General features: G+C 34.2%; 3 protein-coding genes and 1 long non-coding RNA gene across 9 annotated transcripts; 1 reads left to right on the forward strand and 3 right to left on the reverse strand.

The window, feature by feature from the left end:
- Window positions 1-4,959: 4,959 nt before the first annotated feature.
- LOC105790747 (uncharacterized) lies at window positions 4,960-5,916 on the reverse strand. 2 transcript variants are annotated; one of them, XM_052635107.1, is made up of 3 exons: window positions 5,771-5,916; window positions 5,470-5,666; window positions 4,960-5,344 (listed from the first exon to the last, which is right to left on the reverse strand). In XM_052635107.1, exons 2-3 carry the CDS (start codon window positions 5,587-5,589, stop codon window positions 5,018-5,020), a joined length of 447 nt encoding a protein of 148 aa, XP_052491067.1. In that variant the 5' UTR covers window positions 5,590-5,666; window positions 5,771-5,916; the 3' UTR covers window positions 4,960-5,017. The 2 variants fall into 2 exon arrangements, with proteins under 2 accessions (XP_052491067.1, XP_052491066.1); XM_052635106.1 differs by having other exon boundaries at window positions 5,470-5,916.
- A 138-nt stretch (window positions 5,917-6,054) lies between these two features.
- Window positions 6,055-47,349, reverse strand: LOC105790745 (uncharacterized). Of its 4 annotated transcripts, none has more exons than XM_052635103.1 (6): window positions 47,183-47,303; window positions 7,939-8,136; window positions 7,477-7,788; window positions 6,910-7,071; window positions 6,508-6,591; window positions 6,055-6,424 (listed from the first exon to the last, which is right to left on the reverse strand). In XM_052635103.1, exons 1-6 carry the CDS (start codon window positions 47,210-47,212, stop codon window positions 6,317-6,319), a joined length of 894 nt encoding a protein of 297 aa, XP_052491063.1. In that variant the 5' UTR covers window positions 47,213-47,303; the 3' UTR covers window positions 6,055-6,316. The 4 variants fall into 4 exon arrangements, with proteins under 4 accessions (XP_052491063.1, XP_012473944.1, XP_012473946.1 ...); XM_012618490.2 differs by lacking the exon at window positions 47,183-47,303 and adding an exon at window positions 8,432-8,639; XM_012618492.2 differs by lacking the exons at window positions 6,055-6,424; window positions 6,508-6,591; window positions 6,910-7,071; window positions 7,477-7,788; window positions 7,939-8,136 and adding exons at window positions 45,045-45,341; window positions 45,425-45,501; window positions 45,826-45,987; window positions 46,401-46,712; window positions 46,863-47,060 and having other exon boundaries at window positions 47,183-47,349.
- A 296-nt stretch (window positions 47,350-47,645) lies between these two features.
- On the reverse strand, window positions 47,646-50,797 carry LOC105790746 (hypothetical protein). 2 transcript variants are annotated; one of them, XM_012618493.2, is made up of 7 exons: window positions 50,326-50,796; window positions 50,049-50,119; window positions 49,658-49,766; window positions 49,279-49,361; window positions 48,890-49,048; window positions 48,302-48,403; window positions 47,646-48,100 (listed from the first exon to the last, which is right to left on the reverse strand). In XM_012618493.2, exons 1-7 carry the CDS (start codon window positions 50,396-50,398, stop codon window positions 47,948-47,950), a joined length of 750 nt encoding a protein of 249 aa, XP_012473947.1. In that variant the 5' UTR covers window positions 50,399-50,796; the 3' UTR covers window positions 47,646-47,947. The 2 variants fall into 2 exon arrangements, with proteins under 2 accessions (XP_012473947.1, XP_052491065.1); XM_052635105.1 differs by lacking the exon at window positions 50,049-50,119 and having other exon boundaries at window positions 50,326-50,797.
- A 320-nt stretch (window positions 50,798-51,117) lies between these two features.
- On the forward strand, window positions 51,118-52,431 carry LOC128032068 (uncharacterized). Its single transcript, XR_008188195.1, has 3 exons — window positions 51,118-51,732; window positions 51,865-51,918; window positions 52,001-52,431. It is a non-coding gene; the product is annotated as an uncharacterized LOC128032068 (long non-coding RNA).
- Window positions 52,432-72,089: the final 19,658 nt, after the last annotated feature.

Genomic DNA, 72,089 nt, shown 5'->3' on the forward strand with positions numbered 1-72,089 from the left:
TTGGGCACTTAGCGCGGATATTGCATCCAATTCAATAACTCCCGGAGTAGTCTTTGCTTGTGCAGCTCTAGAGATGGGATATTGATAATCATTTTGAGCAATTCTCTCAAGAATTCTCACAACATTATTGTAAGTGCAATCCAGCAGCGGTCCATTGGCTGATGCATCAATAAGATTCCTTATATTTGAATTCAGACCATTATAAAAAATCTCAATTTGTGTTTCTAGTTAGATGTCGTGCACGATACAACGTCGAAACAAAGATTTATAACGTTCCCATATGGTGCGAAGATTTTCATCATCTAGCTGATGGTAAGTAGTAATATCATTTCGAAGATGAGCATTCATTGTTGGTGGGTTAAATCGCAAAACAAATTACGTGGCGAGAGCATTCCAAGAAGTAATTGATCTAGTAGGTAGCCTAAGAAACCAAGTGCGAGATCTCTCTTTTAAAGAATAGGGAAATAATTGCATCCTTAAGGCATCATCAGGAACGCCTTGTTGACTAAAGGAAGCATATATCAATAAAAAGGATTTAAAATGTTCTCTTGCATCTTCATGTGGCAGTCTAGTATATTGGCCATTGGAGTTCAGCATTTGAAACACCACTAGCTTGAGTTCAAAGTTCCCAGCTTGAATTGCTGGTCTAACAACTCCTAGTTGTAAATAATCCAGAATAGGGACTACACAATCTCGTATGGTTCTATTATGGATGTGAGCATTTTGTGGCAACAATGGGTTATGAACGTTTTACTGTTGTATCAGGGGTATGGCTGTATTGTCCCCTGGTAAATCCATATTTCTTTGTTCTTGAAGTCTTCTTCGAACAGTTCTTTCAATTTCTAGATCAAAGTCAGCAAGAAAATCTGAATTTCTTCGGGTCATAAAACACCTAAAATGAAATTTAAAAATAACAAGAAAGAGAAAACAAGTTAGTGAATACTAAATATTATATAAGGAAAACAAAGTAAAAAGACACACAAGAACAAAAACAAACATCAAACAAATACCATCCCCGGTAACGGTGCCAAAAACTTGATCGGGTGATAACATCACAACAATAATGTGCAAGCGTACACTACCGATGCAAGTATAGTAGACAGATGTGAGTTTGTCGGATATCGATCCCACAGGGATGGTTGTCTTTTGTCTATTAATGTCGGTGCATTAGCTAGATAGAAACGAGATAAATCGTGAGGATAGTTGTCGGAGGAATATCTTGAAAACATTGAAATAAAATATGATGATGTTAAACTGAGATCCCCAACATGAATCTCCAGCAGAAAACTAAGTGTTCACAAGGTATAAAAGGATAGTTGATTGCCAGTGCAATAAATTTCAATGTATATCTTACCAAGCTTCACTCCTATAATTAATCTGAGACATAAATATACACACTAACCCCACCTTCCTATGGTGGCAATATGACACTATTAAGAACAAGTGGACTAAATTCCTTTAATCCTCACTCAACTTCCATTGTAATGCTTGTTAGCTCGAACTATCACTGCACCTTCCAGTGTCAGTGACTGCAATAACACTTTCGTGCTAAAAACATTCAAACCCACAAATTAAACAGTAGAAACAAGATTGAATAAAATAACATTTAACCCAGAAATCATGTGTACTTCCATACAAACACAAAATAGAGAGTAATCACCAGCGTTTAGAAAGAAATTTAAAAGAAACAAGTGGAAAATACTATTCCTAGAAGAACTCGACTTGAATCTCTCTATTCCCTCTTATGCCACACTTAGGACTCCTCATTAGGAGCTGGTCTGCATTATTTTCACGTTGGCTCACCCGGGGGAGACTTAAACCGCCATAGCCACAAGCTTCCCCCCAAGATATGTTAAGGAAGATGATGGTCAAGAAAAAACTCTCCTCTCTTTTTCTTTTCATGTCAATATTTATGCCCTTCCAAACATCACAAGTGTCATTTCCTAAGAATCATGTTGTCCTTGTATGTACAAGTTGGTTATACCAAACTTGACAGCTCATGAATTTTTATTCTTATCTGGACAGCTGTCAGATACGGCGACAATTCTGGACGCAATCTAGAATTACTCATGCAGAGACATTAGTTCCAAAATATGACAAATAGGCTAGGATCCACTGAGTTATAAAATGCAATTTACTAAACTGAAAATGCTAAAATATGTGCTAAGGATAACTAAATGGGAATAAATTAACCAATAAGTAGGGAGAAAACACATTTTCTTTCCAGTACTATCACAATACTTTTTAGAAACACTTTTGACATGAAAAATATTTTTGGAGCAAAAGGAATGCTAAACAAGCAAGTTTTTGTTGAAATTTTTGGCTTTTTAAACACTTTTGGCCAAATGAAGAAGCTAAAATTTTCAAATTTTCTTCTCCCAAAAGTAGTTTTCAAAGCTTGATTACTTTTTCACCCCTCCAACACACGATACTTTCCCTTCTCTTTCATTTTCTTTTCTTCCTCCATTCTCTCTAAGGTTTTTGCTGCTCTCTCCCTCTCTTTCTTCTACTTCCCTAATCTCATCTTCGCATTTCAACTCTCCATTTAACTTTCTCGTGTTTTCCCATTTAAGGTTAAACTCTTTTTGATTACTGCTGAGTTTGGTTGCTCCCCATTTCAGGTTAACTTTCTCGTTTCACCTTTGATTTTCTCAGGTTTTCTATTTGGTTGTTGAGTTTGATTCTTTTGCTGAGTTTGATTTTCTTGAGACTTATAATGAAGCTATTAAAAGAGTCCTAATAATGGCAAGCACACAGAACAATTAATCCCTAATCAAAGAGAAACAGTGAAAAATGGGAATTCCCTTTTACAACATCATTTATGCGTGCAGAAAGAATTTATTAAGAAATAAAAGATAACAAAACTTGACAGGGTTTTTAACAACGAAGCCTTCATCAATTACTATACTACTTTTTTAAAGATTGAAAAAAAAAGGTAGCTACTATCCTTGGGATCAATTCTTTTCTGGCTTCTGATTGGTTTTTGGCTTCGAAATTTGTTTGGCTTCAAGGTTCAAAAACTTTCACGATCTCTCTCTTTCAAGGAAAATCCAGATTGAAAATCCCTGTTTTGGTTCCAAATATGTCCCTTTTTTTTCTCTTGGAAAGGAATGAACTTTTCTTTGTGTTCATTGAAAGGTCAATTCAGTGGTTGTCTTTTTGGTTTGTTGTTGTTGTTGTTGTTTCAGTCATAGCTGTGATTAAAGCTCGATTAAGGTTGTTGGCTTGAAATGGCGTTAATCTATTCCAAGACATGAACTTTTTCTTTTTTTTTTTCATGGTAAAAGGGGATGTTGGGAAATATTTATAGCTTGGGATTTCATGCTAATGGAAACATTGATATATTTTCAGGTGCATTTGGTTAGGAAGAATATCTGATTTTGCTTGGTTCATTTGATTTCAGTTGCCCTATAGTTTCTTTTCTTTTCTTTTCCTACTGTTCTAATTTGTGGGTATGTTTAAAAATTTCAAGCTTGTTTTAGCTAAATTTAGATGCTGGAACTTGGAAGATCAGTCTTGAAAGCTTCGCACTAGTTCATAAAAAAGTTGTTCTTTTTTCAACTTAATAAGCATATCCTAAAATCTCATGTTTCTATGTTGTGGATGAATCATAACTTAATTGGCAGAAACACCTTTCCTTCAAAGGAAATCTAAAGTTGAAATCCTTTTTTCTCCGTTAACTTTGTACTTTATACATCTCCATGTATGTATGTACTAGAAAAACAGTTCTTTTTCTATTGATCTTTATTTTTCAAGTTAACTTTCTGTTTTGTTAGCTTTGATGTTCTCTTTATGGCATGTGATTATTTATATGATTGTTAGTTGGTAAATTATTGCTGTGGATAAACTTTATATCTAATATACTGGACATTGTGATGATAGAATGTTCTTTCAAATTTTAAAACTGTACGACTCAATACCCTCAAGTTTCGCTAGGATCAATAAGAAAATCTCATAAACACCTTTCTTTGGCCTACATGTGACATCCTTTGCTAATAACCAATATGAACTTTTAATAAAATGGATGGTCACATTCATATATTTATATCGTGTTGCACTTTCTTACATTAGATATTCTTTGAAGTTCAAGTAAGAATAAGAAAACTGTAACTTGTTTTGATTTCAGATTATGCTACCCTGACTTTATTCTATTAAATTATTGCATGTTTGATATGTACTTCTTTAGTGAGAATATCTTTATTTTTATTAATTGTGTGATATTATGTAATAATTATTATATTCATCTTCATTGTAACTAGTGCAAATTGGAAGAGGATTTGCCTTTCTTTTTCAAAGATGTGCATGATGGAGAAAGTGATGATAAAGATGATGATGGCGAATCAAACAATTCAAATAGTTTGTGGCTTTAAAATGAAATTAATAAGAGATGTTATAGCTTTTAGTTTAATAAATTTACTTTAAATTGCAAATGCTAATGTAAATTTTTTATATTTATATTTGGTATATAAATATTACCCTTTTTGAAACTTTAATCCAAATATTACATTTTCTATGTTATGTTAATATCTATATTTAAATTACATTTTAAAATAAAATAATTTAAATGTGTTAATATCTACAAATATTTAATGGTTATATTTAAATATTTAAAAATAGTTTATATATTCTAATTAAATTTTATAAATAATTAATATTAATTACTTAAAATATTTAAAATTATATTTCATATATTAAAATATTAACAACAAGTTATAATAAATTATTTTTTATATTTTTGCTAAAATATTATGATATTAACTAATTTGAACATTATCTAAATGCATATTTGTTACTTTGTAATTTCATGTCTAAAATAAATATTTTATTTTTCAAAAACACTTAAATGTTAAACAAAACCTTTTACAAGTATTTTTGAAAAGCATTTTTCAATGTCACTTTCAAAAATAATGCTTAACTAAGAATTATACTAATACCCAGGCAAGCGCAGCAGGGATGCTAATGATCCTGATCAAACAGACAAAAAAAAGAAAATCAAGAAATAAAAAGACTGCTAGTGTTATTGAGGAATAACGAAGATATCACCATCGGTAGTCGTTCTCTTAACATCAATAAGAGGAGCATCATTCAAGGCTTTCGATATAAGTGAAGCCTCAGCAGAATTGAAGTTGGTAACGGGAACAGTATGAAAATTCAGTTCGATCAGAAAGCAGCCGTCCACTCCACCGTTCTGAATCTCGGAGACATTGGTTAGACTAATATCTGGTAATCTTTCAGCAGTTAGGGTTGCAAATAGTGCATCAAATTCAATAATGTTTGAATTTACCAAAGCAGTTGTAAAGAGAGTATGAGCAGATGCTAAGGTTACATGACCACATAGCTTAACCTGCCAAAGAGGAAGACTATTAATATCCAAGTTCAATCTAGAATAATTGAGCTATTGACCCATGGCGTATAGCATATCAAACATTCAAACTATTAGTAAAGGGTGTTGGAAATAAAAGAAGTGACCTCAGTAACAGGGGCAAACCATCTAAGACAAAACTTGGGGTTTGGAGAGGTGAAGTTGGGGATCCGAGTCAAGTAACAAGTCTCGGAGAACTTAAACTCAGCAGCCGTGCTTGCAGCCATTTCTCATCTCTTTATTCCTCCAACAAACAAACCGCTGCTGGGTTTCCCTTGAAGGCTGAGTCGGTGAATGCGTCAACCTGTTCAAGAGTCAGACTTAACCCCACTCATTCTTTCGGGATAAGACTGAGTTGAGCAGTAGCACATAAATAAACAAGCTAAGATTAAGAAACAGAGATATTACCACATAGCATTTGATGGGCGTTTTGGCCATGTTTAGACTAAGATTTGAGGTTGAGAAAACGAGAGTTTTTTCAACTTTGGAGTTGACTGCAGATAGAGATGGTACTGAAAAAGTAAAAACTCAAAACAAATGCCAATTTAAACAAGACCACCTCAATTTCATTTTTTAACCAATGTCCCCTTTCATTTAAACCAGCCCAAACAAAGACACCAAATTGCACAGGTAAGAAATTTAATAAAAAACAATGCCTTATAATTTTAATTTTAATTTAATTAAAAATTAGCTTAAATATAAATACTTGATTATTATTATGCTTATTGCTAAGGCATTATTATGCTTCATGATTACTTATAAAGCATTGGGGCTTCACCAATTCATGAATTAAATAAGATTATCTCAACAACTTTCAAACTCAAACAATCTCTCATTAAACCAGAACTTCATAAGCCCATAATAATTAAAGTTGCAGGGAAATGTTGGAGGCAGTAACTATCATTAGAACTTGCAATCATCCAGGACCAGGGTAGGGAAATTGGAACTCCACATCTACACCAAAATAGAGCCTTCCATCACCATAACAGCTTTTCCTCGCAGAAGCACTCTCTGGTTCTGCTCATCTAAATGGATCTTCACTATTCCTCCTCTAGGTGATGCCTGCGCAAAGCAACCAACACAATCAATGTCATAACAACAACGGTTTCGTTGGATGGTTCAAAGGAAAAGTAAGGGAAGAATACCGCATGCGCAACAAAATCTAACTTCCCCAGCTTTTGGCTCCAATAGGGTGCCAAGGCACAGTGTGCACTTCCGCAAACCGGATCCTGATAGACATGAGAAAGATAGATTAGCATGTCTGCATAACGATCCAGCAATGTCGAGCCAAAGAGAATCATGTTCCAGGCAAAGCTATACATGCATTGAGCACATATATGCATGTATCTCAGGGTTTACTTATTTTTGCAAGTAATCACCTTTACTACTTTTTCCAGCAGCAGACAAACTTGATAGTTAATGTCAAAATGTTCATTCCAGGGACATAAATACGATACATTTCATCCTCGAACAAAGGGCATGGAGCATAAGTTAAGCAAAAACTGTCTGCTTAGATGAAATAAGAAATGTTGGATACTATGGCTCACCTCTTTAATACCATACTTAGGACAGAAGAACCGACTAATAAAATCAAATTCAGAATCTGGAGGGGCAGCTCCTGAAACAATTAAGCCTCGTCCAGGACATTTCAGTATGTCGTCGAACCGTGGCTCCATTTCGATAACAGATTTTCCAGATGGGAGCACAACCTGCAAGTATCAAAGTAAACAGAAAAAAGAAATCCCCTATCACTACACTATCATTAACAAACAGTTCCAAATGTGTCAACAAAAGCACAGTATCCCGTTTTCAGTCACTTGGAGAACCAGTAACACCATATATGCATATAGCTTGCTAATCATAATTGAAAGCAATAGGAGTACTCAGGCTTTGCTTATGCAAATAAAATCCGCATTTTTAATCGTACTTCTATTTCAAAGGTAAGCTTAATCTCTCACAAAAAAGAATATCGATGTACTCAGAAGCACGTAGTGATTTTAACTAATAACCAGGCAAGGCTGATACTTTTACCAGAAATGTTAATGATCCTGATCAAGCATGCGAAAAGAGAAAATCAAGAAAGAAAATGATTACTAGCGTTATTGAGGAATTACAAAGATATCATCTGCGGGAGTCGTTCTCTTAACATCAATAAGTGGAGCATCGTTCAAGGCTTTCGATACAAGTGAAGCCTCAGCAGAATTGAAATCAATAGCTGGAACGGTAGGAAAATTCAATTCGATCAGAAAGCAGTCGGTCACTCCACCGTTCTGAACCTCGGAGACATTGGTTGGACTAACATCTGGAACCTTTGTAGCAGTTAGGATTCCAGATAATGTATCAAATTCGATAATGTTTGAATTTACCAAACCATTTGTAAAGAGAGTATGAGCAGATGCTAAGGTTGCATGACCACATAGCTTAACCTGCCAAAGGGGTAGCCTATTAATATCGAGGTCGCAATTGCTATATTACCACTTCACATTTGAGTCGAGTTTTAAGGTTCAATCAAGAATAATTGAGCATATCAAACATTCAATCTATTAGTGAAGGGAGTTGGAAATAAGAGAAGTGACCTCGGTAACAGGGGTAAACCATCTAAGACGAAACCTGGTGTTTGGAGAGGTGGAATTGGGGATCCGAGTCAAGTAACAAGTCTGGGAGATATTAAACTCAGCAGCCACTGCTTGCATCCATTTCTTATCTCTTTCTTCCTCCAACAAACAAACCGCTGCTGGGTTTCCCTTGAAGGCTGAGTCGGTGAATGCATCAACCTGTTCAAGAATCAAACATTCCAACCTGCTTATGACGTAACCCCACTCATTCTTTCGGGATAAGACTGAAAGAATTATATGAAAATAGAAACAGAAATGAACCTTAAACTGAGATTATTATTGCTTTTACTAGAATGAACACCAAGATGATGTATTTATACAACATATAGAACAACTAACTATGAAACTGATAATAGAAGTAGTTGTAACAGACTAACAGTTCACAACTTCTAACAGACTGAGTTGAGCAGTAGAACAGAAATAAACAAGCAAAGATAAGAGACAGAGATATTGCCAGATAGTATTTGATGGGTGTTTTGGCCATGTTGTTCAGACTAAGATTTGAGTTTGAGAAAGCACAGGTCTTTCAACTTTGGAGTTGAATGCAGATAGATGATGGTACCTCAATTCGCCTTTCATTTTTTAATCAATTTCCCCTATAATTTTTTAATCATTATAGTAGACTTCAGGTCAACTTAAGCTATGTCCATAAAAAAGGTATATACCAAATTAAATATTCTATTCCTGTTTTATGAGTAAAATCTGCTAAAGCTCCCAAGTTCCATTGGAGAGGGTATTTGAAGCAAGGTTTTTAGAATTGAGAAAATGAAAATAGCTTATTGTAAATTAATTATATAAAAATTTCACATCTTTTTCTTCTTAAATCAAGTTTAGTTTATACAACAAGTTCAACATGATTTTATAGACTTGAAACAGTTGGATGTTGTAAATGACAAGGCCACATGGGCCTGGAATAAACAATAAACATAGAAAAATAATTTTTGATCCATCATATCATACAACGGCTTGGAATCATGTTCTTTGACTGAACCATAAACCAGCAATCAACCTGTTCCGTTGACTGGGAAGAAACTATAATTTAAATCCAGGCGCCTTAGCTTCACAAAGCTACAATACAGATGACGACTAAACGCAAATAAACTACTCCATCGAGATGCATGAAGTTAGAAACGCAGCATTGTGCACAAACTTCTTTTATTTATGAACATGAATTGGAGAGTCGAGGTCATGACTAGCAAAAATCCGTCTCGTCTTGTTGCCATCCCTAGAACTATCGAACTTATTTACTTGTAAAGTTTGGTTACTAATGTAAATTTATTTTAGCAATTACAAACCATTATTTCTAATAGTTACAAATCATTTTTTACATTTACAAAAATATTAAATATTCTTCTGACCATTACATGAAAATATTACCATTTTACCCTCGTTAAATTACGTTATAAATAGGAGGCATTTTTCCTTCATTTGATACACAATTGAAAAACAAATCTTCTTCTACTCTATCTCGACTCTCTCTCATTCTTTTTAAAACTTTAGAATTTTTCTTAAGTTGCATTAGAGGATACTTTGTCTAGAAGTCTGGGTTTTAAGTGGATGATCGCCTCTGGACGTACTAATGTCCAGAGTGTGAATACACAATAAAATATAGAAAGGCAAGACGGTATCCGCAAGTATACGGGTTGAGTTGTAATATAGTTTTACAACGAAGTAGGTGAGTACTCTGAGGATCGTACCTAAGGGAAGCGAGTGCTAGATCAATTCTAAGCTAAATACTAAAAGATCTAATTAGTACTTTAAATAAATTATAGTACGAGAGCATAAAAGGAGTTTCTTAAGGTTTTAATAATAATAAAATAAAATAACATAAAAGAAATAAAATTTAGGAGATAGAAGAGTAGAACAAATCAAATCTCAATTATGCATGATTAGCTCGCTTTGGTAATCCCCGTCAACTGTCGTTTTGGGTTCCTCGTTAATCAATTAGTCGCTACCTTAGTAGGATTTTCCGATCTTTCACTAACATAACAAGTCAACAAGAACTACTTATCTTTCAACGTCACAGTCCAGACTGGCTTGGGGTGAAGGTGTTCATGAATGGGCAATACCAATTTTGGGTTAATTCTCACATTGATGACTTCTTGGGATTCTCAGACCTAGGGATTGTTTTACGTTCTTTCTTTCCCAAATAGTTGATCCGCTAAGTAACATTATAAAATAGTTAATAGATCATACCACCACTCACTAATCCCTCATGGAGGGATTAGTTCCTCATAACTTTCATAGACAATATGAAATTGATATAAAGAAAAAACATTCTAATTAAATCGAAAAAATGGATTCAAAATGTTTTCAACTAGGGTTTTCTGGACAGTATCAATAAGCTAGACCCATACTTCGAGTTGTTTCATGCCATAAATAAACTCGAACGCTCAAGAAATCCGTTGGACAAGTGGATTCACATCTTTTACAACCAACACAATCTTCTGTTCTTGGAGCGGAAGCAATTTGCTTAACTTTACATCCATCCCAAGGTATCATTTCTAACACAATGAAAGAGCCTGATTGTATTAAGATTAGTTGTGAATCCACAAAGTTTGAATGCTTCCACAATTCAGATCTCTTGAAATCAACAAGAACAACTAAAAAAAATCTAAAACCTAAGAACGAAAGAAAACTAAACTAAATTTTACAAAGAGAATTTCGGCTAAAGGAATGGTGTCCATAACAAGTGAGAAATGAGCCTATTTATATTCTTCAGGTGGCCGTCGTCCTTAACCCTAGGTTAGCTTTTCGAGCTTTAAGTTCGATTGTGCAAACCAAAACACCCCTACTTCGTGTTTAATTTTCGTCACAGAGTTGATGTCACAACACACCAAGATTTGTGTCGCGACAAAGCATTCAGTATACTCCTCTTGAGCAATCTTAAGGGGTATGTCGTGACACCCTCAGGCTGTGTCGCGACATTGAAGGTAGTCTTGAGGTTTCTCCATTCTGCTCTCTATGTTGTGACATTAGTCATCCCATGTTGCGACGTAGCGACTAGTATTAGTTTAATATCCCTTCTAAAGGTCTCTTACACACTCACAAAGTGCATTAGCTCACCCTTAGGCCTCATTCGGCCCTTAAGGTCAATAAAAGACTCAATTTGCACATTTTGTTGAATATAAATAAAACTAAGAAACCTTAACTAGAACATAACGAAAATGCTTATATTAAAGCTCTTTAAATGCGAAAACTAATTTAATCTACTACACCGAATTACGATAGATCAAACTCCTCCACACTTAAGTCATTGTTTGTCCTCAAGCAACATAAACATAAACAAAAAATAAATACGACGACCCTTGAACAAATATCATACAAGTATTAACTTCGAAGCATATGATTTAGGCATTCCATGCTTACTAACAACCTTAACATGATGAGTAATTGACTTACCACTTTTGATCACAAACATCTAAATTCAGTATGTTATAAAATATACGAGTATTAAGGGTCACACTTGTAGGGATCCAACAATAAATTATATAATTACTTTAATTATCCGAGCAAAATACAAATAGTCCTTTATGCGTATGTTTAGTATAATGTCCATTCATGTATAAGGATATTTAGGTCACATAGGACTTTTCGACTTGTAATGTTCTGAAGCTTAGGACAGGTATAGAATTCAAAGATAGTTAGCATCAAGAGGTTACAAACACAAAAATAATTTGGCACATCATGTTGATCCCTATTCTTCCCCCCTTAGTGACCCTTACCCGCTCACCGCCTTATTTCTCCTTCTCTCACCTTTATTGTCTCTCCAATATAGGAAGTCATAGCATGACATAGTAACTACGGCTAGCCTAACGAGTTTTTGTGCATTAATGAATGAGTTTTTCTTTCTTTTATGACTTTGTCACTCTTCTCTTCTCCAATGCATCTCACTCATGAATGTTTTTTCACCGGTTTAATACTTTTTCTACTTGTACTAATTTTCTTTTGGATTTTTCTTTTTGTTTTGCACATTAGCCTAACTTATAGTTCCTATTTCACACCAATCTTTCCTATTTCACTCTATTTTTACAAACTCTGAAGTGATGTATCTACTTAACCCTCAATATGTATGGCTAGACGTCTATAGTCATGCAGTTTAGGACTAAAGAAAAAGGGCAAATACAAATTAACATTTTCAGGCTCGAGATTTGTAATAATGTTCATCAAGAAGTGCCAACAGGCTCAAAAATTGATACTAAAAGTGAAATAAAAATAGATCAGCTTTTTGGCTCTGGATGTGTTTCAAACAATGCCTGAAGTCATCCATGAATTTCTCAATATGCACAAACTTAATCAACCAAACAAACTCAAATACAACCATTTATCATTCATACTAGTATGCTTGTTTCCTTGTATTTTCTATATCATTTGGTACAATTGATTGCTTAATACCTATTTACAGTGTAACATATAGAACTTAGTAGTTTAATAATCAAAAATTTAAAATCACCTACCATCATGCCAAATTTATTTGTAAACACAAGAAACCTATGTACATGCTCCTAACTAATCACTTGTATTTCTACAAGCTCAAGCACACAAAAGACGAGAAAAATCAAAGAAAAATGTAGAAACAAATAAAAAAGTTTTCTATGTTACCCCCTACACTTTAGTTGACACATTGTTCTTAATGTGTAGCCCATAAATATAAGGAAAGAAATTACTGAATTGATTGTGGCTGCTTCAACTACTAATGGTGTGTGCTTCCTCCTTTGATCATGTTAAGCTCGAATTGTTTGTGTCTCCTTCGTGTTTGGTTCCTACATAGAAAACCTAAACAAAACATAACTAAAAATCTACTATTAATCCTACTCCTACATTGTTTGAATCAAAATTATCCAAAAATTAATACAAGTCTTTTAAAAACAAAAACAAAAATGTTCAATACTCCTCATCATCATCCCACTGTGGTGCCCACCTCATTTCCATTAGAGATTTTCCCTTTCATTTGTCATGTGTTTGGTGAGAGCTCCCAACTGTTGAAGGCGCATGGCGAGTTGGGATTTGTATGACAGGCCCTTTTGGTGTAGAAAATTACGACTGAAATGCCGCCTCATATTCATCCTCCATTCTAAGGTAGTCCTAAGCAGCACCTTCCTCCTTAAGATTAGCCCCTTCATCCTGATGAGTTAGTGTCGACCTAAACATGTTCGGGGGATAATTTGGAGTGCATAACCCATTCATTTTTATACATTCTTAGAGTATCGAGCCTGTTTCCTACATCCATCTTATCATCCCGTCGATTTTTGCTTCTATGTTTCTGTGGGCTCCCTTCCTATCCTTTGATTGATATTTCTCTTTGAGCGATGCCGACACATCCATTTTCACTCATTGGCACTTCTAGTTGACGACATAGTGTTGTTACAAGATAGGGGAAGAATACTCTAGCTTTCTGGCTCTGTACACACTATTTCATTTCTCGAAAGATCCAATGCACTATATAGATCTATTTACATTGCAGAATATTATATAACAAAATAGCTCGAAAGGCGTTAATGTTAGAAACATTCAACGCGAGTGCAATTCTAGTGCCAATGAATTGTATCCATATCTTAGCAATAGCAAACATAATGGCCTGATTGAAATTCGTTGGAAGCTCTATGTCTAGCCTGTAGTTCCAACTACCCTTGCCTTGTGTTAAATATTTTATAACATCTTCCATGTCAATATTTTGAAAATTTTCTAAATTAATACTATCAATAAAATCTTTTTCATAAAATAGGATGTTATAAAATTCACAAATATCATTAAGGGAGATTGGAACGTCTTCTCCTCTTACTTCAATATCACTTATCACTGCATTATAGCCTCGTTTAATCACTTTATCCTTAAGGAACACATAAAATTCTTGAACCACAGGTATGATTACATTATTCATGGGAGTAATGCAGAACTGCTCACATTGATGGTAACGAACCAAAGTCTAAACTTCTTTACAATGGACAATGGAAGGTTCGAACCCTTGTTCTAGGATTAATGGTCTCCCTTGCGACTCAAGAAAATATTTTTCCATATGAACATTATGAAATTGAGATGAGTCCAAAACATCGATGTTTCTTGAACCATAGTTCTCTTGTTCTTTCTAGGAGGTATTTTATAATCAAAATTTCTAACAAAATAGTGAATAATATAACATTAGTATGAAGAAAGGATTACTTAACCTCAACTTCTTGGCCAATACTTCCATTTCTCCTCTAAGGATTTGATGAAGAATCCAAATAAAGCTTTAAAGATTATAATGAAAGGTTGATGTGTTTTAAGGTTTAAAAATGGAAAAGGGGTTTTGAGGTTTATAGAAGAAGTTAACGGTTTAAAAGGGTTTAGAGTATGAGATTGAAGTGTTTTTAGGTTTAAAACAAAGTTTAAAGTGTTAAAAATCAGGTAAATGAAGGGTTAAAATAGTAGGTTGCGCAATTGGATCGAGTTGACCCTGCAGAAAATTGTAGCAATGTCGCGACATAAGGGTTTCGTGTCGTGACATCCCTAGCATATTACTCATGCCGTGGCCACGGGTTGCTTGTTCTCGAATGAGCAATTTATCATAGTCATTTGTTAATAGTGATCATATTAATCATTAAGAAGACACAATGCTGACAATGAGATAAAATAGGATTGTATTGAGTGAACAGATTTAACTTAAAGGAATCAATGATATCATATGAGGGTAACACACACATGATGAGGTCATTGGACAAATAAGTTGAATGAATTGCTTTCGTAAAGAGTAAACAATAAGGAGTTTTCAATCATGGTACTTCTTGTGAACCGACTCCATGATTAAGTAGTTATGAATTATCGGAACGATGCTTGTGGTCATAATTGCAATCTCTAGAGCCTAATTGTATATGTCTGATTGGTCCCTCCGTTAGCTCAACAAAAGCTCGACCGGACTGCATTTGAATTAGAAGAAAATTCTACGACTTTGGGAATAATTTAATTGAGTCAGCTTATTCGATGTGCAATTAAATTAGGTGGTCGTAAGAATTGTTCAACAAAAAAATTTGACTAAAGAATTTTCTTGAAAAATTAATTTGGAAAATCTAAGTAATTTTTGGAAAAATTAATTTTGATCAAGTAAAATTAAATTAATCAAATTAATTAAAATTAATATAATATTTTTGGAAATTAATTTTCAAGTCAAACTATTGGCCCAATGAATAATTGAACTTGAAAATTGGACCTGAGATCGTAAATTGGACCTGGGAGCCTAAAACCAATACCAAGACCTAAAAATTGGTCGAACCGGGCTCGATTTGTGAAAATGGGCGGATGGTCCAATCGGTGGCTACACCAGACCGGTCAGGTCGCCATTGACTCGGACCAAACCGGCAACAGTTGAACCGGCTCGGGGTGTCGTAAGGGTATCGCACGTACATCACCAAACACAATGGTGTCAGTGGCTGGGATGGTAGCATCCCGATGGCCGACGGCATTTGGTCATCGATGGTTGAGCATTGGAAGGTTTACACACCTACTGGGACTCTACTAGAGAATTTAATTTTGGATTAATTATTCCAAAAATAATATTATTTTAATAGTTTAATATTTAATTTAATTTAATATTTATCTTAATAGTATTTTATTAATTTAGTATTAAAGTGATTATCTTAATATTAAATTTAATTTAATATTTACCTTGTAGATAAACATTCTATTATTTTAATAAGATTTAATATTAAATTTAAGATAAATGTTATATTAATTTAATATTAAAGTGTTTAAGTTCAATCATAGTTGAACTCTCTAAACTCTCCCTATATAAAGAGAGTATTGAGTCATTATTTACACACACTTGAATTCAAGAGAAAGTTGTAGAGAGAAAATTTTCTGAAGAGATTATTCTAGAAATTTTTTTAGTGAAAATTACTCACAGGTAATTTTTGTGAATTTTTTTTTAATCGAAGCGAGCCCACACTCGACAGACATGAGCTTGAGGATAACGTAAAAGACTACCCGATCGAAGCATTCATCCTAGACGAATCGGAAAGGTACAATTTTGATTAGGTGTTTATTACTTTAGATATCACAACCAAGATCTTGTTTTGGAAAAACATTTAAAACCTTGGTTTTTCTGTAAATTTATTTTTTGTTGCAGTTTTCAAACCCATTTTTCCAACAGAACCTAGGAGAAGTAAAAGACAAATAGCTTCCACTAGTTTCGAACCTAATTTCCTTACTTCCTTTGTAACTGAGATTAGTGATTTAGACTTAATAAGTGATTCTATTGCTCATGCATTTTTTATAGATGAAGATCGAAAAACCTATGATGAAACCATAAAATCAATAGATGCGAGCTTTTGGAGAGATGTTATTAATAATGAGTTAAAGTCTATTATGCCTAATCATACTTGGGAACAAGTAGGCTTGCCTAAAGGTTTTAGACCTATTAGTAACAAATGGGTCTTTAGAAAGAAACTTAGATCAGATGAGTCAATTCAAAAGTATAAGGCAAGACTAGTTGTTAAAGGATTCACTCAAAAATTTGGAATAGATTGTTTTGATACATATTCTCCTATGACTAATATCTCAACTATTCGTGTTTTGTTTAACTTAGCTTCCATTCACAATTTTCTAATACATCAGATGTATGTGAAGACAGCTTTCTTGAATTGGAATTTGGATAAGGAGACAACTTTCAGATGTATGTGAGCAACCTCCAGGGTTTACGGCACTAGTTTGGAAGATAAAATTTGTAGACTGAAAAAAATTTTATATAGTCTCAAACAAGCTCCAAAACAATGGTATGAGAAATTTCACAAGACTATTCTCAATTTTGGTTTTATTGTTAATGGTGTAGATGCATCTATGTAGTCTAAAATGTTTGGCTCTGATTGTGCCATCATAAATATGTATGTGGATGACATGTTAATTTTCAATTCCAATATAGAAGCCATTAATAAAATAAAAAATTCTTATCTACCAAATTTGAAATGACTGATTTGGAAGAGGTGGATGTAATTTTAGATGTTAAGGTTACTAAATCATAAAAAGGATTTACTTTAAACCAATCTCATTATAAGAGAAAGTGCTAAAAAAGTTCAATAGCTTTGATGTAATCCCTGTGAGAACTCCTTATGATTCTAGCATACAACTGTTAAAAAATAAAGGAAATAGTGTTTCTCAATTAGAGTATGCTAAAATTATTAGAAGTTTTATGTTCTTAATTAACTACACCAAGCATGATATTGCTTATACAACCAATAAACTAAGTAGATATACTCATAATCCTAGCAATAAGCATTAGAATGCTCTAAAGCGATTGCTTAAGTACCTTAAAGGTATAATAACTTGGGATTTGGATTTTATTAGATACCCTGCAATCCTAAAGGCCTATTGTGATGCAAACTAGTTAACTGATAATGATGAAGTGAGTTCTACAAGTGGGTTTGTTTTTACTTTAGGAGGAGCAGTTTTTTCTTGGAAGCATGCTAAACAAACTTGTATTGCTCGCTCCATGATGGAGTCAGAGTTTGTAGCCCTTAACTTAGCAAGGTAAGAGGTAGAATGGCGTAGGAATCTAATTATAGATATTCCTTTATGGAAAAAATCGACACCTCCCATATCTCTATCATGTGACTCACAAGCCGCAATTTGCGTTGCTAAAACTCAAGCTTACAATGGTAAAAAGAGGCATATTCGTATAAGATATGAATCTATGAGACATTTAATAAAAAATGTAATACTTTCTATGGAATACGTGAAGCTGAAAAGGAACCTAGCCGATCCACTAACCAAAACATTAAGTAGGAAAATGATTCTTGATTCATCGAAGGGGATGGGTCTTAAGCCTAGTGGTTGAGGAATTCATGGTGGATACCCAACTTAGTTCTCTAAGTTCAATGATGTCAAACGAAACCATGGAAAGACTTATAATGTACATTTTATCTATCCCTATGGCGAATGATGAACATGCATAAGGTTGAGTTCTTACCCTTAATGAATTCATATCCCAAGTTTTAGATGGTCCTATTGAAATGAACTTGATGAATTCACCAACCTGTGAGGTTGAGTTTATTACTCTTAATGAGTTCATATCCCAAAGTTTGGGTGGTCCTAGTGAAATAGACTTGATGAATTCATCGATTTTAATTTTGAAGGATGAGCTTAATAAATGCTTTTGATGATTTCATAGTCTTGAGTCAGATGGTCTATATTGAGATAGACTTTTTGAAAGCACCTATGTAAGTGTGAAGAACTAGCCACCTTCTATGAAAGACATTGGGCAGACTTTCAAGAGCACTTATCAGCATCCCGAGGTGTATTGGCTAAAACTTGTTGATCTATCGTGAAACATCAATTGGATCTGAGATTAGTCGTATGTCTTGAGTTAACCCCTATCTTAACAAGTTCAAGATCCGTTCACTTGTTAAGAGAAGAACCACTCATTTCACTATGTACTGGTTCAAATCCACAAGATACTAGTGATTAAGCGGCTAATTTCACTGTTGCTCTTTTCATATCTTTTGTTGTATTTACAAAATTTTAAATTACTTTGCATTAGTGGGGGAATGTTAGTAATGCAATTTTATTTAAGCAATTACAAACCATTATTTCCAATAGTTACAAATCGTTTTTTACAGTTACAAAAATATTAAATATTTTTTTGGCTGTTACATGGAAATATTACCATTTTTCCCCTACTAAATTACGTTTTTTACCCTTCTAAAATCCTATAAGTAAGAGACATTTTTCCTTCATTTGATACACAACTGGAAAACAAATCTTCTTCTACTCTCTCTCAACTCTTTATCATTCTTTCTAAAACTTTAGAATTTTTTAAAATTGCATTAGCGGAAATTCTGTCAAGGAGTTTGGGTTTTAAGTGGGACCATGTATGTGTTGGATCGCAGGCACCCCTATGTCGCAACGAAAAAAAATAAAATCTGGCGATCCTAACCAATGATCCATGTGTGAGGAACGAATTGGGGTGATAAAGGTTAATAAATTACAGAATGTTTATTCTGAGTAGACAGCAACGCCTCAACAACGTGCAGTCAGATCTACAGTCGAACCAAGCCGCAATCTATCGAGACCCCGACCTCTATGTAATCCAACCAGTTGACTACGAACGGAAGAAATCAGAAATCCCTAAAACAGTTTTGAGAGTGATTTTTCTTTGACGGCTGCTAGACCCAAAACAAAGAAAAACAGGATTCTTATATATCTTTTTATATTAGGGTTTTTTAGGAATTAAATAAATATAATAATATTTTAAATCAAAAATTATAATTACATTAATTATAATATAATTTCAGTAAACCATATATTTATTTGAATTCATATGCTAACCAAATTCATGTACTTATTATGCGTACAACAACCTTGTACATAATGTGTTGGAAGCGACCCCCAAAAACAATACCAACTATGGTTTATTACGTTCATTTCAACTATAGGGTGTGACCCTGTAGGTTCCTGTAATGTTAGCAGTAATACTAGAACGATTCCAATGTTACAAACAATGAGTGGCGTCTAGCAATGCATCATTGCTACCTAAGTCACAAGAGATCATGATTCGACATAACCTTTTTATGATTAACCTTTTATGCAATAATCTTTAAGTCCTTTATCTCTGGATTGGACACAAGTCATGGAATAGTCACACTTGCATAGTCCATTTCATGTTCCTTGATATCTTAAGCAGACTACGATATACAAATAAGTATGACATCTCATATCAACTTATTTGAGCATGGCCATGCATTTCTAGTCTCACTTAATCAAGTGGCCTAAGATATTACTCCCATTATGTAGGAGAGACTTATTTTATATCAACCAACCATATCCCTTTACATCGATTGTGGTATATCCAACATCAGCCTTTATAGAACAACCAGTTACGGTGTACGTTTGACTGTATCAAAATATACTACTCACGATGTTGGGATTATGATGATCTCAAGTCTGAGGATCATATACATATTAATCACTATGAGTAATGTCGTGACAATTACATAATAATCCAAGAAACATACTCATAATGGGTCAGTCCAATATGTTGTTCTCTAACACACATATTCATGCATCGATTCTGACATTCCATACCAATTACAACTCTTTATCATCAATCAACTACATGTTAGTCTTAATGCATTATCGTTGTCCTATCCAACAATAATACTTGACTAAGGATCTTTTAGGAATAATCATATTATTCTTAGGACATTATTATAAAACAGTTTATTTATACACACAGAAAAGAAATTGAAATAATAATGGTAATGCCTTATATTAATAAACATGATAAATCAAGTATGTTATTACAACCATCTCATGATTGATCTTTGGGCATACTCTAACAGTATGACCTCTCCAAACTTTCTTAGGAACTGGTGTGTCATTGAAAGCACCAAAAATAACCTATCCCTAAGAAATAATGAAAATAATAGTATAAAGGAAGTAGGGTCAAATCCTCAGGGATTGGATCGCTACAGCTTCTTGTTTTTCAAAATCTTGGACACAGTCTTGCCTAAGAAAAACATTTGAACTAGAAAAAATAAAAAATAAAAAATAAAAAATAAAAATAGAATTAGAAATATGGATGAGTTGAAATTAAATAAAATGAAATTGCAATTGTAAAAAGAAATAGAGTTGAGGGAAGGGGTTTTTCGATTTGAGGGATTCCAACCTCTGGTTATCTCAATCCTAATTTGATTCAATCATAGGCTTTTAGGTGATCCTTCTCATAACCGAATAAGCCAGTTATAGTGGAAAGGGATGCCTATGACCACCAGCTTCACTTAGATTATAGCCTTACGATCTAGAGGAACCTGACTCTAGCCAACCGTCACTTTTGTGGGACCGTCTTACACTAGATCGTCGTTTCTCAATGGCGAATGCCATTCCATTTCGTCTTTTGGGCTCGATAATCTTTGACACGGTAAGTTAGCGAACCAAGTATGCAACTTTTCTAAAACATACAAAGTTGTTGTCTTTTGCTCAAGTTGAAAAGATTACTTTTGGGAGGACATGGACAAAAGTGTCAGTCTATAATGTGGAGAAATGATGAATACTCATTGAGAAGGGCTAAGTGTAGGTTCTAAGCCTCATGAACTCTTTTGGAGGAGTCTTGATAACCTTTGACTAGATGATTTTAGTTACTCATGCGTTTCAGAGAAAAAAAAACACAAGTTTAATGGAATGAAATTTTATTGGAAAATAAAAGAAACAAAAGGCTAAGAGCCTTAAGGGGAAGGAGTTTTTTACAGAAGTGATGTGTGAATATTCATGCCACTCTATCCTCTATTTATAGTACGTAAAAACCTATTTTGTACCTATTTAAACTCTAGATGATAATGCTTAAAAGATATAATTTGAAATTAAATCTAAACAATATAATAATCCTAAAAATAATTCTAAAAATAAAATTCAAATTTAAACAAAGTTTTATGTTCAAAAATCTCTTTTTTGAAATTTTCCCCAAGTCTTCCACACTTTGTATTTTTGGCACCACTTATTCCATATTTCGCATGTTGACCCATTTTGTCTTTAAATTCACGCTTTTTGCCCCTAAATTTTCTTTTTCCTTCAATTTAGTCCCTACAAGATAAAAAACCATAAATAGCCCAAATTAGTTGGATCGTACTCAAAATATATATGTGATTGACACATAAAAGTAAGTCATTTTAGAGTATTATTAGGAATTGATCCTAGTGTGATTTTTCTAATTAGTTCTATTTTCAGATTATTTCAGAAGAGCAATACCAGTTGAATTCTACTTTCCTTATTCGAGTGAACAAATATCGAAGAACTGTGTTAACCTTGAGGGATGAAGTCCACTATACGATGACACCGATTAGGGTGAATTCGCTTTTAAGACAGTGGTTCTTTCATGACACAATAATACTTTATTCATTTAATCTTGGTTTATTTTACAGCTGGTACTAATGAATTTGTTTTGTAGTAGTATATTTTCCAACAAGTTTTTTCATATATGGAAGTTTCATTGACAAAGGAAAGCTTTCCTTTTTTTTATTATAACTTTAACCATTGTTCCAAATAAATCACAAAAAAAAAATTCAAATTCAATGAAAGGGAAAATCCAAAAATGAAGATGAAGAAGATTAGAGGAATCATGCAATTTATTAAGTTCTTTATGATTTTAATCATTTGACACGTTTTGCTATTAAAGAAATAAAGAAAAATTATTGAGAATGTGTTTGAAAATTTGTACCATAATTGAATATGACTATAATTATTTGTAATTATTCATATAATTACCTTAATTTTCACCATCCTTTAAAATCCGAAACGGAAAGTGTAATTAAAGTGCTCCTATTGAGTGAAACCCAATCATTACATTAATTATCCAAACATGGCATATTGTTCTAATTACACTCAGAGTAGTGAAACTCACAAATTATAAGAGTTGACAGTATATGAAATTCCTGTAATTAAATTAATTATATCCAAATCTAATTACTATGTGGCTTTTTAAATGTTGCACTATGGCTAGCAATACAACAACTGAAATTGTAGTGCATGCACATTCTATCTAGTTTGCATGCTAGTCTTTTGTTTAGTTCTTTGTAGTTTCATTTAGTTAAGAATAAACTTAGTTTGTTTATGTTTTGATGTGGTTAGGTACTGATTGACATGATCAACTTATGTGCAAGCAAAATTTTTCTAATTACAAGATAATTAGTGGGAATAGTTAAGGGTTTGATTGTATTTGGTAATACTATGACTTCATATAATGTATTTTCTTGCTGAAAAGAAGTGGAGATTAGTTTTCTTTGTATTGCTGCACATTTTGCTTCATTTTCCTCTATTTCCCTTTTTTCAAAACACCAAAAATTGGTATCTAGAGCCTATTATATTTGAGGGTCATTATTGCTTGATAGAATTTGATTTGTTTTCTTGTTGTTGTTTTCAATTATTTCTTCAGTAAGCTTCTCACCACATCTACCTCTTGTCTTCATTAGAGAAAACTACCATATATAGGTAGTCAAGATGAAGACTTACCTTTAAGCTTTTGATTTGTGGGAAGTAATCGATGTTGACAAGGAGCCACCACCCATGAGAGCAAATCCAACCATTGCTCAGATAAGGGAACACAGTGATCAGTGTGCCAAGAGATATAAAGTAATGTCATACTTGCAAAATGGTGTATCATATGTGATATTTACCAAAATCATGGCCTGTGAAACTCCCAAACAAGCTTTGGATAAGCTGAACAAGGAGTTCTAAGGCTTAGAAAAGATAAGGCAGCAACAATCGCTGATCAATTTAAGGAGGGACTTTGGGAACTTGAAGATGAAGGATATTGAAATTTTCAAGTGGTATTCAAACAAAATTATGGCTACTATAAACAACATTAAGCTGCTCGGAGACAAGTTCAATGATAGTTGGATTGTGGAGAACGTTATCACCACTCTCTTTGAGGGATATGAGTGTAACAACCCAATTTTAGTGGTGTCGAAAACTATGGTTTTGGGACCACAATTCTAATGAGTGAGTAAATATTTTAACGTTTATTTAATGTCTATAGGGTGAATTTTAGGTGGTATTAAATTTTCAGTGAGAAATTTTAAAGTTTATATGGTTAATTATGTAAAAGGACTAAATTGAAAAACGGTGCAAAAGTGGAGTTCTATTAGTTAAGTGGATTAAATAGCTTTAACAATATGAATCAGTGGATTTATATGGTAAATATACCACATTTAAAGATAGTGGATGTTTATGGATAAGTTTTATGGTAGTTTAAATGATTTTTTAAGGCCAAATTAGTAATTTTGTAAATAAAAGATAAAAATAAACTAAAACAAAGCATCATATTCCTCTTTCTTTCATTTGGAACCAAAATCACTATTAGAAGGGGGCTTGGAGCATTCGGTTACACTTCTATCTTGTGATTGGTAGGTTTTCAGGTCTCATTTTAGTATTTTTTTTTATATTTTTGAACTCATTTTAGCTTAAACTACTTAGACCAGGGGTTAATTTGTAAATATGTTAAATATTGAGGAATATCCTACGAATGAAATTAATGAATTTGTGATGTAAATTGATAGATTCTTAAACTTGGTTGTTAAATAAACTTGTTTTGTTAAGTGTTTTTTGGTGAATTTAGGGTTAAGGATTTATTTGCTAAAAGTGTAAAATTCTTTGAAATTTATGCTAAAATTTGGGTAAATTTGGGCTGATTAGGTCCCCTAGAAGAATCGGTTAGCACATGTTGTGTAAGAAAAATAATGAATTTGCAAGTTATGATTATAATGACTAAGTTGTGAAAAAGTTAAAATAGGAGGGGTAATTTTGTATTTTCATGATTATATGAATTATAGATTGAATTGAATATTTGAGGTTATTTGAAGTACTTAATTGAATGAAAATATCTATTTAGATCAAGATAAACCACAACCAAACTTAAATCTAGGAAAGACAAAAGCTTTGGATTAGTCTCCAACTCTACTTTTGCGACTATAATTATCGAGGTAAGTTCGTATGAATTATAATCATATTAATGATAGGTTGGTTGATTAACTGTTATACTATGTTAGTTATAAATTGACTTGAAAATATATATATCGATGTTTTGAATAATTAACGGATAAATAATCCCATTTGAACCTTAAGAATTCTTAGGATACGAATGACAGGTCATTAGGGATTTCATGTTTCGGGTGTTGGTCTTGAATGTCCTATCGATGGCTGAGATCCTGCATTTGTTGTGGATTCTCTATAGCTCGTGTGAACAGCATTGTGTAGCTAACATTCCAACCCACAAATCATGCGAGCACTATTCAAAAGGAAAAATTACAGTTATATGGAAAGGCACACTATGTGTGAGCATTCCAGAGTATCCAACGTAATTCTAGATGGTTCAACGGGTAAGTAAAAATAAATGGAAAGGAATGTATTAAAATGGATAATTGTTCATAACCCTATGAAATATAAATTGGATTAATGCAAATGACTTGAAGGGAACTAAATGATTATGTGATGGATGGTATGTACATGGGAATTTACCTGTGATATGGTTGAAATTATATGTATTATGTATGAACTTGCTAACTTGTGAGTTTGATGGTGTACATAGGAGTTTATTTAGCTTATGAGCATGGTAATGATGTTATTCATTTTAAATAAGTTAAGCTTAAGAAGGGTAAGTTATGTTTGAATTTATAGGAGCTTACTAAGTAGTAATTTCTTACGTAGTTTTTTTTCTCTGTTTCGTAGATTGTCGAAAGTTTGATCGGTTGGAAGCTTGTCGGAGTCTTCTATCCAACAATCACTTTGGTAGTTTTTGAGTTACTTTGGCCAATTTTATAAATGACATGTATAGGACTATATATAATGGTAGTTTTGAATGTGTTAATGGTCAATTTGGTATGAATATGCCTTTGGAGTATATTTTATTTGATGGACTTATAGTGCTTTGGCAAGTTTATGTCTTTTGATCACTTTTAAGTACTTTTTAATATAAGGTCCTTTAGGTATGTTTATTATGAAAAGTGAAAGGTTATAATTGATGTCATTAGGTAGTTAAATTGACTATGTTTTGCGCTTGAGATGTGACATTATAGCCTTGTTTTGATTGAAGTTTTTTTTTTTTTGTATAAATGTGGTGCCTTTGAATGGCATATTGGTTAGGTGAAATAGGTTGATTGAATTGGTGTGTTTATATGTGTTTGAAATATGTTTAGGTCTTTTGAATGTATGCACAAATGGAATGATGATTGGGTAAGCTATGGTCTTAAAATGGCTTGTTTTTAGGGTCAAATTATGGAGCACACGGGTTGTCACACAGTCGTGTGTGTAGCTACACGATTGTGTGTCACTTATTATTTCAGGTGTGGGTATCACACGGCCTACGACATGGCCGTGTATGTCAAGTCAGTGAATTACATGGTCTAGCACACAACCTGCAACACGGCTGTGTGACCTAACTCAGTGAGTTACACGGTTTATGACATGGGCTAGGACACGGCTGTGTGTCCCATTGTTCGAATATCACACGGTCTGGGCAAATATCACACGGCCGTGTAACCTTTGCTTTCAAAATTTTCAACTTTTCCCAAATTTTCTGAATTGTTTTAAATTAGTCTCGCATTGATTCCGAAATGTTTGTAGGGCCTCCAAGGCTCAATTTAAGGCTCAAATGTATATGTTCACTAGGTTTGTAATGAGTTTTAGGTAATTATTATTAAATGAAATTATTGATCTGTTTTGATATAAATTATTTTGATTTGTATAGTAATGCTATGTAACCCTAATCTGACAACGGAGACCGGTTAGGGGTGTTACAATGAGTCTAAAATATCCTCTTTGGAAGACTCAAGAGACCTATCAACGATCTCCTTGTCTGAGTTGATTAATGCTCTCTATGCTTAAGAGGAAAGAAGACCGAGCAAACAAGAAGGGTATTCTGAATTGGCATTCCAGGCTAGAAGCAAGGTAGGATCAAGCTTCTCAAGCTATAAGGAAAATAAGAGCTAGAATGAAAAAAAAAAAAGAAGAGACAATGGAAAGAAGAAGCATCCACCTTCTTCTCATTGCAAAAAGAACACTCACTTAGAGAAATATTGTTGGTTCAGGCTAAACATCCAATGTAAATTTTGCAAACAACATGGTCACATAGAGAGGGTGTGAAAAAACAAAGGGCAATAACAGCAGCAGCAGAACAATGTCCAAGCTCAAGCTGCTGATGGAAGTGAAGCTCAGTAAGAGCATGTGTTTACTGCCTCTTGTTTTGCAACTAGCAGCAGAGTCAAGTAAGATTGGTTGATTAATTGCAGCTACAAGAACCATATGACCTTTGATGAATTTATTTTCAAAAATATTGACATAAGCTTTGTCTCCAAAGTCAAAATTGGGAATGGAAAATTCATTAAAACCAAAGGAAATGGAGAAGTTTAGACTAACACTCCCTCGGGTACAAAAACTATTTCAAATGTTCTTTTAGTACCTGAAATAGACCAAAACTTGCTTGGTGTTTTAGTGTTTGAAATAGACCAAAACTTTCTTAGTGTTGGCTAACTACTAGAAAAGAATTATTATCTTGTTTTCAAGAATAAAACAAACACGATCATAAACTCATTTGATCAGGTATTAGTGTCAACAGCCATGATTGATAGAAATTTTGTTTTGGATTTGAATTTGATGAACTTGAATGCTTAAATTAGCTCTATAGATGAGTCATGTTTTTGGTACAAAAGATTGGGACATGTCAACTATAGGTCCCTTAGTCAGTTGTGCAAATCTAATTTCGTTGAAAATGTGTCCAAAGTTGAAAGCCAAAGTGCTAACTGTAAGGTGTGTCAACTTGGAAAGCAAGCTAGGCTTCCATTTCCAGCCAACAAAGCCTAGAGAGCCATTGACAAGCTACACTTGGTCCATACTAATGTATGTGGACCTATGAAGACTTCTTCAATAAGTGGAAGCAGGTACTTCATCATGTTTATTGATGGTTGCACAAGACATTGTTGGGTTTATTTCTTAAAGCTGAAGTCTGAAGTAGCATATGTGTTTTGGAAGTGCAAAGCAACTGTTGAAAATCAAGCTAGCTACAAATTGAAGATTCTTAGGTTAGATAATGGAACTAAGCATACATCAGAGAGGTTTAAAAGGTACTGTGAAGTAGAAGGTATTCATCATCAGCTTACAAACACTTACACTCCACAGCAGAACTGTATTTGTGAAAGGAAGATTAGGATAATGATGAACATGGCAAGGTGTTTACTGTTTGAAAGTAAGTTGTCAAACAGTTTTTCGGTAAAGGCTGTAAATACCTCTGTGTATTTACTAAAAAGAATACCAACCAAGGCTATAAAGGGAATGATTCCATTTGAAGCTTGGTTTGGATTCAAACCATCTGTCCAACACCTAAGATTATTTTGTTGCATCTGATATGGTCTCGTACCAGTTGTGAAAAGAAGCAAACTAGAAAAAAGGATCACTGGCTATAACAGCAACAAAAAGTGGTATAGGATCTTTAATCCTTTCACTAATAAGGTCATTGTGAGCAAGGATGTAAAATTCAATGAAAAGAGTTGATGGGAATTTGGATGCAACAGAAGTTGAATTACTTGAACAAGGTAAACTTGAATTAGACTTGCAACCTGTAGAAAATCAACCTGTAAAATGGGAGTACAAGACTAAGTTCAATGCAGATGGATCCTTGAACAAGCTCAAAGCCAAGCTAGTTGTAAGGGGATTCAATCAACCTCTAAAACCTTTGCACCAGTGGAAGGTTGGACACCATATGGCTGTTACTTGCCTTGGCAGCTCAAAGTCAGTGGGTAATACAACAGCTTGATGTAAAATATTCCTTCCTAAATGGATTTCTCAATGAAGAAATTTTTGTTGAACAACCAGAAGGTTTCAAAGCAGCTCGAGAGACAACCAAAGTGTACAATCTGAAGAAGGCCTTGTATGGCTTGAAACAGGCTCCAAGAGCCTAGTATGATAGGATTGGCACTTATTTGTCAAGTTTGGGATTTGAAAGAAACATTAGTGAGCCAAACTTGTGACTTTGAGAGGGTAAATGAAAAAGGCTATAGAAGCCTTGTTGGATGTTTGCCTCATTTGACAACATCAAGGCCTAACATTATGTTTTTTGTTAGTCTTTTATCAAATTTCATGCATTGCTACAATGTGATCCTTTTTAGGCAATAAAAAAGTCCTAAGATATGTCAAAGGAACTCTAAGCCATGGAGTTAAATTCATGAAGATTGAAAACTTGAAGCTAGTTGGATACACAAATAATGATTGGGATAGATCAATAGATGACATGAAGAGCACATTTTGTTACTTCTTCACAGTTGGTTCGATAGTGTTTTGTTGGAGTTCAAAGAAACAATATACAATAGCATAGTTAATAGTTGAAGCAAAGCATGTTGTACTTGCAATAGCTGTGTAACACCCTACACCTAGCCTAGTCGCTAAGCCCAAATATCAGGATGTCACACCACCGTTTCATGTCATACATATAGTAAATTGTTACATTATTAAGAAATCATCCTCTTTATCAGTGATATTATAAATTTTTAGTCAAACATATATCAATCATCATTAGAACATGCCAAACATACTTTAAATAAACTTATAGTAATAATTGAATATGCATTAGGATCACTTAGCAAAATTTCCAAAACAATCACGTAGGTATTGATACTAAAACATGGGTATCGATATTTTTCTTGCACGGTATCGATACTGTATGGAAAATCGGTACCAAATCAGCATTTTGTTTCTCGTCTAAAATCACAACACAAGAAAATATTGGTACAATTGAAAAAGTATCGATAAAATTACCTCGAGTATCAATAAACGTGATAGGGTATCGATACTAATTTACAATTCTGGCTTCCTGCACATTTCAAAATCATAGAGGTGTCACTTTTACAACACGACTATTAATACCTCTACTTCAGACCAGAAAGATACAATAGTTTTAAGCATATAAGTCATTCCAACTTGTGCCAATTCATTATGCTATCATATCATCATCAAATAAACATAAAAATGGTCGTAGTAATAGTCTCAAACGTCGAAAGTAAGTCCGAGCAATAATCAACGTAATACGAAATGAATCTCATAAACCTATAAATAAATAGTTTATGGAAGCATCCAAAACATCATGGAAAATGTCAGTAAAAGTCTACCAGGCCTTATTCCTAAAATGAAAACTAATAACAATAACACCTACGGAATAACAAAAAAAGACTTGCTTGGATCACCCCTTGGAACCACACCACTCATACCGACACTTAACTACTCTGTAAGGGTTTTAAGAAAAGAGTGGGTGAGCTTAACAAGCTTAGTGAATGCTCAGAATAACCACAATGTACACACAATATCAAAAGTTAAACAAGACCATACTACAACATGTTCACAACCATATTCTATCAAGTCAAAATATCATATTCACGTTTCATTGAATCATAAAACTAACATATACTCCTACATGCAATTACACTCAACTTGTTTATATATAATTCATTTAACAATAACTCATCAAGACTAAACAACGATACATGCTTTAATAACCCACAAGTCTAAATGATATATTCACATGCATTCACAAGTTAAATAAACGATCCAAACCACAATTACATACATAATTTACTATAAGAACATACTAACATTTTCAAGAAACTTAAATCGACTCATTTAGCATATTATTCGCATGTTTTTGCATCCATGTCACATCATATTATTACAACATATAAGATCACATTTTAAATGATAATTTGCATAGCAACCACATACTCATTTAGGCATACATCACATTACACATATATACATTTTAAGATAATTTGGCACTTAAGGCTGTATAATATAAAAGTAGGCTCTATCACCTCAAATCGGATACACGGATCTCTAACACACCAAATGACTCATAGATTCAAACATATCCCAAAACTGAAGTATAAATCTAATACTCTCCAACACACCAAACATGTCCCGTTGAATGGAGCTTAGATCATATTCCCTTATCTCTCCAGCATGTCCCAGGGTCTCAATGCCCAAATCACGAAACACATATAGGTGAGTACTCACAATCTTATGGCATGCCAACTATATCGAATTGTCTCATAAGCTCACAGGGCCAAAATATCCACAATTACACAATTTTAATTATTGATTCAATACACACTATCATTGTTCATATTCATCAATTCACATTACAAACTTGTACACAATGCTTGCTTATCAAATTCACATTTAATTGCACTTAAAGTGTCACAATAATGCTCATTGAGCCATAACGTATCGAACCACATATGAGTGCATTAAAATCATTTTATCACATACACAACTTGTTACATTAGCATTACATTCCATAATTCAACACATACGTATGATCGGTTGTTTAATGTCACATTAATAATGTGCAAGCGTACACTGTCAATGCAAGTATAGTAGACAGATATGAGTCTATCAGATATCGATCCCACGAGGATGGTTATCTTTTGTCTATCAATGTTAGTGCAATAAATAGATAGAAACGACATAAATTGTGAGAGTAGTTGTTGAAGCAATAACTTGAAAACAATAAGATAAAATATGATAATGATAAATTGGGTTCCCCAACGTGAATATTCAACAGAATAATAAGTGTTCACAAGGTATAAAAGGATAGGTGATTGTTGATGCAATAATTTGCAATGAATATCTCACTAAGCTTAACTTCTATATTTAATCTAAGACTTAAACATGCACATTAATCACACCTTCCGATGATTGCAATGGAACACTATTAAGAACAAGTGGATTAAATTCCTCTAATCCTCAAGCAACTTTCGTTGTCATGTTTGCTAGCTAGAACAGTCGCTGCACCTTCCAGTGTCAGTGGCTGCAATAACACTTCCATGCTAAAAACATTCAAACCCAAAGATTAAATAGTAAAAGCAAGATTCAATAAAATAACATTTAACCCATAAATCATGTGTACTTCCATACTAACATGAAATAGAAAGTAATCACCACTGTTTAGAAAAGAAAACTAAAGGAAACAAGTGGAGAATACTATTCCTAGACAACTCGACTTGAATTTCTCTATTCCCTCTTGTGTCGCACTCAGGGCTGCTCGTCAAGATATAAGTTGCATCCCTTTCACGTCGATTCACCCGTAAGAGGGTTAAACCACCATAGCTGAAAAGCTTCAAAAGATAGGTTGAAGAAGATACTCTCCGAAAAAAGCTCTTTTCTTTTCTTCACGTGAATATTTATATTTTTCCCAAATAGCCTAGGTGTCCTTTCATCAGAATCATGCTGCCTCTGTACGTACAAGTTGGTTATACCAAACTGGACAACACACACATTTTTGTTCTTATCTGGATAGCTGCCAGGTGCGGCGACAATTCTGGGCGCAATCTGAAAATTCTCATGCAGCGTCACTGGTACCAAAACATGACAAAATTAAATATAAATAGACTAAAATCCACTGAGTTATAAAATGCAATTTACTGAATTGAAAATGCTAAAATATGTGTTAAAGATAACTAAATGGGGACAAATTAACCAATAAGTAAGGAGAAAACATATGTTCTTTCTAGTACTATCACACCCCCAAACTTGAATTTTTACTTGTCCTCAAGTAAAACAGAACTGGCAAGGCTACACAAGAGTTTACTAAGGCAAATGAACATTCTAGCAACTTGAATCACCTAAAATCCCAATGAATGAGTCACATTCAAATCATAGAATATTGCACCGACAATACATAAGCATGAATGAATAAGATTGCAACTTCATCAAAATCAGCATCATGCTTTAAATCCTAAATTCTATCTACCAATACAACATTTATTGTACAATATATGTCTTCTTCTTTTTTGTGAATAAGGGATATCATTGCATTACTGTACCCTTGCTCCTGAGAAGTAATGATAGAGTGCAACAAACCCCTAGGGAGTACGTAATTGCGCCAACAGACACTCCTATAGCGACAGCTCTTGGCCAGATTCATTTTTCTAATGCTTGCATTAGAGTGTTCCCTCTTTAAAAATTCACAATACACCCACTTTGGAGTGTCTCTTATTCATAACTATATATATAAGCAGCTGTAAAAGGCAGATTCATTCAAGATTCAAGGAGTGCTACTAGTCATTTATTAATAATGCAACCGAATTCATTCATCAAAGAATTAAAGATACAACATTTAGTCAAATTTATCCAACTCATTCATCGATAATTCGCATGATTCAAGAATTAAGCATCGATTGTAACCAAAATTTTCAAACACATTTGCGTTAACCATAAATAAGCATTGTATAATTCGTTAAACTAAAAAAAATTGAAATGTTGGTGTATTTCCAAACCCCATATGCATTCCCCCAAACTTAAAGTTTGCATTGTCCCCAATGCACTAACATTAAAATGCAATGACAATAAAAAAGCAACCACAATGTGCACTAACAAAATGAAAATTACAGCTCCATGCAATGCATGAATACTATAGGTAAAACTTAAGATAAACTAACTCAGTTTTTCTTAGCCATTAATGTGATTGCACGATGTTTCTTCTTCCTCCTCTTTTTCTTCTCCTTGCGCATTTTGTCTTTGGAGCGCTTTCTCTTCTTTTCTTTGGGGGTTTGCACGGTCCTTGGATCACTTCTCAATTTTTGGCACTGCCCCAACATCAACGGTTGCTTCTTATGTAGGAAGGGTCACCTTGAGTGGTCCGGTATAGACCACTATCGCCAATGAGTTGTGGTTCTTCTCACTGGTTACCTCTGCAACTTCCGCCAGTTTAGCTTCATTTTGCTCCAGATTATTAGTATTTGCATCCACAAACTCGGATGCACTGGCAATGTTCTCAGTAGAACAATAGTACAAATTACGTTGACAATAAAGCCCAAGTGCATCGACAATAGTACCTAATTATTCTGTAAAAATAAAATAAAAAATAAAATAAGCTTGAACAAAAAAAATAGCATAATGATAAATTCAATAAAAATTAAAATTTTTCGCCCAATTTAATGGTCTCTGCCTGCTTTTGATTAATAGTCCCAAAATAGGGTTATAACCACTATCCATTCATTTTGAACTAGTGTCCATCATGTAAATACCTAATTGTGACTACACCATGAGGAAATACTTCGACAACTTCGAAAGGTCCAGACTAACGAGAGCGCAATTTACCTGGGTGCAAATTCAGTCTAGAATTGAATAATAAAACTTGTTAACTCGCGATAAATTATCGCTTCAAAATAATTCTATCATGCCATCGTTTAGTCTTTTCCTTGTAAATTGTAGCATTTTCATAGGCATTTCGCCTAATCTCCTCTAGTTCAGTGATATCCAACAACCTTTTTATTTCCAGCAGCTGGAAGACCAATCTTTCCTCGAAGGGTTCAAAACCGTCTCAAGAATGTTTTTAATTTGTCGATTCGATACTTCGACTTGTCTATTAGTTTACGAATGATACGTAGTAGTCATTCTATGATTAACTCCATATCTTTTCAGTGCAACTGCCACTTGGTTGCAATGAAACTGTGTACCCTGATCACTAATCAATGCATTTGGTGTGCCAAAGCGGGTTAGTATATGCTTGTGAAAAAATTTAAACACTGTCTTTGCATCATCCTTTGGGACTGCAACAGCTTCAACCCACTTCCAGACGTAGTCAACAACTACTAATATATAAAGATTTCTAAATGAATTTGAAAATGGTCCCATAAAATTCATACCCCAAACATCGAACAATTCAACCTCTATAATTGGCTGCTGCAACATTTCACTGCGTCGAGATATAGAACCAGTGCGCTGACACCTATCCCATTGACTCACAAAATTGTGGGTGCCTTTGAATAATAAAGGCCAGAAGAATCCTAATTGGAGAATCTTAGTAGCAGTTCGCATGCCACCAAAATGACCTCCATAAGGAGTATTATGATAGTGCTTTAGGATTGAAAGCATCTCCTCTTCCAGAACACAACGCCGAATAATGTTTTCATTGCATACCTTAAATAAATATGACTTGTTCCAATGATACTTCACTACTTCACGAAGAAATCTTTCTTTTTTATGGCCTGTGACACTCAATGGGAGTTTTTCACACACTAGATAATTAACCAAATCCGCATACCAAGGGGTTGCATCTACAGCAAATAACTTCTCATCTGAGAATGCGTCGACAATTTGAAATATGCTTCCATCTTCACTATCAACTTCCAATCGAGAAAGATGGTCTGTAACTTGATTCTCTGAACCTTTGCAGTCTTTTACCTCGATGTTAAATTCTTGCAACAGTAAGATCTAGTGTATCAATCTTAGTTTTACATCATTCTTCGTAAAAATATATATCAACACCGAGTGATCAATAAATACGGTAACCTTTGTACCGACAAGGTAAAAACAAAACTTGTCGAAGGCAAAGACTACAGCCAACAATTCTTTCTCTGTAGTGGTATAATTGATTTGAGCCTCTGTAAGAGTTTTTCTAGAATAATAACTGGCGTGCAATATTTTTTCCTTGTGTTGTCCTAGAATAGCACCCACAGTAAAGTTGCTTGCATCGCACATAACTTCAAAAGGTTGAGACCAATCTGGTGCAACGATAATGGGTGCATTTACTAGTTGTATCTTTAATTGATTGAATGCCTCCAGACATACATCATCAAAGAGATTTTTTATTTTGTTCTAGCAATGAGCATAAGGGCTTTACAATTTTTGAGAAATCTCTAATAAATCTTCGATAAAACCCTGCATGCCTAAGAAAACTACGAATACCTTTCACATTTGTCGATGGAGGTAATTTCTCAATAATTTCTACTTTAGCTTTGTCTACTTCAATGCCTTGACTAGAGATGTGATGGACCAAAAAAATGCCTTCAATTGCCATGAAATGACATTTTTTCTAGTTTAAAACAAGATGTGTGTCTTCACATCGCTGCAATACTTTATCCAATTTGTCAGTGCAATGGTCAAAATCATTCCCATGGACTGAGAAATCATCCATAAAACCCTCTAAAGAATCTTCAATCATATCCGAGAATATTGCCATCATGCACCTTTGAAATATGGCTAGTGCATTGTAAAACTCGAAAGGCATACGGCGAAAAGCAAAAGTACCAAAGGGACAGGTGAAAACTATTTTCCCTTGATCCTCCGGTGCAATAGCAATTTGATTGTACCCAGAATAGTCGTCTAAGAAGTAGTAATAGGCTCTTCCAACAAGCCTGTCTAACATTTGCTCAATGAAAGGAAGTGTGAAGTGGTCCTTCCTTATGGCAGCATTAAGTTTGTGATATTCCATACAGACTTAACATCCCGTAGGTATGCGTGTAGGAATTAATTCATCTTTGTCTTTGCTAAACACAGTGATGCCACTCTTTTTAGGAACGCATTGCAGTGGACTTACCCAATTGCTATAAAAAATAGGGTCAATAATTCCAGCATCAAGCCACTTTATAATTTCTTTATTAACAACTTCTTTCATCTTCTCGTTTAATCTTCTTTGTTTCTCAATCGATTGCTTACCTTCATCTTGCAGCTTGATATTGTGCATGCAAAAAGATGGACTAATGCCTCGACTATCGGTAATACTCCAAGCAATAGCTCGTTTAAGTTGGTTAAAAATATGGACCAATTTCTCTTCTTGAGTTACATCCAGTATTGCGAAGACAATAACTGGGAGAGTATTATTATCACCAAAAAAGATGTATTTAAGATAAGTAGGTAGTGGTTTCAATTCCAGAATAGGAGCTTCATCGATAGATGGCTTGAAAATTAGAGTTGTTCTGTGGCTAAGTCTAAGGATTTAATCTGTCATCCATGCCTGAGTTTAATATTATTAGCTTCAACTATGCTGTCATAATTATCTAAGAATTCATCATCAGATGTCACTACAAACTCCTCAGAAAGTATTATGCTTTGGTTATTGAATTCTTCCTCAATTAGATTATCTAGCACATTGGCAGTTTGGTATTCTTCTTTATCCTTGCATTGAATATATTTGAAAACACTGAAGGTGACGTGATCATCATTAAGCCACATGGTCAGTTCACCTTTGTAAACATCAATAAGAGTTCGTCTGGTGGCTAAAAATGGTCGTCCCAAGATTATGGGAATCTCCTTGTCTACCTCGCAATCAAGTATGATAAAATCAACCGAAAAAATGAATTTATCCACTCGAACTAAGATATCTTTAATTTGCCCTTCAGGTTGAGCCAAGGATCGATCAACTAGTTGTAATATCACTGTAGTAGATTTCATGTGACCAATTCCCAACTTTCTGAAAGTAGATAGTGGCATTAGGTTGATGCTAGCTCTCAAGTTGCATAAAGCCTTACCCAAATAATGATTTCCAATTGAACATGGAAGAGTAAAGCTCCCAGGATCTTTCATTTTGGGGGCCAACTTATTTGTCAAAACAGCACTACAGCCTTCTATAAGTGTAATAGATTCCATATCACTAAGCTTCTTCTTCTTGGACCTGAGCTCCTTCATAAATTTCCCATAATTCAGAATTTTCACAAGAGCGTCTACTAAAAGAATATTAACCTGAAGTTGCTTTAATGTCTTCAAGAACTATTGGTACTGCTTATCCTGCTCATTCTTCCTGAATCTTTGTGAAAAAAAGGTAAAGGTGGAGATACATCTGATTACGCCGAAACATTTGATTACGTTGACAGTTTCGAAGGTTGGACATTAAGCATATGAGTGACAATTTGTGGAACTTCTATGTTCAAATTCAACATTCTCACCAAGGATCACTTCACAGTATCTTAAGGTGTTACAGTAGAGTCTATAGTTAGCTCACCAGTTTGGTTACCACTCCTAAGCGTGATAGCTTTGTAGTGTTCTTTCCCCCTCGGACTGGGATTTTCTATGTCACTAGGTAGTGTGTCCGGTGGTCGAGTATTCAGATTCAAAGCAAGTTTCCATAATTGTGCCTCCAATGCCCGAATACAAGATGAATTCCCTTACACAATAACTTCTGTGCGAGTCATATGCTCATGCATTAAAGCCTCAAAAGCTGCTAATGGGTTAGAAGTAGAAGCATGTGTGTACTGTTGTCGTCGATGCTCTTGAACATGTTGATGTGGCAGTGAAGAGTGTTGTGGCTGCATCTGATTCTGGTGTGGATGCATTTGGCTTTGTTGTGGATGCATCTAAGTATGCTGATTATAGTTCTGTTGTTGTTGATTGTAATTCCCTTATCTCGGGTTATAATTGCCTTGATAGATATATTCTCATGTCAAAATGTCATAGCATTTTGTCCAGCATTCTAAGTTCCCCAAGACTGTTGATTGCGTGTAAAATTATTATAAGAGTTTTCATAAGAATTGTTGCGGATGTTACTGACATAAAAGGCATTCTCTGCATGTTGTGGACAATCTTCATAGCTCTGTTTGTCACTGCAAATCTCACAACAAAAGATAGAAACATCAACTTGTTGAGCGACTTGTATAGGTGCAATGTCACTAGTCTCTTGCATATTTCACCATATTTGCAAAAAAAAAAAAAAGAAACTTTAGCACTCAGTGCAGATATTGCGTCCAGTTCAATAACTCCCGAAGTAGCTTTTTTCTTATGCAGCTCTAAAGATAGGGTATTGATAATCATTTTGAGCAATTCTCTCAAGAATTCCAAAAGCATCATTATAAGCACAATCTAGCAAAGGACCATTGGCTGATGCATCAACAAGATTCCTTGTGTGTGAATTCAGCCCATTATAGAAAATTCCAATTTGTGTTTCCTGTTGAATGTTGTGCATGGGACAACATCGAAGCAAACATTTATAACGTTTCCATTTGGTGTGAAGATTCTCATCATCCAGCTGATGATAAGCTATAATATCATTTCAGATATGAGCATTCATTGTCGATAGGTTAAATTACAAAACAAACTGTGTTGCTAGTGTATTCCAAGAAGTAATTGATCCGGCAAGTAGCCCAAGAACCAAGTACGAGCTCTTCCCTGCAAGGAATAAGGAAATAATTGCATCTTCAAAGCATCATCAAGAATGCCTTGTTAACTAAAGAAAGCACAAATCAATAAAAACGATTTAAGATGTTCTCGTGCATCTTCATGAGGTAGTCCAGCATATTGCCCATTAGAATTCAGCATTTGAAAAATTATTTGCTTGAGTTTAAAATTTCCATCTTGGATTGCCAGCCTAACAACTCCCGGTTGTAAATCATCTAAGACAGGTACTACAAAATCTCATATAGGCTTGTTTTGTATTTGAACGTATTGCGGCAACAGTGGGTCATTAGCATTTTGTTGCTGCCCCAGGGGTATGACTTCATAGTTTCTAAGTAAAGCCATATTCCTTTGTTCTCGAAGTCTCCTCCGAACGGTTCTTTCAATTTTTGGACCAAAATCGGCAATAAACTCTAAATTGCTTCAGGTCATACAACACCTAAAATAAAATGTAAAAATAGCGACAAAAATAAAACAAGTTAGTAACAACTAAATATTATGAAATAAAAACAAGCAAAAATAAACATCAAACAAACGCCATCCTCGGCAACGGCGCCAAAACTTGATTGAGTGTTTAATGTCACAGCAATAATGTGCAAGCGTACACTATCGATGCAAGTATAGTAGACAAATATGAGTCTGTCAGATATCAATCCCACGAGGATGGTTGTCTTTTGTCTATCAATGTCAGTGCAATAAATAGATACAAATGAGATAAATTGTGAGAGTAGATGTCTAAGAAATAACTTGAAAACAATAAGATAAAATATGATAATGATAAACTGGGATCCCTAACGTTAATATTCAACAGAATACTAAGTGCTCACAAGATATAAAATGATAGGTGATTTTCAATGCAATAATTTGCAATGAATATCTTACCAAGCTTAACTTCTATATTTAATCTAAGACTTAAACATGCACATTAACCACACCTTCCGATGATGGCAATGGAACACTATTAAGAACAAATGGATTAAATTCCTCTAATCCACAAGCAACTTCCATTGTCATGCTTGTTAGCTAGAACTATCGCTACACTTTCCAGTGTCAGTGACCGCAATAACACTTCCATGCTAAAAACATTCAAACCCAAAGATTAAACAGTAGAAGCAAAATTGAATAAAATAATTTTTAACCCATAAATCATGTGTAGTTCCATACTAACATGAAATAGAAAGTAATCACCAACGTTTAGGAAAGAAAAATAAAAGAAACAAGTGGAGAATAATATTCCTAGACAACTCGACTTGAATCTCTCTATTCCCTCTTGTGTTACAGTCAGAGCTCCTTGTTAAGAGCTAAGTTGCATTCCTTTCACGTGGGTTCACCCGTAAGAGGCTTAAGCCACCATAACCGAAAAGCTTCAAAAGATAGGTGGAAGAAGATACTCTCCCAAAAATGCTCCCTTTTTTTTTTCTTTTCACATGAATATTTATATTTTTCCCAAATATCCTAGGTGTCCTTTCATCAGAATCATGTAGCCTCTGTACGTACAAGTTGGTTATACCAGACTGGACAGCGCACATATTTTTGTTCTTATCCGGATAGCTGTCAGGTGTGGTGACAATTCTGGGTGCAATCTGAAAATACTTATGTAGTAAAGATAAATAGGCTAAGATCCACTGAGTTATAAAATGCAATTTACTGAACTGAAAATGCTAAAATATGTGCTAAATTTAACTAAATGGGGACAAATTAACCAATAAGTAAGGAGAAAACATATGTTCTTTCTAGTACTATCAACGTAACTACCGGTTTTTGCACACTTTCTCTGCACAGTTATGTTGCTAACACAACATCATCACTATTGCTCAACATATTTAATATCTCCACAACACAATACAATTCACAATAGTCATCACACACGTCTCATATCACAATATCGCATCATAATAATCAATCCATAAATATTCTCATAATCACATAATTTCCCAAAAATAAAATAAGGGAAATAGCTTACACTTGGAACTTAGGATAGGGATTTAGGCTATTCCTAAGCTCCAAATTAACACTATGAATCATGTCTACTAGCAGCGATTCCAAACACTCACCGATTACACTTTCACTGAAAATGTGAAAGCTTAAACTAGCTTTTCCTTGCCTTTTGCCTTGCTTGAAGAAAGTTCCAACGGTTCCAATGCTTCACACATAATAACCATAAAATTTACAGATTCAATATTCAGCCAAAGACTCATTTAAACCAACCAAAAACACAAGTCTAAGCTATATTCCTCACGAAACTGAAATTTCGACTAACAAACTTGAAACTCAAATATCTTCCTCTATACTTAGTTTTTTTCTCCTAAAATTGATTCCGTTCATCTAATTATTCACCTACGACTAACTCTCAACATTTAAACTACACAAAACTACACAATTTATAGTATCGAAATTTTCAACATGTTTATGGTTATTTAACGAAAATTCATGAAATCCTTAACGAAAATTTAAAGTAAGTTTAGAAATCTTCTAATTATGTTAAAATAAGTTCAAATACATATTGAAACCATGTTTTTACCCAAAATCTCAAAATCTACTATTAATGACCTAATTTTCAGCTTTTATTTAAAACACGCAATTTAATAGCTAAAAATTCTGTTTAAAAGACCAGATATCATCTCAAACTAATTAGGAATTGAATCGTTACCTTAGTTGACAAAAAATTGAGTGTTTGATTGAAAACCCGAAAAACCCACAAGCTTGACAATGGAGAAATCTATAGTGTTTTTGGGTATTTTTCTTGGATTTTATGAAGGTTTAATGATTTGGAAAATGATAAGAATCAAAGAAACAGAGTTTGGGAATCAAAACTTGAATGAGAAGAGCTTGGGAAAGCAATGGACGACAACCATTAAGAATGGAAGAAATCTAACGTGGGTTTTATAAAGATGAAGGGGAAAAATAGGTTAATTTAAAATTTTGATAAAATGGCAACATAAATGCTCACAATTTTGTCTCTGTTACAAATCAGTCATTTTTCTAAAATTATAGGTTTCCAAAACACTTTTTCAAAATTGATTTGATTTTTCTAAAAACAATAATCGAAACATTACTGATATACCATGTCATAATATTTCGAACACTCTAAAGCTAAAGTTCCTAAAATACCCCTAAAACTCTTAGGCCCTATTTTAGGGTGTTACAAGCTATTAACCAAGTCATTTGGATAAAGAAGCTATTGAATGATTTGAACCTAAACCAATGGGAAGCAACAGAGATTTATTGTGATAATCGATCTGTTGTAGCAATTGCAAAAAACATTGTCTTCCATGGCAAGAGAAAGCATTTCAAGATTAAGTATCACATTGTGAAAGAAGTTGAACAATCAAATGAAGTGAAACTAATCCATTATAGACCCGCTTGAAGACATTTTAACAAAGCCCCTTAGAACTACCAGGTTCGATAGATTTAGAAACAATATTGATGTCTAGTGCATAAAGGCCAAAGAGGAGTATTGCACTATAACCAGCAATGCAAATAGCTAAGATTGTAGTGCATGCACATTCTGTCGAGTTTGCATGCTAGTATTTTGTTTAGCTCTTTGTAGTTTCATTTAATTAAGAATAAACTTACTTTGTTTATGTTTTGATGTGATTAGGTGTTGATTGACATGATCAGCTTGTATGCAAGCAAAGTTTTGAGTAGTTAAGGGTTTGGTTGTATTTGGTAATGCTATAACTTCAAATAATGTGTTTTTTCTTGCAAAAAAGATGTCACACCCCAAAATGGGGCCTAGAAATTTTAGGGGTATTTTAGAAATTTTGGCCTATATGAGCTCAAAATTTCGTAAAGTTGGTACTCGAAATGTTTTCGACAATGGTTTCCATAAAGTTAAGTTAATTTTTGGAAACGAGTTTTGAATGACATTAATTTTAGAAAAGGGACTAATTTGTAAAAGGGTCAAAGCTGTGAGTTGTTATGAAGTAATTAAACCAATTTTTCAAAATCAACCTAATAAAGCCCCCATTCTTCGTTTTATTTCACAAAAACTTTTCTTCTCATTTGCTTCTGTCATTTCTTGCTCTCCCAAATCCCTCCCACCTGCCTTTGATCTTCAATTCCTAATTCTCTTTGAATTTTATCACCCTTGAGCCTTAAACCTTTGTTATAACCAAGAAAATCACCAAGGATTTCACCATCTTCATCATCTTCTCCAAAATGTAAGTTTTTCTAGGTTTGAGTCAAAGCTCGAATTTCTTTCATTCAAGGTAACCAGTCGTTTTCTTATGATATTTAAACGTTATTTAGTTCTTTAAACTGAATTTTTAGTCATTAAAATGCATGTTTTAGGTAAAAGTCAAAAATCGGGTCTTTAATGGTAAATTTTGATTTTGTGGATAAAAACTTAGTTTTAAAGTGTTTTTTAATTAGTTTTAATCTAATTAGAAGCTTTCTAAAGTAGCTTTGAAGTTTCATCAAGGATTTCTTGGGTTTTAATGAATTTTCGTTGTAATTGCCAAAAACTTGTCGAAGAATTTCAATACTTTAAAACGTATAGTTTTATGTAGTTTAGAGGTTGGAAATTAGTCGTAGATGAATATGTAGATGAATGGAATTTGTTTCGTGCGAAAAGATTAAGCGTAGACTAAGTTATTCGAATTTTAAATTTGTCGTGCTAAAAGTTTTGGTTAGAAAAGAGTGTAGCTTAGGCTTGCGTCTGTGGCTATTTGAGGTGATTTATTGACTGATTGTTGACTGAATATATGTGTGGTTTGTCTTGTTGATGTGTCGGAGTCCATATGACCTTCAATGAATAGAGATAAGGGCAAAGAGAAGCTTGTCTAAGCTTCCGATTTTTTTCGGTAAAAGTGAATATTTCAATTAGTATTTTAGAATCGCTGCTCTTAGATGATTCGTTGTGTATTTGGGGGTTTAGAGGTAGCCTAAAACCCTACTCTAAATTTTGAGTATAAATGTTCTTGCACTTATGATTAAATGTGAGGTGCATTTGTTTGTGAATTTGTGAAATTGTGAAATCATAAACATATGAGATGTTATGATTGTGCTATGAGTTATGATTGTGCTATGAGTTTATGTTGATTGTTGTGGAAGTGAATATGAGAGTATATTATTCTTGTCATGTGACGGTAAATACGAGAGAATGTTCTCATGCCTTAGATAGAGATTACATTGTGTTAATAATGTGAATATGCAACAAATATGTGCGAAAAATTGGTAAGTAAATATATGATATTTATATGGATATTTTGGCCTTGTGACTTAATGAGACCGTTGGATATAATTGGCATGCCATAGAATTATGAGTACTCACCTATGTGTGTTGTGATATAAGGGGCGCCGAGGCCCAGGGATAGTGTTGGAGAGATAAGGGAATGTGAGCCGAGCTACATTCATCGGGATATACATGTGTTATGTGTTGGAGAGCGTTAGCTATACACTTCGCTTACGATATATAATTGACTTTACGAGTCTATGTGTGGCATGATTGAGATTCGTGTCTCCAATGAGTGGTGATAAAGTCCACTTTATGTTTCATAATCTCAAAAGCCAAATTATCATACACCGTGACTAAATGTGATTGTATGTGCTTATATGTGATTGATATATGTCGGAATATATATATATGCCTAAACATTCGTATAAATAATGTGTAAAAGAATGCATGGAAAGTGACTAAATATGTGAGTTATAACACTTAGTTAATGATGTTTTAGGGATATGTTGTATGTTGTTTGGTTGATGCATGACAACTTGTTTGCGTAGTGGTTGTTCTAGGCATTCACTGAGCTTGTTAAGCTCACCCACTCCATTTTATCCTTTGCAGAGTAGTTGCGTTCCCGATGTGAGCGGTATGGTTGTCGAGGGATTGATCCAAGCCATTCATTATTCATTATATTAGATGTTTTGCTTGTTCTAGGGAATAAAAAGGCAATATGGTAGACATTTATATTGGATTGTTAAGACGTATTTGAGATTATTTGCATATTATGTATGTTTGGAAGCGTGTGAACTTGGATATGGTATTTGGACTATTGTTTTAGACATTTTGATGCTTATATGACTAGGTGAATGAAGTTTGATGTTTAGGAATTAAGTTTGAATGATTAAAATGCTCTTAAATGTTGAATTTTTGTAACCTGAAATAGAGGTATCAATATTAGGGCTTTTAAAACAATACCTCTGTATTTTCGAAAGCGCAGGGAGTCAAAATACCAATTTGGTATCAATACCTTAGCCCGAGTATTGATACTCGAGATGTAATTATCGATACCTTGCAAAAGGTAACAATATTTTCCGATGTTCTGAAATTTGTTGAGAAACAGAATGCTAGTTTGGTATTGATTTTCCAGGTGGTATCGATACCACTTAAAGAAAATATCAATACCATAGAGGCGGTATCGATACCTATGTAACATTTTTTGGAAAACTTGATAAGTGATCCTAATGCATGATTAATACCTATGTTATGCTATTTTATGAATTCTTGGTATGGTTTATCAACAAAAAGTGAATGTATGGTTTGTAATTCATGATAATGCTATGTTATTATTAATTGAAAAAAAGAAAGATGCATGAGAAATAACATGTTCTAGATGAACAAGTAGTGAGACTGTGGTGTGAAATCTCGATATTCGGCTTGACGTCTAGGCCGAGTATGGGATGTTACAAAAGAAGAAGAGATCAGTTTTTTCTTTTCTTTTTTTTTTTTGTATTGCTGCATGTTTTGCTTCAATGTCCTTTGCTTCCCTTTCTCAAAAACACCAACATCAAATCCACATAAATAGTACCTCATTAAACCAAAACCTCGTAAGTCCATAATAATTAAAGTTGCAGGGAAATGTTGGAGGCAGTAACTATCACTAGAACCTGCAATTCATCCAGGATCAGGGTAGGGAAATTGAACTCCAAATCTACACCAAAACAGAGCCTTCCATCACCATAACAGCTTTTCCTCGCAGAAGCACTCTGTGGTTCTGCTCATCTAAATGGATCTTCACAATTCCTCCTCTAGGTGATGCCTGTGCGAAGCAACCAACACAATCAATATCATAACAACAACAGTTTCGTTGGATGGTTCAAAGGAAAAGTAAGGGAAGAATACCGCATGCGCAACAAAATCTAACTTTCCCAGCTTTTGGCTCCAATAGGGTGCCAAGGCACAATGTGCACTTCCGCAAACTGGATCCTTATAGACATGAGAAAGAGAGATTAGCATGTCTACATAACGATCCAGCAATGTCGAGCCAAAGAGAATCATGTTGCAGGCAAAGCTATACATGCATTGAGCACATATATGTATGTATCTCAGTGTTTACTTATTTTTGCAAGTAATCATCTTCACTACTTTTTCCAGACAACAGACAAACTTGATAGTTAATGTCAAATGTTCATTCCAGGGACATAAATACGACACATTTCATCCTCAACAAAAGGCATGGAGCATAAGTTAAGCAAAAACTGTCTGCTTAGATGAAATAAGAAATGTTGGATACCATGGCTCACCTCATTAATACCATACTTAGGACAGAAGAACCGACTAATAAAATCAAATTCAGAATCTGGAGGGGCAGCCCCTGAAACAATTAAGCCTCGTCCAGGACATTTCAGTATGTCGTCAAACCGTGGCTCCATTTCGATAACAGATTTTCCAGATTGGAGCACAACCTAAGAGTATCCAAGTAAACAGAAAAAAGAAATCCCCTATCACTACACTATCATTAACAAACGTAAAAGTATCAAATGTGTCAACAAAAGCACACTATCCCTATTTCAGTCACTTGGAGAACCAGTAACACCATATACGCATATAGCTTGCTAATCAAAATTGAAAGCAATAGGAGAACTCAGGCTTTGCTTATGCAAATAAAATCCACATTTTTAATCGTACTTCTATTTTAAAAGTAACTTTAATCTCTCTCAAAAAAGAATATTGATGTACTCAGAAGCACGTAGTGATTTTAACTAATAACCAGGCAAGGCTGATACTTAAACCAGAAATGTTAATGATCCTGTTCAAGCATGAGAAAAGAGAAAATCAAGAAACAAAAAAAAAAATACTAGTGTTATTGAGGAATTACAAAGATATCATCTGCGGTAGTCGTTCTCTTAACATCAATAAGTGGAGCATCGTTCAAGGCTTTCGATATAAGTGAAGCCTCAGCAGAATTGAAGTCGGTGACTGGAACTGTAGGAAAATTCAGTTCGATCAGAAAGCGGTCGCTCACTCCGCCATTCTGAACCTCGGAGACATTGGTTGGACAAACATCTGGAACCTTTTTAGCAGTTAGGATTCCAGATAATGTATCAAATTCAATAATGTTTGAATTTACCAAACCAGTTGTAAAGAGAGTATGAGCAGATGCTAAGGTTGCATGACCACATAGATTTACCTGCCAAAGAGGTAGACAATTAATATCCAGGTCGCAATTGCTATATTACCACTTCACATTTGAGTCGAGCTTTAAGGTTCAATCAAGAATAATTGAGCATATCAAACATTCAATCTATTAATGAAGGGTGTTGGAAATAAGAGAAGTGACCTCGGCAACAGGGGTAAACCATCTAAGACGAAACCTGGTGTTTGGAGAGGTGGAATTGGTGATCCGAGTCAAGTAACAAGTCTCGGAGATATTAAACTCAGCAGCCACTGCTTGCATCCATTTCTCATCTCTTTCTTCCTCCAACAAACAAACCGCAGCTGGGTTCCCCTTGAAGGCGGAGTTGGTGAATGCGTCAACCTGTTCAAGAATCAAACATTCCAACCTGCTTATGACTTGACCCAACTCATTCTTTCGGGATAAGACTGAGTTGAGCAGTAGCACAGAAATAAACGAGCAAAGATAAGAGACAGAGATATTACCACATAGTATTTGATGGGTGTTTTGGCCATGTTGCTCAGACTAAGATTTGAGTTTGAGAGAACACAGTTTTCTCAGCTTTGGAGTTGAACGGAGATAAATGATGGTGCTGAAGAAGTAAAAAGGTCAAAAGCCAAAGCCAATTTAAACAAGACCACCTCAAATTGCCATTCATTTTTTTAATCAATTTCCTCTTCAATTTTTTAATCAGTACAGTAGACTTTAGGTCAAGTTAAGCTATGTCCATAAAAAAGTACTTGTATCAAATTAAATATACCATTCCTGTTTTATAAATAAAATCTGCTAAAGCTCCCAAGTTCCATTGGAGAGGTTTTTAGAGTTGAGAAAATGAAAATACAGCCTTATTGTTAATTAATTATATAAAATTTCATATATTTTTCTTCTTAAATCAAGTTTAGTTTATAGAACGAGTTCAACATGATTTTATGGACTTTAAGAGTTGGATGTTATAATTGACATGGCCACATAGGCCTGGAATAAACAGTAAACATATAAATATAGTTTTTGATCCATCATATCATACAACAGCTTGGAATCATCATGTTCTTTAACTAAACCCTAAACCAGCAATCAACCTGTTCTGTTGACTGGGAAGAAATTATAAATTAAATCCAGGCACCTTCGCTTCACAAAGCTACAATACAGATGATGACTAAACGCAAATAAATTACTCCATCGAGCGCAGCATTGTGCACAAACTTATCTTATTTATGAACATGAATTGGGGGGCAATTTCTGCCCTAGAACTACCAAATGCCCTCCTTTGACATTTTCAGGAAATTGGACAAGGTGATATTAGGGAGCTCAACCACCCCTGTCTTCTTCTTCTTTATCCTCGTCACCTTCAGTGACTCCGCACCCTTTGACTGTGTAACTGTTACCGAGACCACGTTGTAGAACTGTTCAACGAATGTTAGGGAAGAAATTATTACACTTTCACCGTGTAAGATATTCATCAATATTCAATATTAAATCCAACACTGGTTGCAGCAAGAATCAGAGAGCTATTTTCTGAACAAAAATTTCCATCAGTAACCAACTCAGCATTGCATTTAACGAAGCAAGCATGTTCAGAAAAAGGGAGAAGATCGAGGGGTTACCTCACAGACACCATGCAGCAACAATCTATGGAAAGGATCTTGGACCTGTAAAGCAAGGACATCCCCATGTCCACGTTCCTGGATGAAGGTCCGTATACAGTCCTGAAAAAAGAGAAAGGGTTTAGGTATTACCAAGTTGCCTAAGAGTAAGAATGGGAATATTTAACTTGAGTGGTCTTATGTTGAACCATATTTCACTCTCGTACGTTACCTGTTTACTTATCTAAATAGTTAATGACATAAAATTTTCAACCAGAAATCTGCTCTCAAGCCTTTTGTGCATATGAATTCCATCTCTCATGGAATACATCTGGAGTCTGGTATGCTACTAAACACACTAATCGCATTAAGTCTATCTTAACCACTACTTATCCCTTCAATAATACTATTATAGCAGAAATATTAAGCTGGGATCTATAGCATACTCATACCGACATTAACCCGGCATAGCCCTACCCTCCTTGCACTTGATTTTGAGAAAAGCAAACAACATAGTGAATAACTTGTAAACAAAATAGAAGAAAAAGCTCATGAGAAGAACCTATTAATAATAACCATTCTCAAAGAATCAAAAGCAAAATCATGTACCTCATAGCTCGCAATAAGATCTGAAAGAAAGCTACGGCGAAGTGCTTCTCTTGTTCGGCAATCAACTCTTAGCCATGCACTCAAGAAAGCTGCCTTATCAGCGTCAGCATGAAATTTCTTCTTCATAGATGAATTATTTAAGGCGCCAATAATATTAGCCTAACATAAAGGAATATACAATAATGTGAGCATGTATCCACAATAGTTTTCCTATTCTAGAATTTGCTTAAGGTTATCATCTTCAATTACAAAATCAGATATAATATCTTCCTCCTTATACACTTACCAATAGTTTTCCTATTCTGAATTTGCTTAAGGTTATCTTCTTCAATTACAAAATCATTTTATAACATTGAAAAAGTTATGATGAACAAGGGAAGTAAAATGACCTCTTTATCCATATCTATAGTCCTAAATTTGTCCCATTCTCCCACATTCGTCATGCAAAATGCTGATGGCGGCACATCATCACCTGTGAATGAATTTGCAAATAGGGGCTGATTATATTCCTTTGAAACAAATCATTCAAAAGTATAATGGGACACCAAGCGACCAAGACCACAAGTATGCCACACAACAACAATGTTCTCATCCCTTCCACTATTATCATGTTAAAGTTGCACACTCTTAATAGCTAAAGGCAAGTATAGAGCATCAATTAATACACATTGCCCATGGCTGATGTTACACGGTTATTATACTCATGAATGCAGTTACTAAAAAGTGCATACGGTGAACTGAGGGATATCCAGCAGGACATGTCATTACCCCATGGTGGTGGAGCAAAAAGGCCTCTTACTTCTTCTGCATTCAAGCGAGGAACAAGTTCCATCAACAATCTATCATTTAACCATCTTCTAGAACGTCGGTTTGTAACCTGAGGCAAATAAGCAAGCATTTCAGGGAATGAACAGCTTATTCGAGAAATATCCCAAACAAATACAGCAATGAAACCATTAACTCAATAGAATTCATAAATGAACTAGTCCAAAAATAGTCTTAAAGAGTTAAAATTTCAAATACGCAAGAAATTTGCAAACAAAGAAAAAGTTAAATCAATACAACACCTATCATCACTAAAATGGATCCTATAATCAATAAGATCAGAGTGGAAATTGTTCTAAAAATGGACCCATTCGCAAGTGATAAAGAACGTTACTTTTCCAGTCAAGCTCTCGAGAAGCTCAATCTTCTTCTCAATCGAGAGCCCACGAGATTTTCCATTTTCTCCTGCCGAAAAAGTTAAAACAAACATCACTTAATTTTCCCAGAAGGGAAAGATTTGAATTTTTTTCACAGAAATGGCGTAGTTTTATCCACATAATAACACACAATAACTAACGCTAAAAAGGATAAAATCGATCTGGGTTCATTCCATCAACAACACAAAAAAATGGAACAAAAAAAAGAACACACAAATATTTTCAAAAAATTACCTTTACGAAGCTCAATCAAGGGAGAAGATAAGAGAAGGTCGGTTTCTCTTTGAAGAACCCCAGGAGTGGCCATGACTGTTGATAGTTTGATCGGGGATTGAATGGTTTTTGGAGATGACTAGATCTGTAATTGATGGGTGTTTCCGGGACGTTCTTTTTGGAAGGAATAAAAAAATCGAACCCAAACGCAGCCTTATCCTTAAAAAGCCCTTTCAGACTACCTCCGAACACTGATCTAATGGAAACGTGAGGAAAGCTTGAATGTTAAAATCAGCTGCTTCGGCTATGCTTTGTGTACGAGATTTGCCCAATTCGGTGATGAAAAGCTTTGAAGGATGGGTTCAAAAACCAATGTAGAATTTGATGTAGCTGGGAAATTGACAGAATCCTGGGAAGACACGTATCAGTTTAAGCAAATGGCACGTGTGAGAAGTGGAGGAAACCACCGAGGAAAAAAGAAGATATGATATGCCGTGTATGATTCTCTTTGATTCTTCTTTCTATAATTATAATTTTCCCTTACCCTTAATTTCCTTTTTTGATATAAATTTTGGATTGGGCTTTTATTAAAAATAAATAAATACTGTTCAAAACAAAAAAACCAAAAACTTAACAAAACCAGCCTATGGCAAAATAAACTAACGTCAAAGCCTAAAAACTCAGCCCAAAAACATATGGCCTTAAATAGAAATTGAAATATTAAAAAAGATGATTTTAGAACCGGCAATAAGTGCACCGATCCATTACCCAATTAGAAACTATTTGAAATCTGTCCTCTGATCTTTTTGTCATGTCTATTCATTTCGACGATTCCATTTTCAATGTATGCCCAGTAAATCGATTCATTCCTGTTCTGAGGCTTACCAAACCTTCAACCTTCCTCCCCTAAAAACTTCCTAGTCTGGTTCCCTTCTCATCTCATATCGGCCTTGCTCCTCAGCGTATTCCGGAACACCCATATCCAGGTATATTTCTTCTCCTCTCCTTAGCGTTTCTGTTGCTAGAATATGTGCTAGACTATTTGCCGATCTTGGTGCATGTTGGAATCTTATCTTATCAAGCCCGTATATTTGCTATTGGATATCATAAATGTATGTTCCTATCATTGATTTATCTTGACCCTTTATATTGCATTTCTTGATGACTGCGAGGGAATCTTCTTCAAAAATCAGAAACTGCCATCCCTTCCCGGTTCCTATTTGGACTGCTTTCCGGCAGGATATTGCTTCTGCAGCAAATGCCGACAAGATATTTTCATGGATTTCTGTACATGATAAGAGGATTTTCCCTTCTGAATCTCTTACCACAACTCCGGAGGCCGAGCGGTTCTGGCTTTTATTGAAGGCCCCGTCAAAATTGATCTTAATGAACCCTCCCTGTGGCCTTTTCCATCTTATTTTTCCCTCGGTAAAATTCAGATCCCTTCTTTCAAGACTAGTGATCTCACCCATGTAGCTATTTATAAATTTTGCTACTTCCTTTCCGGTACTAACCTTTCCTTCATGTACTCTTTTGTTCCTATCTCCCCATATGGCCCAGAGTGCACAACAGAAGAGTCTATTGTGATAAAGGTTAAGCTTCTCCAGCACCCAGGTAATCCACTGTACAAAATCCTCACATTGATTCATAATAATGTTCTGAAATGATAATGCTCTCCATACCTCATTTGTAGCAGGACAGTCACGAAAAAGATGATTCATTGTTTCAGCTCCTTCACCGCAACGGGGACAACTTTGGTTAACTGTTAACTTTCGATGCTGAAGGTTCACCTTTGTAGGCAAATAGTTCCACGATAACCTCCATATTGTGACCTTTATTTTTGTTGGTAGACTTAGGCTCCAAAGTTTTTTGTAAAAATTTCTGTAGATGGTTTGTAAAGCATAAGCTTTAGGATTGTCAATCGATCTCTGTAATAGTTTGTAGGCGCTTCTGATCGTAAATTCACCCGACATCTCACCTCCCAAGAACATAAAATCTTCGTGCGGTGTTTGCGCCAGAGGGATTCTGAGGATTCTTGCAGCATCTTCTTCCGTAAAGGTATTATTGATCAACTCTACTTTCCAGCTTCTGTTATTACTGTCAATCAACTCCTCAACATTAGAAACATGCAAAGAGTTAATTTCTGATGATAATCTAAAGTTAACTGAATTTGGAATCCAAGCGTCAGTAATAGATATATTAGTACCCATCCCTACCCTCCAACAATGCCCTTTTGTTAATAAATCTTTGGCTGCCCAAATACTTTTCCACACATAAGAACATGAATTTCCTAGGCGGGAGTTTAGAAAATGAGTTTTCGGGAAATATTTTGCTTTAAATACTTGTGTAACGAGGGCGTTCTGATTATTCATAATCCTCCACCCTTGTTTGGCCAGTAAAGCTATGTTAAATTGCGCCATATTTCGAAAACCCATACCACCCTCCTCTTTAGGCCTACACAAATAGTCTCATTGACACCAGTGAATCCCTTTCCTGCCTTTTCCTTTTTGCCACCAAAATCGAGCAAATAAACTGTCAAATTCACTGCAAAGTGACTTTGGCAATAGAAAACATGTCATGGCATAAGTTGGAATTGCTTGTAATACAGATTTAATGAAGACCTCTCTACCTCCTTGAGATAAAAACTGTGTACTCCAATGTTCGATCCTTTGCTTTATTCTGTCTTTAAGATTCTGAAAAGATTCTTTTTTCCTTCTTCCAACCATGTTTGGCAATCCTAAATATTTCTCCATATTATTCGAACACCTAATTCCCATTTCAGTCGATATCCTCCTTTTGCCACCTTCCTCTATATTAGAGCTAAAAAAGATCATAGACTTGTTAAAATTGACAGATTGACCAGAACAAAACTCATACTCCTGTAAAATAGCTTTTAGATTCCTAGCGCTGTTCTCAGTAGCTTCACCAAACAAAATGCAGTCATCTGTAAATAACAAGTGTGAAATTGTCGGGCCTCTTCTGCTAGCTCTCACCCCTTTAATCAGCCCCTCTCTCGTGCCAATCCTGATTAAGGTCGATAGTCCTTCACTACAAATAAGAAATAGAAAAGGGCTAAGTGGGTCACCTTGTCGGAGTCCTCTGGTAGGTTTAAAAATTCTTCTATTTCTCCCATTTGTGGTCACAACATAAGAGACTGTAGAGATACATCTCATGATTAACGACACCCATTCCTTCGCAAAACCCATCCAAATCATGACTTCCTTCAGGAAAATCCATTCGACTCTATCATAGGCTTTACTCATGTCCAATTTGACCGCCATAAATCCTTTTATCCCCTGCCTTTTTTGTCGGAGTGTATGTAAAAGCTCATATGCAATCAAAACATTATCCAAAATAAGCCTTCCTGGGACAAAAGCACTCTAGGCACTATCAATGCAACTTCTGATAACTCCTTGAAGACGATTTGCAATGGCTTTGGCAATTATTTTATAAATAACAGTGCACAAACTAATTGGTCTAAAATTAGCCAGATTTGTAGGATTTGAGTTCTTCGGTATAAGAGTGATCCTTGTTAGATTTAACTCTTCGACGCCTTTCCGTTATTTAAAACCTCCAAGCGAAATTCGATATCTTTTCCAACAATGCCCCAAGATTTTTGAAAAAATAGGTAGGAAATCCATCATGACACGGAGCTTTAGTAGCACCCATTCCTTTTCTTGCAAGAAAAATCTCTTCTGCCAGTAAGCGATTCTAAAAGGGTTTTGTTTGTGTCCGGAGAGATACTATTTTCAATACTGTTAAGAGGTGGGAAAAGTCTCCAACACCATTAGTTGAGAATAACTTCTGAAAGTATTGTGTGGCTATCTCATTTATTTCTGCTTCCTCAGTGATCCTCTGACCCTCATCATTATCAAGCCTGTTGATGGTGTTGGTCCTTTTCCGCATAGAGGCATATTTGTGAAAGAACGCCGTATTCTTATCCCCTAACCTCAGCCAGTTAGCCCGTGCTCTCTGTTCCCAATACATCTCCTCCTTCTCGGTCTCCATACTCAGATGAATTCGCTTGTCCATAATCTGTATCATAGTATCTTCATCTGGTTCCTTTATTATTAAATCTTCAAGTTCTTTTGTAATTTTATCCGCCAGCCCCTTTCATTTCTTTTTGATTGAATTTGCCCACTTTGACAAGTTGATCTGTAGTCGCTCAATCTTCTCACACACCGATCCATCTGATGACTCCCATGATCTCCTAATTTCTTCTTCAATTGATTCCTCTGTGGTCCACCATGCTTCGAATTTGAAACTCGGAACTCTCCTAAGTCTACTTTCATTAGTTGTGTGTATTAAAAGGGGACAATGATCTGAAAGTGAAGATGTTAAATGATGTATATTGCCCGTTTGTCTCTGGTAGATTTCCCCTTTCCCAAGTATACCATATTCCTGAGTATCCCACGTCAATAAGTTGACAGTCTTCCAGAACTTCACGAAATGCTGCCATCTTCTTTTCCTCCCTAGGCTGACCTCCCCTTTTTTCAAATGAATAAGCTATTTCATTAAAATCTCCGCTCACTAACCATGGATACTCTCGCTCCTGCCCCAATTTCCTTAGTAGGTCCCATGAGGCATTTTTATTTTGTGCGTAAGGTGATCCATAAAAACCTGTATATCTCCATTCTTTATGAACCCCTTCTTCTTTTATTAACACATCAATATGACTAGTTGACATGGTTTTAAGATTGACCTGAACCTCCTCTTTCCATGCTAAGCAAATCCCGCCTCGCGTACCAGCAGCTCCTACTTCAAGCCCATTCGTGAATCCACACCTCCTCCTAATTACCTTCATACGTTTTCCACTAACTTTAGTCTCCATCAGGAAGACTATTTGGGGATTGTTTTACTTCAGTAGAAACCGAAGCCTCCTTATTGCCCGTGGACTCCCCAATCCACGGACATTCCAGCATATGATTTTCATTGTGTCCGGTCGGCTAGCCCATTGGCAGCCGCCGATCCATTCTGATTAGAATATTCCATTATCGAATAAGTTTCAATCTCATTTGTTAGAACCCGTTCGCCATGTCTCGCCCTTTTTTGTATTTCTGCCTGAGTCTCTCTTACTTCGTACTCATCCTGTGTGATCTCTGTCAATTTCCTTTTATGCACTTGGCGTTCTATTTCATTATTCCTCATTACTCCTATTAATTTCATCCTTTTCCAGCTGGTTCTCCTGGCTGAATTCGATCTATTGGTGTGTTTGTCTTCATTATTCCCTTTGTTGCTTCCTTCCTCCTTTTGTATCTCTAAATCTGCAGTTTTTGTTATCAACCAAGCATCATCTTGCAGTTCTCTTATCATACCACTACTTTGTTCGTTGTATGAAGGCTCTTCCTGTTTTTCTGTAGATTTTCCAACATACGAACATTGTATTTGTAGTTTCTTTGCTAGGGCATTTAGCTTTAGACTCTCCCTTCCAACCAGATTTAATTCTGCTTTTAAAGCCAAAGAAAAAGGTGGATCCTCTCTAATTCTATTTTCCTCTGCAGGTGCAATTAAATCTAGTGTAGGATGTTACAATTGGACCAAAAGTGTATAAGCTAGAGGAAAAATCTATAATCTCTAGTGTGTACCCCACCATATCAAAGATTGACAATGTAATTGCAGGAAGGATTGCACCAAGCTCAAAAAGTATGTAGCTTCTAGTTGTAGATGTGGCATCATTTGAAGAGTTAGGATACGTAATTAAAATGTTTTTTTTTTGTAAAATTAGAGGCCAAATAAATCATTATGTCAACTTTGAGCAATTTTCGACTTTAATTATTTTTGTAAAATTTTCAACAAACAAATCATTATGTCAAGTTTTCTTGAAATTTCGACTTTAATTATTTTGAGCAATTTTCTTTCAATTATTTGTTTGTTTGTTTTACAATGAGTAGCTAAATTTCAATTCTAGCTTAGTTTGGTGTTTGAATGGTGAGACTTTGAATTCATGCATTATTCTTTAATTTAGTATTTGTTAATTCTTCGGTTTAGGAGATTGACTCAGTCGTCTCACAATTTCATTTTAGCATCAAAATCGAGAAAGACCCTTTGATTTGGTGTTGGACAACATACATTTAGTATTCGTAATTGTAACAGCCCAAACCCGGCCTAGACAAACAACCGAATCTTGAGGAATTACATAAACTTGTTTTAAAGTTCCAAATTTTGAACTAGAAAAGTGTACTTTCGAGAAATGTTAATTTTGACAAATCTTTCGCAATTTATCGAGAAAATATGCGTAGATCTTATTTACTTGATAGAAAACATTTAATTTGTTACTTAGTTTCACAGCGGAATTTCATAGTCATTCATTTGTAAAGCACAATTTCAAAATATGGAAATGAATCATTTTACAATTTAACAAAAACACAATCCGGTAGCAAGCCCATCAAAAGCTGAAAATAAAGTCCACAAGACTTAAACAATCCAAAAAGTCTAAAGTTAAATTTAAAACAAAAATTGTTTCATTTTTTCAATTAGAAAACTTGAACGTTGTAAGATGTGTGTGATTTTTTCCAAAACGATAATACATTACTCAATTTATAAAAAAATGTCACACTAATAACTTTATTTTTTATTATTTTCGTAAAACTTATTTTCTTGGTTTAAATAATTTCTGTTGGAAAAAAATGTACAACTTGTTTAACTTTGAAAAATCAAACATCTAATATTAGAAATCATGCGGAATTTTCAATTAAAAATGACTAACTAAAGTCTAGCGAACTCAAAACCAAACTTAAAAGTCCGAAAATAAGTCTCAAAATCCAAAAGTCCAAAAAAGTTTAATTTAATGATTATTTAATATAATTTTACGCAAAAAAACCAATCAGAGCTCCCAAACGCGGGCAATTTTAAGTATGCAAGTTACTTGAGAATACGAGACAAAAGGGTGAGCTATGATGCTCAGTGTGTAACTCAACTTAAGCACAAGCGTAGATAATACAATAAACAGATCGGAATATCGTAGTGAATTTCATCAAATTCAAATTAGCAAATTGATCATGCATGGTTATGTCAATGCAGTATTTCCAGAAAACATAATGCAGTTTTTTTAGAAAATTTCCAAGCCAACTTTGCTACACACTAATTAGAGTTCCCCAGAACTTGTCCATCCAAAACACACTAACAAATAATTATGGACAAAGCCACCAGAAGTAATGCAGATAAACTGCCAGAATAGATACATGTAGTCAAGCCACTATATTTACAGTCAAGTTGCTAGAACAGATATGTGGTTAAACCACCAGATAGTGCAAATCATTAAACTGCCAGAACTTCCTCCTTTCCATATCATTCCAACCCCATGCAATGTGACATGACATGCAAATACATAGTCAAAATAGTAAGCATATTGAACATGCAATCATATATTTAACAGAAATCAGTAGGCATGGGATTTCATGCTTTGCACAACAGATATGTCAAATCTCGATGATAACAGGTCAATTTAGTCAGAATAGCCACAATGTCACATGTCATGAGAATCGGAACAAAACATAACTTATCACAAAAGATAAAGCACACACAACAGAAATATCAGATTTCATTTATCGGACAATTATACATATCATTCCTCGGAGTTTACAAAATCACTAACCTCAAATATGCAATCCAAAACTCAGCCCAAACTAAATTTACTCAAAATGGGTCCACATACCCGTGTGGCCCATACGGCTGCGTGGCTCACATGGTCTGGCACATGGCTTGACAACAGCCGTGTGGTGTCGACTAGAAGATTCATTTTTCCATATTTTTATGAGTTTTCGAGTTCGAGTCACACACCTGGTTAATTCACGATGCCAACACAAAAACAATGTTTCCAAAACCCAAAAACGACAACTAACTTAATGAATTAGCAAGAAAATACAAGAAATGACCCTTGCTTTCTAAAGCATTTTGCACAAAAACCATAGGACATTCGATCCTTGTAAATTGAATTATTGCAAACTAGCCCCTAATTGACATTGAATTACTTACCCTAACGAGAGAACAATTTCAAGAGCTCTCAATTCACCGGAAGACTATTTGTTATCGAAGCTTCACCTATACCAATGATTTTAAATAATCAAAGTTGTGCCACATAAAATAGAAAATCATCACCTAAAAACGTGAAAAACTCATTTAACAAAATATGAATATTAAAATAAAATCCTTACCATCCACCGTCAAAACTGGTCAAAAATGAAAGATGGCACTGACACATGCCAAGTTAGATTAGAAACAAAGAAGCATTAAAGTGATAGAAACGATGATAATTAACAAAAAGAGAATTGCACCAAAATCACTACGGTGGAGGAAGAAAATCTATAGGAATCAAGGAAAATTGGGAAAAAGAATCGACAAAGAAATTTCAACAACCAAAGAAAATTGACGTTAAATAAAGAAAGGAAAAAAAGAAAAGAACATAATGGGGAAGCAATGGAGAAAGTGGGAGCGAAAAATAGAGAGGGATTTTTTTCTTAATTATATTTTTTAAATATAAAATAATAAAAATAAAAATAAATCTTAACCTATCATATTATCTGATATCTAAATCTGGTGGTTTAGAATTTGATTTCAACCCAACTTCTAAGCACTTGGGTGACACAAGAAGTGACAAAAAAATAATTTCACTTTGCACTCACAAGATTGAAACATGAGACCTCTAGATAAATTGAAGCCTTGCCTTTGAACCAGCAAGCTCATTCTTGTAAAAAACTAACAAGAATAAAATATAACCTACATCTAACCAGTCAAGTGTAGGTAAACATATTCACTTTTAAGCATATATCCTATTACACATATAATCACCTAACATTCAAGCATATATCACAATATTCAAAACATCTTTATAGATAAATTACATAATGGTCACATACATCACATTACACATATATACATTTTAAGATAATTTGCCACTTGCTATGAAACATAAAAGTGAGCTCTATCATCACTCATTGGATACATGGGTCTCCAACACACCAAACATAGACTCATAGAGTCAAACATGTCCCAAAAGTGAAGCATAAAGCTAACACTCTCCCTATTTCCCCTCACATGTCCCGTTGAATGAAGCTTAGCTCACATTCCCTTATCCCTCCAACATGTACCAGGGCCTCAACAACCAAAATCACTGTAAATATAGGTAAGTACTCACAATCCAATGGCATGTCAACTATATCTAACAGTTTCAAGATCACAATGCCAAAATATTTGAAATCAAACACATATCACTTACCGATTATCTGTGCACTATTACTGCATATCTTCATCTTTAGCAAAACACTGTCACTAACATTTAACATATACATATCATGTATAATGTAACACCCCTAACTCGTATTAGTCACCAGAATAGGGTTTCAGAGTATTACCGAATAAACGTTACCTAAATTATTCATTTCAAAACATTTCAATAATCACAACAGAATCCATCATTAAGCATGCATATCATCCATTATTCAAGCACTCGAGGCCTTAGAATCACTTTAGAAACGATTTAGGACTAAATCAGGAACATTTGAAATTTTAGGAAAAAGTTAGAAAAATTTAACTATAGGGGTCACACGGCCGTGTGGCCAGGTCGTGTGACTCACACGGCTGAGGCACACGTCTATGTAACTTTCGAAATAGGGACATACGGTCGTGTCCATGCCCGTGTAACTCTCTGACTTTTGTCACACGGCCAAGCCACACGCCCGTGTGCCAGGCCATGTAACTCTAAAAATGGCCTCACATGCCCGTGTGTCTAACCGTATGTCTCACACGGCTAAGTCACACACTCGTGTGTCTGGCCGTGAGAACCTAAAATGTACCTTAAACAACAAGTTTACCATTTCCTGCTTGCTTGGGCATTAAGAAACTCAAAAACCATTTGTTTAACCTATTCAAAACATGATCAAATATGCTCAAAACATGCCAAAACAATCATCCTAGGTGCCTAACCAATGTACCCTCATTGGTACCACAAGTTATATCATCAAAACCTATCAACAAAGCATCATTCAAATCAAAGTTTCAAACATACCAAAATCACTCAATTTAGCCTAGTGTATAACCACCTAAACATCAATAATAAATTCACATACACCTAACAAGCCTTAGTTCAAAACAACATGCCAAATTATGGCTTCAAACACAAACATATGTTTTTATATACCAAACCAACATTATACTTATAACTCTATTAGAAACCATTCACAAAATAACTATCAATTTAAGACATCCTAGGTACATGCCATCACAAAAGGTAAACATCACCACATTTGAGATCGGGATTGTTGTTGGATGTTGAGTTGGCGATCAAAAGAGAAGTACCTAACCTGCGCACGGAAAACAAAACCATACGCTGAGTAAAATTCAGTAATATTTCTATAATCCAAGCAATTAATGACATAATGATACATAAATGCTTAAATTGAATTATACAATCACACTATTGTCTAAGCTTACAATTACAATACATCATCATTTCAAATTCATGCATATCATTACATCATTTTACACTATGCTTTGAAACTTCACATGTTTTCATACTTGATTGTTTATAACAAATATCTCAATTCACATCACTTGCTATATAAATAGCTTTTCACATATCATTCCATATTTGTTTATACAATGGCATTATCCATTCCACATTCCATTCATGAGTACATAACTCATGTATTTCGTTTAATCACAACATATGTCATTTTTAATGTTTCAATTGACTATCTCATTTCCATTTCACATACCATGTCATTTCCGTATCGATTATAGAACTTTATTATTTAATTACCCCTATTAACACAACTCGAACTCAGACGGATACACGGATCCTACCAACACACTAGTTTGGCACCTAGTGCCTCATCGGATAAATTTGAAGTAATAACTGCGCCCAGCGCTATATAAATTGAGATTTAGTGTCTCACCGGTTAAACCAAAGAAAATTGGCACCCAGTGCCTCATCGACTCTAAGTCGAAGAAACCCATAAACTCTTCCTATCCTATGACATGCCATCTATATCTGACTTAGTCCGATACAGTTAATAGGGTTTCATTTCAGTTTTCAAATACAACCAATACCCAATTCTCAAATTTGCACATTATCACATTTATACATATATTCATTTCAATTCAAATAATCAATGCATTCATAATGTATATACCAATTCAATCCATTTCGATCAACTATAATTTCAATTCTTTATCAAAGTGCCAAAATACTCACCTCAACCACTTACCATATGCTTTAAATCGAAATACAAGAATTAACAACTAGTTTCAGATTTATAGAAATACAAACCGTGGATTCTGAGCTATTCAACGTCGATTTTATCCTCCTCCTTTTTAGTCGAGGATTCCGGTACAAGGTTAGCTACGAAATTAAAACAATTAAATTTCATATTGAATATTTCAATTTTTACTCAATATTTGCTTAAATTCCAATTTAGTCCTTAAATCGAGACTAATTTTTATTCTTCACATTTAATCCTATATTTTTATACTAATTTCACTTTAAGCTAAATTTAGCTCCTTATTTTCAATTAACCCCCTAAATTTAGAATTTTTCACAATTTAGTCCCTAAACTGAAAATCAAGAATTAACTTCACTATTTAGTCCATTTTCACTTTATACATTGAAATCAATCAATTTAATCCCTTGCATTTGAAATATTCAACAATATTAACATCCAAAATTTTAAGCAATACTAAAAATTACAACACTGGTTGGCTAGCCCTAAGTACTAGGATTCTAAAAACATAAAAATTACAAGAAAATGGACTAAATTGACTAACCGGTTAAAGTTTGAACCTTAAGGTCCCTATAGTCGTGCGTTAACCCTTGTTCTTTTCTTTCTCTTTTCTAAATTTTGTTTTGCATGAATAGAAATAAAGAATGAATAAATTTTGTTTTGTTTTAATACAATAACTAATATATTTATTATATAACTTAAATATATATAATCATAAGTTAACATATAAATATATAATGTAACCCATCAATACTGTCTGCTTAAAGAAACAAAGGTTTAATTGCTTATTTATTCCTTTTAATTATTTTAAAATCATAATTCAATTTCTACCCTATACGCGATTTAGTTCTTATAATTTAATAACTCTTAAATCATGCATATTCACTTAACCAAAATCTAATTAACTACACAACTAATTTCGTAAATATTTATAATAAATATTTACGAGTCTGATTTACGGGAACGGAGCCCCAGGAAAGCTTTTTCTGACACCCCTGACTATAGGTTCGTTACATACACATTTGCTGTAACACCCCTAACCCGTCTCCGTCGCCTGTTAGGGTTATAGATTATTACCGTACAATCAAAAACATTTAAACATCATAACATTCATTATGTTAATTATATCATAAATCATTCATTCTCAAACATTTCGTCCCTAAATTGAGCCCTCAAGGTCTTAAAAATAGCTTGTAAGTAATTCGGGACTAAATTGAAACAAATCGGAAAGTTTAGGAAAAAGTAACAAAAATTGGAAACAGGGGTCACATGACCATGTGACATACCCCTAGGCCATGTAATTTTCGAACAAGGGACACACGATCGTGTCCCAGCCCGTGTCCTCACTCGTGTAACTCACTGAGTAGGGTCACATGGCTGTGTCACACGCCAGTGTGCCAGGCCTTGTAACTCTCCGAGTTGCTCCACACGCCCGTGTGCCAGGCCGTGTAACTCACTAACTTGGACCTTAAGAAATCCTCAGATGACACACAACCGTGTCGCTAGGCCGTGTGCCTCACACGGCTTTGTCCCACACTCGTGTCCCAAGCCGTGTGAACCCAAATTTTACCTAAATCAAGTCATTTCAAAACCATTTCATGCATGACTATATAAACTATTTGTGCACACAATCAAGGGTTCAAACACCATTCAAACTTGCATAAACATACAATTACAAACATCCTATTTTACCTAACAAATATGCCATTCAAAGGCACCACAACCATACCAAAACATAACATGCTAACACAAGTCAACATTACCTTATTTCAAGCATCATAATCTAGTTCAATTACTTACCAAAACATACCTCAAATTGAACATTACCAAACCACTCCAAACATAACATAAGAACCTTATAAACATGCATAGAAAGCTAACCAAAATGACACAATTTGACAAGGCATCAAATGATACCAAACCAACGTAACTTTCAAAACTTATACATGCCAAAACACCATTAACACATTCGTCAAAATACCATTGCAAAACAGCCTATACATGCCATTATAAACCTTGGCCAAAATGCTCAAAATCTACTGGATTGACTGCTGGATAGTGTTATAGGTCTTTGACGAGCTTCTAACCAAATCTAGCTTCCGATAATCTATAAAATAATGAAAGGAAACTGCATAAGCAATGAATGCTTAGTAAGCTTGTATAAACTTAAAACGTAACTTACCACTTCTATAATACAATTCATAGAATAAGTACAAACCAATAAGCTTAGTGTAGCCTATGCAACATCACCAACTCATAAGTTAGTTTGTTCATCCATAACATAAATGAAATCATTCATAAGATATGTAATTTTCCATATGTATACAACATCATTTAGTTCATCAATCCTTTCATTAAATCATGATTCAATCCATTTGAATACTTACCATTACATTCTTTTTTTTTCCCCTTGAACCATTTATAATTAAATTGGATACTCGGGAAAGCTCACCCAAAGTTTGCCATTACATATAACTGTAACCTTTCCTTTACATCATTGCTTATGAGCTGTGAAATGGGCCTACTCACACGAGCTGTAGCTTGAAATGTAAGCTAGACGATGCTGCTCACATGAACTGTGGAAAATTTGCAATAAATGCAGGACCTCAGCCGTCGGTAGGACATTCAAGACTAGCACTCGAAACATGAAATCCCTAATGACATGTCATTTGTATCCTAAGAATTCCTAAGGTTCAACCCGGACTCAATATCCTTCAATTCATTTTAGCATTGATACATGTGTATATAGATTCATTTACATCAAAGCAACATAATATCATTCAATTTAAACAACATTTAAAATGATTACGATTCATACGAACTTACCTCGACAATGAGGGCGTAGTAGTTAGATCGAACTAATCCAAAGCTTTTAGAACGTGGTTTATCTTGATCTAATCCGAACGTGGTTTATCTTGATCTAAATAGATAATTTTAATCAATTAAGTACTTTTAGAACGTAATTTAATCCATAGTTCATATTTATGCAAAATTATCAATTTTCCCTAACATTTTAACTTTTCACAATTTAATCCTTAAGCTCATAACTTGAAATCTAATTATTTTAATCCCCCTTATATGCTAACTGAATTATTTAGGGACTCATACCAACTCAATTAAACTATCAATTCATAAATTTAACATGAAATTTTACTATTTTCACAAACAAATCCCTAAATGCAATTTCATCAAAAATTAGTTAATAAAACTTGTTTATTTCTCAACAAAGATTCATAATCTATCAATTAATATAAAAAATCATTCAAGAAAATTCATGGCATAACCCTAAACCTTTAACAATATTACAAATTAACTTCGGGCTAACTAGATTAAGCTAAAACAGACTCAAAAACATAAAAATCATTAAAAACGGGGTTGAAATCACATACCATGCAAGCAACAAGCTTAACCGAATTCTCTAAGCTTAATCGAATGCTCCAAGCCTTTTTTAATGGTGTTTTAGGTTAGAAAAGATAAAAATGAGAAAAATGATAGTTTGTCATCTTTTAATTTCTTAAGATTTTCATTTAATTATCAAATTACTTAATTAACCTTTAAAACTATCAAAATTTCATTAAAACCTATCCATGTGTATCCACTACTCATTAAATGGTTTATTTACCACTTAAGTCCCTTAGTTTAAGATTTCATAGCCATTTGACGCTTTTACATAATAGAATTCATCTTTTATACTTTTTTACGATTTAGTCCTTTTAAACTAATTAACCATTTTAACATCAAAATTTCTCAACCAAATTTTAATACGACCTTAATATAATTTTGTAAAAATTAAAATAATTTACTCGTCAAAATTGTGGTCTCAAAACCATTATTTTTGACACCTCTGAAAGTGGGTTGTTACATTTGCACTTTCACAACGGCTAACATAACCACATATCACATGTCATAGCATCTCATTTCAATTCACATATTCACAAACACATAAGAACATTGTTCATAAGATAGAATAGGTATAAGAAAGCTTACCCTTGAAATTTAGAGTAGGGGTTTAACGCATTGAATCATGTCCACAAGCAATTATTCAAAATACTCACCAATTACACTTCCGCCAAAAAGTCGAAAGCTCAAGCTAGCTTTTTGTTGCCTTTATCTCTACTCGTAGAAGGTCTTATTGAATCCGAAACTTCAACACAACAATTCATACAACAATGCATTCACTAATTACCTAAGAACTCACCACAAGAAATAAAAAAACATAAGCCTAAGCTATGTTCCCATGTAACCGAAACTTACAATATACAAAAATTTAAATTCGAATATCTCGATCTATATTTAATCGTTTCACCTAAAACCAATTCTGTTCATCTTATAATTTTCTTATGACTAATTCTCAACCTTTAAACTGTAATAAAATACTCAATTTAGAGTATCGACTTTTCTGACATATTTTACGACTCTTTTCTGAAAATTCATTAAAACTCAAGAATTCTTTAACGAAATGTCAAAGTAGGTTTAGAAACCTTTTAATCATATTAAAAAAAGTTGAAAAACACTTTGGAACCATATTTTTATGAAATATCCCAAAATTCACCATTAACGACCCAATTTTCGGCTTTTATTCAAAACATGTGATTTAATGGCTTAAAACTATATTTTAAAGACTAAATAACATTTAAAACAAATAGGAAGATAAATCATTACCTTAGTTGATGAAAAATCGAGAGTTTGATTGAAAAATTGAAAAACCCACAAGCTTGACAATTGAGGAATCTATGGTGTTTTTGGGTATTTTTCTTGAAGAATTTTAAAGGTTTAATTTTGTAAGGATGATGGAAATCAAGAGACTAAAGTTTGGAATAAAAAATTGAATGGAGAGGGTGAGGGAAAACAAAGGGACGACAGCAAGAATGGGAGGGGAATGAACTAATGCGAAATATATGTAGGTGAGGGAAGTATTAGGTTGAATTTGAAAATTTGGTTTAATTTCGTCATAAAGACTAAAACCTTAGACATTTTTACAAATTAGTCCTTTTTCTAAAATTATAGGTTTCTCAAACTCTTTTTCAAAAATTGATTTAATTTTCTAAAAACCATAATAAAAAAACATTACCAATAAATTATGTCACAAAATTTTGAACACTCTACTGCTAAATTTCCTAAAATACCCCTAAAACTCTTAGGCTCTATTTTGGGGTATTACAAATCTCCCCCTTTAAAAAGAATTTCGTTATTGAAATTCCCTACTAACACGTCACTTGCTTAATCACAAAATATGCCATTTCTACTTTTAAGCTAACTATCACACTTTCGTTGAGCACTCTGATTCTTATTCTTTCTAACTTTCTACTACTTTTCTTAATGATCCTATTTACTACCACCAACTTATTCTACAGTAACTTTGCTAATAGTTTCCTCTATTCACTAAGAAAATCTCATCTAAAGAACTCGTAACCATTTTTCCTAATTCACTAGTTTCCATCGAGATCCGCTATTTATTAGTTAATTCACTTTAAATTTACGAAGGCATAGAACCTAAATCTATCAATGAGAATAAAACAAGTGATTACAAGGCATGAATACCCTCAATCTTGACGTTTGAATCTCGATCATGTGGTTCCCTAATAGCATAAACTCGAGCTGGACCTCCAGACTCAACCAGTATAGCAACAGTTTAAGCAACAATCTATTGCCCAATCGGTTCCACATTACCTCTACCGTGACATGGTGTCAAACTCTAAGTCTGCGAAACTTCAACTCTATTTAGGCAATCCCTAAGAAAATTTTCCTTCGAACCACACTTAAAACATCCACCTGTCAACTTACGGCACTCACCAGAATGCTTATGCTCACAACGCACACAAAGCGGCTATCCAGAACCACCTGTCGAACAACTATTACTAACCACTACATTGCTTTGTTGTTTAGTCTCACTTAGTCGAAACTCGTGTCTTGCACTCTCATCAAAACCCTGAATATCACGCCTTTTCTTATATGGTCGTCCAGATGTGCCATAAAAAGTCCTATTACCAGATTTAGTAACCAGAGAACGAGGTGGCTCAGCCAAAGTCTCCTCAACTATTTTGGCTTGCTCAACTAACTCATCAAACATCTCTACAGTCTATGCTACCAAATAAACTCAAATCTCACGAGTAGGCTCAAAACAAAACCTCTTACAATGGTTCTTTTCAGAAAGTCAATCTATCAGAAATAGTACCTCTCCTAACAATATTCCACCAATGATGTGCCTCACCGTCAAGTAAAGACACAACACAACCTAACATTTCCTCGTCAAAATAGGACATCTGTTCGAGGATCCTTTCAAATCCTTCCAACCAATACTCAGCTACGGTTGGATTCATACCTTTTACTCTAGAAAACTCTTTACCACCCAATGCCCGAAGACATTCAAGTGGTAACCCACGACTAATAGGTGCAAGAGTAAGATTAGCACTAGCAATCCGTTGAAACGCTCCAATTATTGCTTTCATCAAAGGGCCTACACTCTCATCAGGAATATTTACTCTATGTGACAGCACAGGAGGTGCAGAGGATGTACTATCCTCCTGAGCACTAGCTGTAATATTAACATGTCTAGGAGGCATATCTAATAATCTAGCATATAAAAAACAAGATAAATTGTGTGAGCGGTGAGAAGATGATCCAAGTCTAATTAAGCAAGCAAAATTTAGGATTAAGACAATGTGTTCTCTTTCCTGCCCCACACGCAGTTCAATCAAAGACATTTTAAACAATTCCATGCAACTCAAACAAACTATTTCAAGCAATTCAAGCATTTAGAGAAAATTATGGCACATGGGTTTTGAAACCTCAAATCACAATAATCACCTAGGTTTGAGAGTTATTAAACCTCGAGCTCTAATACCACCAAATGTAACACTCTATACTCGACTTTGTTGCCAAGCCCGAATATGGATGCCACACCATTGTCTCATGTCATTTACAATAAGTAAAATTTCAGTCTAAACGAAACATATTCCATTTTAGTATTCTTATAGGTTTTAAGTCAATTATACTTGTTAGTCATCAATGTTACATGCTAACCATACATCAAATAGTCTTATAATAATAATTAAACATGCATAAGGTCCAGTTAACAAAATTTCCAAAACTTGTCCATAGGTATTGATACTGACACTAGGGTATCTATATTTTCTTTAAGTGGTATCAATACCACCTGGAAAAAGATACCAAACTTGCATTCTGTTTCTCAATTAAAAGTCAAAGTCTTGAAAATTATCGGTACCTAAAATAGGATTTTTGTGCAAGTGTACACAATCGTTCAAGTAATAAGTAAGAAAAATGAGTTATCATCTCCGTAGGGACTATGTGTGTTAATCAATTATTTGTAAAATTATAAATTCACAATTTGGTAAAAAAACAAAATAATTTGAGTGATGAGATTTAACTAGATGCAAAATTGATCCCTGATGCAATTTAAACTAAGTATGCAAAATTATCTAAATGTATGAATGGATTTTAGCAACAGAAACACAATTTCAACAATCAATAACATGTATAGGCTAGGATAATTACATTAATCAACTTAATTCATTTTTGTCATGCTTAACAGTGTTAGGAAAACATTCCATGGCAACTTGATCTTTTATGAGTTTAGAAACCAAATTAAGTCCTTTCTGATTTTTTACTTAGTGAAACATGTATTTTACTCATGATATTAAACTAAGGGTTTCTTTATATTTATGCGAAGTAATAGGACAATTAAGTTTGAAACAGTTTAATCACATAAACCTAAAACTATATAAGATAATAGAGCTAACTAAAGATATTATGAACCTCTAATTTAGTTGGGTTTAATGATCTAAATTGAGCATTGCACTTTTCAATTAAGTGTCTACTAGCCGTCGTCTGGTTAGGATTACTCAACTAAATAGAATTAAGCTATCATTGTTGATTGCAAGATCAATAAACACTTAGCAAACATTCTTAAATTAAACAACAAGGAGGAAAGAGTAAACACTTACCGTCCAAGTAAGGTGGATGTGTCCATGTCCTTGCATCCTTATGGTAATCTTATCTTCCATGGACCCACTGTATAATAAAAATCACATATTAATAATTAACATGAAAATAATATAATTTATGCACAAAAATATATAATAAAACATAATTTTGCATACTTCATAAATTCATGTCTCATATTAACATTTAAGCAAAAAAAAAAACAATTATTCAAGGTTAATATAATTATTAAGTCAAAAGGTGGTAAAATATATAGAAAAATCTTATATAATTTCAAGTTTACGATTACGCCATGAAAAAATTCCTCAATCATCAATGAAACAACCATATAGCATAACCTCAATAGTTCCAACTCTAGTGTCATATTATTCTTAGTCGTGCATTATTACTAGTTCTTGTACATGGTAAACATATTCACTTTTAAGCATATATCCTTTTATTCATATAATCACCTAACATTCAAGCATATATCACAATATTCAAAACATATTTATAGATAAATTGCGTAATGGCCACATACTCATTTAGGCATACATCACATTACACATATATACATTTTAAGATAATTTGGCACTTGCAATGAAATATAAAAGTGAGCTTTATCATCACTCATCGGATACACAGGTCTCCAACACCAAACATAGACTCATAGTGTTAAACATGTCCCAAAAGTTAAGCGTAAAGCTAACACTCTCCTTATTTTCCCTCAAATGTCCCGTTGAATGGAGCTTAGCTCACATTCCCTTATCCCTCCAACATGTCCCAGGGCCTCAATGTCCAAAATCACTGTACATATAGGTGAGTACTCACAATCCTATGGCATGCCAACTATATCCAATGGTTTCAAGATCATTAGGCCAAAATATCTTAAATCAAACATATATCACTTATCAATTATCCATGCACTATCACTGCATGTTTGCATCTTTAGCAAAACACTGTCACTAACATTTAACATATACGTATCACGTACACATTTGCACTTTCACAATGGTTAACATAATCACATATCACATGTTATAGCATCTCATCTTAATTCACATATTTAGAAACACATAAGCACATTGTTCACAAGATAGCATAGGTATGAGAATGCTTACACTCAAAATTTAAAGTAAGGGTTTATGCTACTACCAAATTCCCAAATATTGCATTGAATCATGTCCACAAGAAATTATTCCAAACACTCACCAATTAAGCTTCTGCCGAAAAGCCGAAAGCTCAAGTTAGCTTTTCCTTGCGTTTATCTCTACTCGTAGAAGGTCCTATTGAATCTGGAACTTCAACACAACAATGCATTCAATAATTAGTAAAGAACTCACCAAAAGCAATAAAAAACATAAGCTTAAGCTATGTTCCCATGTAACCGAAACTTATAACATACCAAACTTTAAATTTGAATATCTCGATCTATACATAATCTTCTCACCTAAAACCAATTCCATTCATCTTATAATTTACCTATGACTAATTCCAACCTTTAAACTACAATAAAATACTCAATTCATAGTATCGACTTTTTTCGGCATGTTTTATTACTATTTCTTGAAAATTCATTAAAACTCAAGAATTCTTTAACGAAATGTCAATGTAAATTTAGAAACCTTCTAATCATGTTAAAACAAGTTGAAAAACACTTTGGAACAACATTTTTATGCAAAATCCCAAAATCCACCATTAACGACCTAATTTTCGACTTTTATTTAAAACATGCGATTTAATGGCTAAAAACTTTGTTTTGAAGGCTAAATAACATTTAAAACTAATAGGAAGATGAATCGTTACCTTAGTTGATAAAAAACTGAGGGTTTGATCTAAAACCTAAAAAATCCAAAAAGCTTGATAATGGAGGAATCTATGGTGTTTTTGAGTGTTTTTCTTAAAGAATTATGGAGGTTTATTGTTGTAAGGATGATGGAAATCAAGAGCCTTGAGTTTGGAATAAAAAAATTGAATGGAAAGGATGAGAGAAAACAAAGGGATGTCAATAAGAATAGCAGGGGAAGAAACTAACGTGAAATATATGTAGTTGGGGGAAGTATTAGGTTGAATTTTAAATTTTTTTTAATTGCTTCATAAAGACTCAAACCTTAGAAATTTTTACAAATTAGTCCTTTTTCTAAAATTATAGGTTTCTAAAACTCTTTTTCAAAAATTGATTTAATTTTCTAAAAGCCATAGTAAAAAATTATTAGCAATAAACCATGTCGTAAAATTCCGAACACTATATGTCTAAAATTCCTAAAATATGCCTAAAACTCATAGACTCTATTTTGAGGTGCTACACATTTTGCTTTTCTTAAAAAAATCTTAGCACACACTCTAGAAAAGAAACCTGCACAAATAATCAATGAAATTAGTTCAACAAAGTCCTTGGACAACCTTGACTACATATGGTCTGATGATGATATAGATTATGACGAAAATACTACACTTAGAGCACTAGATCCAACAGTCTCCTAATTTTCCTAGTGAAGTATATGAGTCATGTTTCGCATTCTTGTGGCCCTCTATATGTTTCTTGGAGAACTCTCTAACTAGTAGAGTCTTCGTAAAACCAATCCCCGGGGTCTGTCCTTAGATGTAATCTTTGACTACTTCCATTAA

Source organism: Gossypium raimondii, chromosome 8 (assembly GCF_025698545.1).
Source record: "Gossypium raimondii isolate GPD5lz chromosome 8, ASM2569854v1, whole genome shotgun sequence".
In the NCBI taxonomy this organism is placed as follows: Eukaryota; Viridiplantae; Streptophyta; class Magnoliopsida; order Malvales; family Malvaceae; genus Gossypium; species Gossypium raimondii.

Coding starts and splice junctions, on each gene's coding strand:
- LOC105790747 (XM_052635107.1), bottom strand. CDS start 5,589: ATGGCTGCAAGCACGGCTGCTGAGTTTAAGTTCTCCGAGACTTGTTAC. Junction 5,345..5,469: donor GGTTTGCCCCTGTTACTGAG/GTCACTTCTTTT, acceptor CCTCTTTGGCAG/GTTAAGCTATGTGGTCATGT.
- LOC105790745 (XM_052635103.1), bottom strand. CDS start 47,212: ATGGCCAAAACACCCATCAAATACTATGTG. Junction 7,789..7,938: donor GGTTTACCCCTGTTACCGAG/GTCACTTCTCTT, acceptor CCCCTTTGGCAG/GTTAAGCTATGTGGTCATGC. Junction 7,072..7,476: donor CTCCCGCAGATGATATCTTT/GTAATTCCTCAA, acceptor TGATACTTGCAG/GTTGTGCTCCCATCTGGAAA.
- LOC105790746 (XM_012618493.2), bottom strand. CDS start 50,398: ATGGCCACTCCTGGGGTTCTTCAAAGAGAAACCGACCTTCTCTTATCT. Junction 50,120..50,325: donor CTTGATTGAGCTTCGTAAAG/GTAATTTTTTGA, acceptor CTTTTTCGGCAG/GAGAAAATGGAAAATCTCGT. Junction 49,049..49,278: donor CTATAGATATGGATAAAGAG/GTCATTTTACTT, acceptor CCTTTATGTTAG/GCTAATATTATTGGCGCCTT.